This window comes from Perissodus microlepis, chromosome 6 (assembly GCF_051167445.1).
Source record: "Perissodus microlepis isolate ML-2025 ecotype Zambia chromosome 6, ASM5116744v1, whole genome shotgun sequence".
NCBI lineage: Eukaryota > Metazoa > Chordata > Actinopteri > Cichliformes > Cichlidae > Perissodus > Perissodus microlepis.
Window position 1 is genome coordinate 31,131,394 of NC_140466.1, and position 71,940 is coordinate 31,203,333.

General features: G+C 39.2%; 5 protein-coding genes across 5 annotated transcripts; all 5 read left to right on the plus strand.

Moving 5' to 3' along the window:
- Positions 1-10,546: 10,546 nt before the first annotated feature.
- On the plus strand, positions 10,547-14,361 carry LOC146385963 (uncharacterized). Its single transcript, XM_084930029.1, has 9 exons — positions 10,547-10,631; positions 11,528-11,809; positions 11,894-12,127; positions 12,199-12,303; positions 12,613-12,816; positions 12,919-13,251; positions 13,666-13,984; positions 14,079-14,136; positions 14,217-14,361. Exons 1-9 carry the CDS (start codon positions 10,577-10,579, stop codon positions 14,352-14,354), a joined length of 1,728 nt encoding a protein of 575 aa, XP_084786155.1. The 5' UTR covers positions 10,547-10,576; the 3' UTR covers positions 14,355-14,361.
- A 9,595-nt stretch (positions 14,362-23,956) lies between these two features.
- LOC146385964 (uncharacterized) lies at positions 23,957-28,956 on the plus strand. Its single transcript, XM_084931979.1, has 9 exons — positions 23,957-24,120; positions 25,289-25,570; positions 25,655-25,888; positions 25,991-26,089; positions 26,787-26,990; positions 27,093-27,425; positions 27,755-28,073; positions 28,168-28,225; positions 28,389-28,956. The coding sequence occupies exons 1-9, from the start codon at positions 24,066-24,068 to the stop codon at positions 28,593-28,595; spliced, it is 1,791 nt and encodes a 596-aa protein (XP_084788105.1). The 5' UTR covers positions 23,957-24,065; the 3' UTR covers positions 28,596-28,956.
- Positions 28,957-33,745: 4,789 nt separating this feature from the next.
- LOC146385965 (uncharacterized) lies at positions 33,746-35,946 on the plus strand. Its single transcript, XM_084931980.1, has 5 exons — positions 33,746-33,977; positions 34,104-34,208; positions 34,326-34,538; positions 34,624-34,965; positions 35,597-35,946. The coding sequence occupies exons 1-5, from the start codon at positions 33,794-33,796 to the stop codon at positions 35,944-35,946; spliced, it is 1,194 nt and encodes a 397-aa protein (XP_084788106.1). The 5' UTR covers positions 33,746-33,793.
- A 16,849-nt stretch (positions 35,947-52,795) lies between these two features.
- On the plus strand, positions 52,796-55,149 carry LOC146385966 (uncharacterized; the record flags this gene model as incomplete). Its single annotated transcript, XM_084930084.1, has 4 exons — positions 52,796-53,057; positions 53,147-53,245; positions 53,477-54,040; positions 54,800-55,149. Coding segments are annotated over 4 exons (1,275 nt in total), but the record flags the coding sequence as incomplete, so codon positions are not given.
- A 6,738-nt stretch (positions 55,150-61,887) lies between these two features.
- Positions 61,888-67,544, plus strand: LOC146385967 (uncharacterized). Its single transcript, XM_084930085.1, has 9 exons — positions 61,888-61,942; positions 62,154-62,459; positions 62,534-62,767; positions 62,861-62,965; positions 63,074-63,286; positions 63,385-63,726; positions 66,528-66,861; positions 66,953-67,010; positions 67,124-67,544. Exons 1-9 carry the CDS (start codon positions 61,888-61,890, stop codon positions 67,355-67,357), a joined length of 1,881 nt encoding a protein of 626 aa, XP_084786211.1. The 3' UTR covers positions 67,358-67,544.
- The last annotated feature ends 4,396 nt before the right edge of the window (positions 67,545-71,940 follow it).

The following is a 71,940-nucleotide window of genomic DNA, read 5'->3' on the forward strand; positions in this document are numbered from 1 at the left end:
TGCAGGGAGTTTGGTTGGAGAAACAACCAGCCACAGAAGAACTGCAACCACAGAAGCTTTTAGCACAATCAACAGCAAACACATGGAAAGACATGTAGTAGTGATAAACCCCATTTATGTCTCTCAGTGTGTAGTCAGTGCTGTGGGTTACTTAAATGGTATGTAAAGTTTGTATGTATGTACTGGTATGTAAGGTTTTTGTCAAAGCTATGATGCTGCTCGTTCACATTAGTGAGAGGGCGTCTGGTAATCCCAATTTATTATTTTCCAACATGCAGCTGTTGTGAAGGAACTCATTCTCCTCCAAACCAAATTTGGCTTCCAAAACAAGAAAAATCAGTGAGGGGAAAAAGGGGAAAAAAAATGCAGTCCCAACAGGATGCATGTTTGCTGAAAATATTGTAGGAGCTCGTACAGCAAGGCACTGATACCAAAGGATACCTCGTATGTGCAGGTGGGATTTCACACACAAGTATTATATTGCACTCTAGGATTAGCATGCATTGAATTCTGACTTACATGTGTATGTACAATCAAAATAGTCTATTTATGATCTTATTGCTACACTTCTTGTGTTTTGCTTAAAGAAAACTGAAAAAAAAAAACCCAGAACAAAAACAATTCAGCTGTTTCTTCAGTGATTATTGTGTGAGCATGCAAATTCTGCATGACTCAGAGGATCAGCGAAGATTTTATGATGCTCTGTCTGAGCCTTCTGACCCTCACCCTCCTGTGGTAGATATTAGACTCAAGGCAAATTTTAATTTCACATAATTTCACAATTATCTTTGCATCACTTTATCAATTTCTCTTCGATTATTACATTGCCATTCCTGCAAAATGTTCCAAAAAAGATCCTGTGCAAAATATACTGGTTCACTGATGTATTGACCAATTGTTGCTATTAGTGTGTCGGCCTTGTTGACTGACCTGGTTAATGCAAAATGTGATCGATGGTGGCCAATATTTATGTGTTGCGTCAAATCAGTTTTTGTGCTGGCTAAATGTTTAGAGATAGTGAGATGAAACGCTACAAAACTATCAGAAAGCATCATGATGACAATTTAAAGGGTACAAAGGGAAAAATGCATAACAGGATAAACTTCTTGAGATGAGCTCAGGATTTCATAAGTACTGGAGCCATAGGAGATTTTGAATCTAAACATAATGCAGTGATTTGAAAATCATGTAAATTTTAAAAAATAGTCCAAAGTGAACATATCAAATTCATAAACTTTTTTCATTTTTTTTTTTTTTAAATTTAGAGGGAATTACACTGTGCGTCATGCCACATGTGCAGTGCACTTCTGTAGCGTCACAGATGCTGGCTTTTGAGATGTGCGATGATAACAATGTAACTGTTATCTGATGACTCTGATCTTTAGTCTGTAGGAGGAGGGGGGCTGTGGAAGTTATGATTTCCAAAATGAATTTCAAAGGCGAGTACAGGTAAGGAATCGTCGCTCTCATTGTAAGAAGAGCTGGGCTCCTATCGATGATCCTGCCGTTTTCAACACTTTTCAATTTGTCCAAGGCCATATCAGCTTAGATTGTCAGTACCACTTTGTGGTAGTATGATGTCCTCTTGAACTGTTTTGCCCCCACAGCTCATCTGCTCAGCCACTGTGAATTCTTCTGCTACCTAAAAATTAATATCAAGTTGGGATTTTGACAAGGTGAAGGCAGGGGAACCACAAATGGGGGGCCTGGGGTCCACTGGCCACCCCACAAAATTTAAATTAGGATCTATTAATAACAAAATAAGATCTATTGTATACTGCTGAGGCACAAGCGCAAAGTAGTGAGTGGGACTTTCACTGAGAGACCAAAAAATAACTGAGATGCTAAAGATTGCATGGGCGTAGACAAGAAGATTACCTTAGACATGAACTGGTCCAGTTAAAGATCAGGTAAAGTTCAATTAAAAGGCTCTTTGATTGAGTCTCGGATTTTAATCACACCTCATATATTAGTGATAACGTGATAACATAGAGCATGTGTCATCTTTTCAGAACACACTGTACACAGTATTTATTCTGTTAGCATTACATATAAATTCTTGCCTCTGTACATCGCTACTGTTGATTTTAAATCAAACAATAAAGATGGCAAATCACTCAGAATAATAACAATTACAACAATCCTGACAGGGGTACCCTTTAAGGATAAAGAGGACAAACAATCTGAAAGAGAAATAAGGGACAAAACTAATGATTATTTTTAACATATGTTATAATTCAACCCATTTAGAACTTTTTTCCCTAATGTGTCCTGATACAGACTATCTGCCACATCCAGCCAGCTGCAGAGGGTTCACACCTCTTCCCTTTTCCTCTTCCTCCAATTCTATCACCTCCCATAATAATGTCGGCCAATTGATTTATGTATGTAAGGTGATGATCAACATAACTGTAATTGGCACAGCTGGTTTAGAGTGACCAAAAAAAGAAAGAAAAAGAAAGCGAGAAGCGCTTCATTTGGATTGACAGGCTTATCCCAGCTGACAGCTGGTAGGGAAGCTATGAGTCCACAATGTGAAAACAGACTCCGCTGGACGGTCTGACCAGTGGAACATTTGATTCAGATGATTGTGTGTCCTCGATTGTTCATCGTCTCAGTTGGGAGGCTTTAATCTCCTCTATGGAAATAATTGGGAGGCAGTGAGGGAGTTAATTGTGTTTTCCACTGATGAATCATCAGGAAGTATTGCCCCCCCCCCCCCCCCCCCCCCCCCCCCGCGCGCGCACACACACACACACACACAAACATACACATACACAGTCAGGCCAGCATTCATGCACACACACAGACCACACACATACTGTACACTTGCACTTTGTGTGTTCACATAAACCGTTCCAGAGTAAGACAAACTGTAAACAACACACATTAAAAAAAGACACAAGCACATGAGCCTCTCTCTTTTTTATCATTCTCATTTTCAGCCTCTCTCATCCTCTCTGATACTTTATTTCACCCATTTCAAAAGATTAAGAAACCAATTAGTAAAGCTCTCACAGCAGCTATTACCACGCTGGGAACTGGGGAGAGAAGAAATCCCCGTCTCTCCTCTTCCAAAAGAAGGATTTCTCTCTCATTGTCGCCAGGTTGGGAGCGAAGGATGTGGGGTGTATTTGGAGTGCTGCTGATGTGGTAATTTTGGCTCGGAAACAATGCTACGCTGTGTAAAGAAGGGGTTTTGGAGGGAAGTAGCAGAGCTGGTGTTTTTTGCGGTGTGTGTGTGTGCTTTTGTGCTCACATGTGATACACACACTCAAATTAAGGTGACATCATGGCATCGCTCCGAAGGCCACACTAGGTTCCAGATGAAGGAGGAAACATCGAATTAACTCCGAATCAGGACGTGGACACAGACGCTTTGTAATAAGCAGCAAGAATAGACATAGTGGGAACAGACTGGGAACAGACTGGGAACAGAAGGGTTTTCCTGTGTGAGTGTTGTTGGAGGGAAAATGATTTAAGGAGTAAAAAGTTGGTCAAAATTATGAAAAAATAAGCTTCTCAAAGCAGCTGTAACATTTCCTTCCCTGTGGTGTCAAAGAACCTTTTTTTATCAAAGCTGCTGAGGTGTCAGAGTGACACATCAGGTTTCTTTAGGTTCTTAAAAAAAGACACATACAGGATACCCTTCTGTAGCCTTCTGACTCTGTGCATGGTGTGGAGAGGATTTTCAGCATGGGCAGTAGCTTTCTTGTTTTGACTGCTCTGACTTTTATAATGTTATTGTGTTAGTGCAGAAAGCAGTTTGGCTGCAGTGCATCATCATGATTTGATTACTGGCCCATCCAAAAATTTCCTGCATGCTGAAATTATGTAAAGAATTTCATTGCCATAACTCTGCATTTCAGGACTGCAGAGTTCACAATCTATTCAGATTTTCAGCATTTTCTCATCTAACATGACAATAAAATTTAAATAAAAGTAGGCTGACTATCTTTAATTATTATGATTGTAATTGCATTATTTGTAGATCTACATGCATGCCCCTACACGAACACTGCAATGGTTACAATGCATTGCTTAACAAGCACTTCATAGCTGACTGGAGAGCAGAATTTTGGACTGTATGGTAATTTTGTTATGGATATTATTGGACATTTCTGTACCTATAAAGTACCTCCTGATCGACTGCAGAATAGCAGATCAATAGACTGACTTTTTGATGTTATCTGCAAAAAACAAATCAAGTTTGCATTCTCCTCCTGCTGTTATCATTGTACCAGTTAGTTAGACTTAAGCCCCGAGGCCTGCGTCGAGGAAAAGGGGGCCTGTCCAAATGAAGCCCATGTTGAGGTCCTTATAGTTCTTCAGAATATCACACGACCAAAGACAAAAGAGGCTTTTCTGAAATGACGTGACTGCCTCATTGTGTGATTCAAGCTTTCAAAAACACACGGGAATTATTTATTTGTGTGAACTGGATCTGAGCTGATTCTGAGAATCATCATGAGCTTGCAAGGAGATTGTAAGCACATGATGGTGCCATCAAAAAATATCAGCAGTTAGTTTGACATGACATCTCCCAATAATAACATACATCTTCTCAAACAAATCTTAGAGAGGATGGTTAGTTACAGTAGATATATATATATATATATTCTATAGAACATCATATGGTACATAGACTATACATATCCACTGGCTTGTAGCCCACTTGTAATATCACAGCAGTCCTGGTGTACATCGATTGACCAGCAGATGTCAGGGTGCTTCATGTGATCTTTCTTTTGGCGAAACCATTGACCGGAAAGATTCAACACATTCACGAGGCTTCATCACACCATAGATGAAGAAAGAGACAAATGTTAAAACAATAGAAAAATAACTTCAGATGTTCTTCTGATGTTCACTTATGTTTACTAATTGTATAATAAATCATTTGATAGGTTTAAGCAGGTTTAACCACGTGAAAAGGAAAGTTCTGAATCTGTGCAGTCCAGTATAAAACGAAGTACCCTCGCTGTCTCCATAGGCAGATGGTAGTAGCAAGGTGCTGCTGATAAAATGTACTTGATTAATTAATCAGCAGCAAGTGTGAGCACCTCTGTAGAAGCGGCAGGTTTGGGCAGTTTGCTTCACTGGAGCGTTAAGGTGTGTGCTGACATAATGCAACAGTCTTCCTAGGAGTGGATGTCCCAGGAAATTCACCCTAGGTTCAGACCACGTAATACTCAGAGGAACTGCAAAAACCCAAGAGTCACACCCGAGAGTCTACAGGCCTCAGCTAGCATGTTAAATGTTAAAGTTCATGACAGTAAATTAGAGAAAGATGGATCAAGTATGACTTGTTTGCAAATATTTCAGGAGTAAGCTTCTTCTGTATAAAACGAACATGGCAGCATAGCTTAGGTTTGCAAACTTATATGTGAAAAAACCACAAGAGTTCGAGTCCTTTGTACAGGTGAGACCAAAGCCGAGATGCTTGCCTATATTACACAGCACCATGGCCAAAACCATACACAGGATCTCAGCACATACACCTCATACCAAGTGTCATGCACAGTGAAGGAAAGGTCATTATTTGGGTTTGCCCTGTAACCACAGAACTGCGGCACCTTCTAGTTATTGAGTCAACCATGAACTTTGTGTACCAAAATATTTATGTGAGACCATCTCTTTAAACGTTTGACCCCATACCACGAAATAGGACAATGATCCCAATGATACCAACAAATCCCATGTATATTAAAATAAAAAAATCTGCATGGACAGCAAGGGTGAGCAATTTGTTTTATTAATTCTGACTTTTTTGTACCACATTATGCACATATGGACTCTTAATAACTAAAGCAAATTTACAGTTATCATCAAATATTTAACATTATTTTAGTTTAAGACTTTATCAGAGTTTTTATCATCCATTAAAACATCATTCTTATGGAGATGAAAGACATGTGAAGCTACAACTATTTTTTTTTTTTTTTTTAGTAAACCATGAAGCTACTGCTACATCAAGTAAGACAAAAAAAATAAAAAAATCCTAAGCCAATGCCAAAATTTATTTTTGGCACAGTGAACAAAACTCAGGCATACTTGAGTGTGTTTATGTGTTAATTATACAGTGTTGTTACTACCTGCTTGCCAATTTGCTAGCAGGTGATGGCAGAAAGACAGATTCCCACTTGTGCTGAGACATGAAGTAGCCTGGCTCTGCCCTCATTTTCATCAGCTCTTATTATTATCCTCGACATAACTGTGAAGAAGTCATTAAAAATCCTGTGCAATACAGAGACAAGTGCTTAACAGGCCTGAGCCACAGTGAAACTGAGAGGTTATAAAAGTTCTGAGGCTGCTATCAAGAAGCACTAACTTCTGGTTTGTCTAATTAATCTGTCTGGGTGTATTTGGCGCGGGGACCTGGCTGAGCATTTAACTATCAAAGCTTGATGATACGTCTGAATAATTTCTAAACTAATCAGTCAAACTGTAAAACCTACAGTTAAGAGTCGTGAATTCATGCGCTCAAAGCCGTCCAGTGGTCCGGATTGGAGTCTTTGGCAAGTCTATGCTGGCCCCTGGGCCTTATGTTTGACACCCCTGCTTTAAAGCTTGTGAGTTGTGTGTGTTTGTGGCTTTTTACTCCTGCCCAGCGGAGAGGATGCTGTCATTGACTTATTCTTTTATTTAGTGATCAACTTCTAGGTTTTGTTGTATTTCATTCTATTGGTTTAATTATTATTGAAAACACTTGCTTTCTTGCCAACACTGCCTCTTTATCTCCTGTTCAAACTCAGAAATGTTTTATTTCCCAAATATCCCCTGAAGTTTTATGGAAGTGTAACAACTTTGCTCTAATTATTTACATTACTGAATGATCTAATGTTTTTTAATTAAGAGATAAATCAATTAGAGAACAATAAATACAATGAAAAAAAGTAAAATAACATAACCACAGAATCAGAAGTTTTCACACATGCACATCATCTTTGTATGGCTCAGTTCTCATATACTGAACATGCCACACACACACACACACACACGCACGCACACACACACACACACAGAGTATGGCCTTGTCTCACTTGGAGACACTTCCTGTTTCTTCACAGTGTTATGGCTGTAAATTATGCTAGACAAGGCTGTAACCATAATCAGCTTTAAACACACACACACACACTCACATACATACACATAAACATGAGCGACAAACAGATTCTGATGTAAACATGTGGATTTTCTCCCATTTCATGTACTGTGAGCAGATGAATTAACATCCAGAAGAGACAACTTTGCTCCTAAATCATATCAACATATGTGAAATTACAGCATGAATTCAGAGAACAGGAGACAGTATTACTAATACCTGCATGAGCCCTCAGAACAGGTGATTCAAACCCTCTGTAGAGTGGACTGTTGCATAAATTGCAGAAGCTGTTGTTGATACGAGTTATGATAATGGCGCCATCTGGTGGCCATGTGCCTAAATGCCAGCGAGACACATTCGGTGAAAAGAGCGATTTCGGTGATGGTTGGTGTTGGTGCTAGAGCATCTTTTTAAAGACTGTTTCACCTGTACATATAATATATAAGTGGGACATTTAGCTTGTTTTTAGTTTTTATCCTTTTTTAATGCTCTGTGCTTGTTTTATTGTAAATAAATTATGTTTACTGCTACACTTGAGTTTTGTACTCCTTGTCTACCACCCCCTTATATTTTTTTAGCTGAAACAACGACTGTACAAAAGAAATAATAAAGTGTGTAATATTAAGATGAAATAGAATTTTAAAATATTACAGTTACCTTTGATACCAACAGGTATTGTCTTGGAGAAAAATGAACTACATTAGAAAATATGTGGGGTCATTTTTAAGTTTGCTAGGCTTGCTAAGATTATAGGTGCATCCTCAAAGAGTCATAAGGGATACATCAGTAAGAGCTCATACATATGCACAAAGCCAGGCCATAAACATACTCACTTCCTGTTTTATTTTGGTGACTGTTCTTCTGTGTCTTGTATGTAGTTTAACTTCCTCCAAAGTCATCATGTTAGGTGCTTTTGGGTTTAATTCGTGTCCTCTGAGTCCAGTGTTTTGGGTCCCTCTCTTGTATGCCACACAGCCAAAACAGGGAATAAGCTATGAAGTAAGATATTCATCCATCAACCAAGCATATCACAAAACTTCACATATGTCAATCAAACTGAAATGTCTTTTTCTGGGGTGTTTGACTGATTCGGTCTCACTGACACTTCATCACAGCTGCATCTTTCTTTGTGACCTTTCCTGTGATTGTGCAGCTTTTGAAAGGTTAAAAGGCAAGGTCGACTCAGATTACTTCATCATATTTATAGTTTTCACAGTGTTTTTTGTTTGTGCCAGATCTGCAAAAGACTCAAGAAGAAAAACAAGAAGTTCCTCAAATATTTTATTTGGGCCCTATAGCTGCCGCCCTATCTCCAAATTACTTCTACTTTCAAAAATTATTGAGGAAGTGCTTAATGATCACTGATTTTAGCAAAAACCCCAGTGCTGCTTTGCCTGTGCTTATGAACAACATTTTTATTGAGTGCTGTAATCCATAATAAGTACATATAAGTAATAAGTACACAGGTGTCTCCTATTATTGTCTTACAACTTATCTTAACGCCTCCCCAACACACACACTCCCTACTTTGAACAAATAATAACATACACAAAACAGCTAGAAACCTGGTTTATGATCAACATCTTAGTTTTTTCACCTGAGTATCTAAAGTCTGTCCAGTTTTATAAGGTTGGAGGCTAAGCTGTTGTACTCAGATCAAGCTGTTTTCACTTTTGTTACTGATGAAACTTTTGGTATTCCAGCCTTGCTAATGAATTCATATTTTCATATGTTTCACATTTTCACCCTTCATTTTGCTGTCTGCATTCATAAAGCCTGCATGAAACAGAAACAGCAAGAATGCATGGAGAGAAGCATCTCTGTAAGAGTCCATTGTCTGTTTTTGTATTTCCTGCCATGCTATTCTTTGCTCTACTGTAACTGTTAATGTGTATAAATAGAAATGCCTCTCTCTGTCAGTTTTTCCCTTCTTCGCTTTTTCATCATGTATTTCTGCTTTTACAGTTACAGTCTTTTCTGCTTGTTTCATCTGCCAGTGCTTTTTGTGTTTTGGGTGCACATTTTTTTTACACAGCAGTCATTTCACACATGGCTGGTGTTGATGCATAAAATGACACCTTTCTGATCTTTGCATGTCATACTTCTTCCATTGTTCAGCATTCACACATGTATCATGCCCTTACTTCTCTTGCAGAGACTTCCTGTTTCTTTAAAAAAAAAGAAATATACGAAAAATTGAATTATTACAGGGTTGAGTAATGCTATCTGTGAGTTGTTCATTTACACTGCATTTGATCCCCCCCCCATTTGATACAGTGAGAGAAACAGGATACTTTGTATCTGTATTCACACCCAGCAGAGACAGCATATTGTCAAGGAGTAAAACAGAAACAGAGGAAGGATCTGTATGTTTGATTTGGCACAGAAACATAGCTATAATTCAGTACGGAAGGATCATAAGAAAGAAATGACCATGATTTATTGATGGCCCGTGGATCCCAGCAGTGATAGGGATTAGAGCAGGACTCCCTGTGAGGGTGGAGATGAATATGGAGGCTTGAATACAGCCTGAGTGATGAGAGGCGGTGATGTGGAGAAGGTGGGTTGCACAAAGGCGTCTGCAAAGGAGAGTGACAGATGCGCAGTGAGATTTAAAGTATGTGGCGTGAGTGCTACTTTGTCTGATGAAGGCTGGGAGAAAAATGATTGGACAACATCAGTGATGTCACCAAACAGCTTCTCACCTGGGAAAGTAGAAGTGATGTGAAGCTTAGAATTAGCCGGCAACACCTGGGAGCAGACAGATGTGAGACCTAGATCTTCCTTATTAAACTTATGCATAAGATTCCTTATAATGGGATGGAAAGATGAGCTAAAGATGAGCTAACTCGGGGTGACCATTGGTAGAACAGACTGCACCTCAGTCTCCACTCCACTGAGAACCACAAAGATGAATCTCTACTCCAAATCTGAGCCTGATAAAGAAAAGCAAATAAACAGACATTAAAAGGCAGTATTCCTCACTATGTTTTAGTATAACATCAGTAGCTGGTGTATCTGTAAGTAGTTTTTAATCTCTGAATAAAACACATTATAAAAATGAGCCAAAAAGAGGAAATGCTTGATAGTGAAATACGTGATCTCAAAACATTGTGGTAAAGGCAAGAAGAAAAATATGATACTGCTTCTCAGAGGAAGTTTTCATGTGGGTGAGCTTGAGATGCTTTTATCTCAAAATAACAAAAGCAACACACAGATGTTTTGTCGTGCTGTTATATGTCATATATGAATAGCTGCTGCACTAATTTGATACAAGAGGAGGAAGTGATCTGAAGGTGTTGCATGCACACATATTTGCTGTAATTTCCATGTCCATTTGGTCATAAGACTTTGTAGTTTTAAGAAGTTGACTTCTGCTTTTAAGCAATCATTCTTTAATAAGACAGCAGCTGAGGGTTTTGAAAGCTCATTAGTCAACTTTCTGATTAGATAGTGAAGTCTGCAACAGCCATGTTCTTCACAGAAGCTGAATGTTTGTTCTGGGTTTTTGTTCTCTGTCTCTCAGGTAGGAAAGATTCTGTTTTACCAGATCCCTTAATTCAATGTCCACTTATATGTATCAGTGTAAATGTTGCAATAGGTAACATTTTACAGTTGTAGATATTTGAAACATGTAGATATAAAATGAATATTTACTGTTGTTTAGTTTGTGCTAAAAGAAGGAATTTTGCTGTATTCCGTAAGATCATCTTTTCTAGTCTTCCTGTCCTTTCACAGCCACTTGTTTCTAAAAAGTACACTTTATTATTACACAAGCTGCTAGTTTCTCAGAATTATGTACTAAAAGTGGCCTTGCTTCAGTGCCATGAATCACTGGGTTTAACCCATACTAACTCACTCCCAGCTTGGCTCACATAGCTCCGTAAATGATTATTCTCGAACAACTACAGCGCCTAATCAGGATATTTAAGAAAGTAAAAGTGAGATTTTACTTTAAAACTTTAAATGTATAAATAAACATTTCTTACATAAAAAAAAAAAGTCATTGACCAAAACACTGAATTTACAGCAGCACCCAGAACCTCCCAGACAATGTTCGGAGAGCTGCACTTTTTTCCTTTACTGTAAATCTTCCATTTCAGAAGGGCACACAAGTTCTCAACAGGGTTTTGATCAGAAGAAGAAGTACTATAATTTTCCAGTTAATATGAAATCAATGGAAAAAAACACGTTTGATTCTTCTCAAATCTTTGGTGGTCTTTTTTTTAATACATTTCTTGACCCTGTGACTTTTTGCAACAAAACATTTGATGGTTCTCTGATAACGTTGCAATATATTAGCAATTTTCAGAGTGCTGCATGGAAAAATGCATGAAACTTATATTGTCAGAATAACATATGAATGTTATAGAAATTGTGTAAATCTGCACAGATGCTTGCTAATCAAATGTTCTGTTAAAGGTGTTCAGGGACAAACAAACAGCATCTGTGCCTTGAAAGGTTCATCAGTGAATCTGTCCTGCTCACATCAACATCCAACATCAAGCATGAACTGGTACAGTGTACACAGGGGGGGCTTCAAGATTGAGACCTCTGCAGATGGAAAGTACAGCATGTCAGCAGATAGTAACTTGACTCTGACAGTCAACAATCTAGCAGAGAATGATGCAAACATTTACTGCTGCAGAGAACCTGCTGACAAATCAGACTGCAGCCAAAGGGGAATTTCTCTCAGTGTTGCAGGTACAGTGGTTTTATCAAACGCGTTAAGAACTCATCTATGAATAATTGATGTATTGATATTATTTCAATTAATGATCCTCTCAGAGCTGCAGGTAAAGGTGATTCCTGCCACAGAGGGACAGACAGTAACACTGATGTGCAGCAGCAGCTGTCCTCTGACTGAAAAGCCTGCAGCCTACATCTGGTACAAGAACAGAGAGTTTCTCTATGAGGACTGGTCTCCCTGGTACCAAGAGCTGCTCAGCAGTGAGGAAGCAGTCACATACTCCTGTGCTGTCAAAGGCTACGAGGATCTCAGAGCCCCTGAAGTCTCTGTGGGTGAGTCATGATGTTCAGTCAAATGATTCTCAGTAAACATACTCAGTACGCTAATATTTAATTTCATCTAGATTCCATCACACCAACATGCTTCAGTGTGACCTATGCTAAAAGGGAAATGTGTCGTCATGAGCAGGCGTCAGAACATGAGCCTTATTCCATCACATTTCCCAGAGGTGAAAACACAAACACATCTTCTTACTGATCTCTGAAGTACACTGTTTGTATATTCACTTTTTAAAAATTATTTAATTAACTGAATCACATTTGTGTTTAATTACATTAAACTTTGTTTGAAGACATATATAATGGAAATGGGTGCAAGATATAAAATTAAACAAAGCTAAGAGAGGCTTTTACTTAGGAGAAGACTGAGCATGTACACAAAACTATGGTAATTGAGAAAAATAGTAAAGAAATAGCAGGGTATAAAATATGCATATTAATAATGTAGTGACTGATGAAACTATTCCCCATTTTTTTAGAGGTACATATCGTGAGGGCACCTGGGAACACACTGACCTGTAGAAGCTCATGTCCTCTGATCGACCCTCAAACTGTCTATGTGTGGTATGAAAATGGAAAACTTTATAGGGAAAATATAAGAAGCATTTCAACTCCAAGTTCTTTGAAAAACAACTTTTACTGTGCAATTAAATGTCACGAGCATCTTCAATCTGATGAAGTCTGTGAGTATCAAAGAAAACTGTTAATTCTGTTAATTAATAACAAGCTGTTATCTCAACATGCAGACACCACAGTCAACTTTAAATCTTCCATCTATATTTCAGGTGTTCAGGATAAAAACTGCTGGAGAGTGAATTATGTCAGCAGGAGAATCTGTGCTCTGGAAGGATCTTCAGTGAACATTATCAGTAAATACTCACATCCTGATAACAGCAAGCCAGAGTTTAAATTATGGATTAAAAAATGGAGAACAGGTGATAAGGAACTTGAAAAACCGATTGAGCCTTCAGGCAGTGTGGAGTATCACGACAACATGAAGAACCAACACACCCTGACCATCAAAAACCTGAAGAAGAATGACTCAGGAGAATACACATTCATCCTGAAACGAAATGATAAAGAACTGAAACTGCCTGGAGTCTTTTTGATTGTCACAGGTAAAGTCTCCTATCAAGGATTAAGATGTTTTATTCCCAGAAAGTTGACTCTGTTCATCTGGACGTAACATGTTTAGTGGGAGAAACATCTGAAGAAGTCACTCATCAAAGTCAATCTTCCAGAGATTGATGAGTGATGAAACATTTCTTCCTCTAAAAATGCTACGTCCAGATGAACAGAGTCAACTTTCTGGCACTGATGTAAAAGTGCTATCAGCAAAATTTCACTGATCATCACATTTTAGCTGGTCTAAGAATAAGTGCTTCTTGTTAAACTGCTGACGGTCCTTTGCTTTCCACATTGACCTGTATCACATTACCCATCAAAATGCTATCCTATATTAAAAAAAAGGTAATTGGGAAATTTTTATGAGATTTATAGTTTTTAATTATTTAGTAATGTTCCTCTTTCAGAGCTGAGAGTGAAGATGAGTCCTTCTGCAGTGGTGACAGAGGGTCAGAGAGTCACACTGACCTGCAGTACCAGCTGTCCTCTGACTGACAACACAAACTACATTTGGTACTTCAACAGTCGACCTCTGAACATGACAGAGACCCACAACAAACATCTGATCCTAGACCCAGTCAGCAGGGAGAATATAAGAAATTATTCCTGTGGTGTTAAAACCAACAAGGATAACACCACAGCTCAATGGCTACCAGCAGCTGCAGGAGGTTTTGCAGCTCTCCTGTTAATAATAATAATACTTCTCACTGTGTTCTGCTGCCGGAGGTGAGCATCACTGTGTTCTCTTTTAGATCAATCATGTTCAAACTCTGATTTGAAATCTGTTATTCAGTCATATCCTTTCATGTTTGACACTCAGAAAAAAGACGGCTTCCAGTCATTCTCCAAAGAGTGAAATATCAGACAACAAACAGCAGGTACATGACAGGTTTATCTCACTAACATTATACCCTCTCGTACGCAATGAAATGTAATGTATGTTATTTGGTTTCCTCAGGTCAGCATTAATCCCATATATGCAAACAACCCAGCTCAGCACAGCAGGATGCCTGACACCATGAACCACGAAGCTCATCTCTATGACAATGAAGTTGATCTCTATTCCAATGGCACTAGTCTCTACTGTAACCTCTAATATTGAGTCATTGCCTACAACAAAAGCACCACAGTTGATGAGTCCAGAGTGTAAAACAATCACACTCTATAGTGGAAATATACAGTAAAATCACAGTAGAAATGAGTAAAAAAGTAAAAATGCATGGGGTTTTCAATTTAACGACAGCCTACGACATTACGTGTTGCAAAAAACCTGGAAAGTGCATCACAACATAAAAATGCTATTGTTAACTTTGTCAGACACGCTAGCTGTACTACTTTGTGAGCTTTGTGAATTTATAACATTATCTGGAAAATGACTGTAAAACTGAACTTTAAAGTCATCATGTGTGCAGGTTTCTTTTTTTCTGAATCATAAAGTTTCTAATGTTTATAATGTTTATAATAATGGTCATGTAAAATAGACATAATAAACAAAGTAGCTCAAGTAGCTAAATTCTTTTGCACAACTATTGTGAAGATTTATCAGAATAATCATTCGGATTGTTTCTTCACCTTTTTGCTGTCAGAAGGTGGAGGGTTTATCTTTTTTCCTTCAATGACTGTACAATGAGTACAAATAAGTACAAGTAAAATCAGACCTGCTTTCAGGTGAGTTTCCTGCAAACAACGATTATTGACATTACCTGACTGCAAAATGTAGAAAAGTCAGTAAAAACCTGCCACATAACATAACATAACATAATTAACTAATGACATTTACAGCTCAGTTATCTTCGGTTTTACGGACTTGTTCAGATTATGCTTTTTTGATCAGAAAAACAATATCTCACAGCATCTAACGCAGCAAACACCAAGAGTGGTTATGAAATGTGATTTTTATTAAAGAGTAAAAGTGTTTACATCTGTGAGTGTGGTTGCAAAGCGCTAAAGTCTGGCACTTTCTGACCACACCCAGCACCCACATTCAACCAGAGGCAAAAAAGTAGCTTCACAGCAGACTAAAGTCGACATCTCTACAGCTGTTCATGCTGCACGTTTAACAGTTTTACCACCTCCACAGCTCTCTGCTCAACAATGACTATTTAATGCATTAAAATACAACTACAAGGGGCAGAGTTGATACTTACAGTAAATCTAATAAAATCATCATTATTATATGGGAAGTGACTGAACATAGTTTAATATGTTTTCATGGTACAACATAGCATGCAAGAATACTAAAGATTTAAAGAAAGAGGAAGAACGTTTGGTTTTAGTGTCCAAGCTGCACAACCAGTAAATATGAAACATTCATGTTATCTACCTCATCCCTCAGTCTGACAGAGTACTTCTTAGTTTGAATGGTGAGTGACTTTGTCTCTTGTGTTTTGTGCACTTACTGTCATCTTTACACCAAAGGTTTGGACTAAAAAATCATGTTATTGAGAGATGCTGGCTTTCTGTTTGTGGCTGTCATCTTTTATATCTCAGGTATCAGTGATTATTCACGAGTCCTGTAATAAGAATAGACATAAATGCATATATTCACCAAGAGAAAAGGCCAAACGTCAACATTGTATAATTTATAGATGAGAACTTTGAATGTTCTGCCCAACTCAAAATGGTAGAGCACACTTTGAGTCCCTATATGTTTCTGAAACATGCACTGAAATGAACTTAACACTGTTTGAAGCTATTTCTACCACTTTGTTTTGATATGTTATTCTCAGAAAATCCACTGGATGTCAACCAGTCTTTAAGTTGGAGACCTTTTCAGTTAGCTTCCCTACAGGAAGTTAGAAAAGGATCACTCAATATTTCCCACACCACAAGATTCAAGATTCTTTATTTGTCACATGCATAATTATACAAGTACAACACGCAGTGAAATGTTACCTGATACGCTCCTCGACTGTGCGAAAACAGAGAGAACAGTATATACAGTGAGTGATTATATACAAAGAGGACATTATGTGCAGTAAGTGAGTGAGTTATATATAAATCATGTCTGACAGACACTGTGAGTGTGACTGTGACACTGTGAGTATGTACGGATGAGTCAGTTTTGGGGCACATCTGCCACCCACTGCATCACAACACCAGTCATTCACTTAATTACAATAGACGCACACAGTATTATTAGTGTATTATAGTATTATTATAAAAAATGATCTGGATACAAATATTTCATTTATTTTTGTCCAGATTCCATTTCAAAGGTGCTACAGTGTGACTTATGCTTATAGAATCATGTGTTCTTACATCAGACATCAGTGGATAAGCGTCCTCCATCACATATCCCACAGGGAAAGTTTTCACAAACAAACTGTAAAACCATTTGTTTGTATTTGTTGAAACTTATATTTTGGTCAATCATAAGTTCTTTCAATGTTTCATGAGTAACACGAAGTGTATTCATCTCGTATCAAAAGAGGTTCACATTCAAAGAGCTTCTTCAACATTGTGATTTGTAGCACCAGCTGTAACCTGACTGACAATCAAACTGCATACATGTGGTATCACACAAACTAAACTATTTTGAGAATCAACTTAATTCAACTCAATACTCAAGAGAAGTTTTTAATCAAATCAAATCACTTTTATTGTCACATCACATGTGCAGGTACACTGGTACAGTACATGTGAGTGAAATTCTTGTGTGCGAGCAACAAGCAACAGAGTTGTGCAAAAATACAATAACGTAAAACAAGCAAAATATAAGAATGGCTAAATCTGAGACTAATAAATATATGTACAATATATAATAGTATATGCATTACTGGATGTGTATACTAAATGTGTTTTTCTACGTGTGTGTGTGTGTGTACATATTTTACAAATTAAATAGAGTAAACAATAAAATAAAATATATACAAATATACAGAGTTGGTTGAGACATGTGCAAAACAGAGGCATTTATATACAGTGTGGAGTGCATAATGTTGATGGAAAAAGCTGTCTCTCAGTCTGCTGGTTCGGGACCGGATGCTGCAGAACCTCCTTCCTGATGGAAGTAGTCTGAACAGTTTATGGCTGGGGTGACTGGAGTCCTTGATGATCCTCCCCGCTTTCCTCAGGCACCGCTTCCTGTAGATGTCCTGGAGGGAGGGAAGCTCACCTCCAATTATCCGTTCAGAGCACTGCACTACTCTCTGGAGAACTTTGCAGTTGTAAGCGGTGCTGTTGCCGTACCAGGTGGTGATGCATCCAGTAAGGATGCTCTCAATGGCACAGTGATAGAAGGTCCTGAGGATGTGGGGGCTCATGCCAAATCTTTTCAGTCTCCTGAGAAAGAAGAGGCGCTGCTGCGCCTTCTTCACTGTTTTGTTTATGTGTACTGACCATGTAAGATCCTCAGCCAGATGTGCACCAAGGAACCGGAAGCTGCTCACTCTCTCCACAGCAGCGCCGTTGATGGTGATGGGGGTGTGTACTTCTCTGCACCTCCGGAAGTCCACTATCAACTCCTTTTGTCTTTGCAACATTGAGGGTGAGATGGTTGTCTTGACACCAGTGGGTCAGGGCGCTGACCTCCTCCCTGTAAGCATTCTCATCACCGTTGGTGATAAGACCCACCACTGTAGTGTCATCCGCAAACTTCACAATGATGTTGGAGTTGTTAGTGGCTGTGCAGTCATAGGTGTAGAGTGAGTACAGGAGAGGGCTCAGTACACACCCCTGTGGTGCACCAGTGTTCAGTGTGATGGGGGATGAAGTGATGCTGCCCAGTCTGACCACTTGGCATTTGTCAGTCAGGAAGCTAAGGATCCAGCTGCAGAGGGAGCTGCTCAGTCCTAGATCCTGCAGTTTCCTGTCCAGCTTCGAGGGAACGATGGTATTGAATGCTGAGCTGTAATCTACAAACAGGATTCTCACATACGTGTCTCTCTTCTCCAGGTGTGACAGGGCAGTATGTAGTGTCAGGGCTATGGCATCATCAGTGGACCTTTTGTGGCGGTATGCGAACTGTAGAGGGTCCAGTGAGTCGGGTAGTGCAGAGCAGATGAAGTCCCTGACCAGCTTCTCTAAGCATTTGCTTATGATGGGGGTCAGGCTACAGGTCGCCAGTCGTTTAATGAGGAGATGGTGGAGGATTTGGGTACAGGGACGATGGTGGCCATTTTGAAGCAGGCTGGGACTACAGACAGAGAGAGGGAAAGGTTGAAGATGTGTGTAAACACTCCAGCCAGCTGAGCCGCGCATGACTTAAGGACTCGGCAGGGAATCCCGCGCTTTGCGCCTTGACCTGTGTCAACAATGTGTCAACAATATATTGGTTCCATTCTTCCACTGTTTCCTGTTGATCTTAGCATTTAGACTAATGAAATACATTTTAGAATTTTACTGGTTTTTGTCTTTTGCCCACAACTGAGACTGTTCGTCAGACCTAGAATCTGTGTATGTGACACTTGCAGTAACTAGCAGACACTTCTTGTTTCTTCGCAATGTTATGGCTGGGAACTAAACAAGCCAAAACTGTAACCTGTTACACACACACACAAACACACACAGACACACACTTGGGCAAGAAATATATTCAGATGTTTTTTGTTGCGTTTTAACCATTTCATGAACTGAGCTCAGATGAATTATCATCCAGAAGAGACAACTGCAATCTTTGTAAAAAAAATGTGTAAAACATATTTACAAAGTGAAACAGTAACAGGATACAATATTACCACTACCTGCATGAACCTCAGAACAGGTGATTAAATCATCCCTCAACAGTAGAGACTGTTATATTGAAAGCACAAGCAGTTGTTGAAATGATGAGTTATGATAATGGCTCCATCTCGTGGCCATGTCTCTAACTGCTAAAGAGCAGAAAGAGTGAAGAGGGCTCCTGCAATTAGGAGTCCACCAAATTGTTTGGATTCATAGTGACGTTGTGAAGTCAGCATGTGCTGATTTTTCCTCGGTTACCCGAAAGAATGTGTTCTATGCAAAGAGAGATTTAGTAAACAGCAAGACTGATTTAAAAGCACAATTCTTGAGTGAAAGGTGTTGAGTGAACAAGGCTGCATCTCACTGCTGCAAGGTGACAAGTTCAACCACTAGAGGGCAGCAGACATAAAATTTCTATAGGCGTTAATTTTTCAAATGTAAAATACTAACTTGTTCAGACAGCTATAGTTTATAAATGCATGAAGTATTTAAAGAGGAAGGAAGTTTGGGTTCAGTTTGAAACCTGCATGATGTGTAAAACCAATGAACACAAACCAAATGCCATTTTATCATAATGTGACATGCTGGCCAGGAATTTGACATACCAGGGTATGCCCTGTCTGCTTTGTCCCTATTTGACAAATGAATTGCACTCCAAATGAGAATGATGGAAGTTTCAGGATGAGAATGAAACCATAGCTGTACAAAAAAAAAAACAACTAAAGTTTTATTTAGAACATAATGCATGTTATTAACATGAAATTGAATTTTAAACTATAAATGACACTAGTAAATATTTTCTTGGAGAAAAAAATAACTGGATTAGAAAATATTGGGGACTTACGTTTTGTTTTTTCCTGTTTTTGTTGTTTGGGTTTGTTTTGTTTTTTATTGCTGTTGTTGTTGTTCGCTTTGTTTTTCCCTTTTTTTTTATGCCAAAACTGTAAAAAGGAAGCAATGTCAGTCTATGGGACAATTTGTGATTGTTATTTGTGCTTCACAATAAAAATATTTAAAGAGAGACAATATTGGGGACTAGCAGATTAGTTTCTAGTTTTCAAGGCCTGCTAAGGTTCTAGGTGCACCCTAAAAGAGTCATAAGGAATCAATCAATCAATCAATGTTTATTTCTATAGCACATTTAAAAAGTACCTGTGTCCATCAAAGTGCTTCACAAAAGTGCTGCAATGCAGGTTACAACAAAAGACAACAAAAACAGTTATAGTTATGTAGCACAAATGCAGGCCAGGTGGAAGTCTGAACTAACTTTCTTCAAAGGCTAGATTAAGCAAGTGAGTTTTTAAGCGCAATTTAAATGATTGTATGGACATCAGTCAGAGCACATATTCACAAAGTCAGGCCATATAAAAATTAATGAACTAATCTGGCTAAACATGCTCCCTGGGTCTTGGTTTAGGAGTTTTGGGATGTTTTTCTAGTTTTGTATTTTTGATTATCTTTGTTTCATGATTATATATCCTGCATACATTATATTTACATTTGTCTTGTTTCTTAGTTTTATGGGTGTTGCATTCAGGGTTTTCTTGGAGAGTGTTAAGGGTTTCTGGTTTTGTGCTTTCTTGGAGCAGCATATTCTGGTGTATTTCTTTATATTTGTATTTTCAGGTTTTAATTCTCTTGTTTATTTCTGTTCTTGGTTTTAGTCTGGTTTGTGTTATTCTTTGAATCCCCATTCCTCCCTCCTTTGTGATTCTGTGTCTGGCTTAGTCCATAACTACTGCCCCATCGCTAAGTTACTTTTACTTTTACTTAATGAGCAGCTGTTTAAGATAATGGAAGGCAAACATTTATTATATAAACATTTGATTTTGGGTAAAAAACAAAACAAAAAACAAAACAATGCTGCTTTGCCTGTCCTTATGAAAAACATTTTAATTGAGAGTAATCTATAATAAGACATACATACGTAAGTACACAGGTGTCTGCTATTATCATCTTACAACAGCTTTAAGCAAAATATCCAAAGTCTGTCCAGTTTTATAAGATTGGAGGCTAAGCTGTTGTACTCAGATCAAACTGTTTTCACTTTTGTGACTGATAAAATTTGTGGTATTCCAGCCTTACTAATGAATTCATATTTTCATATGTTTCACATTCGCATTTTGCTGTCTGCATTCATAAAGCCTGCATGAAACAGAAACAGCAAGAATGCATGAACCAAAGCATCTCTGTAAGAGTGCATCGTCTGTTTTTCTGTTTCCTGCCATGCTATTCTTTGCTTTACTATAACTGTTTCTAATGTGTATAAATAGTAATGCCTCTCTCTGTCAGTTTTTCTCTTCTTTGATTGTTCATCATGTATTTCTGCTTTTACAGTTTTAAATTTCTGGTGTTCCTTTCTGTTAAATTATCTGTGGTTAGACTGTCTTTTCTGTTTGTTTCATCTGCCAGTCCGTTTTGGGTGCACTTTTTTTAAACAGCGGGACTTTCACACGTGGCTGATGCTGATGCATAAGATAACATTTTTCTCATCTTTGCATGCCACACTTCTTCCATTGTGCAGCATTCACACATGTACCATGGCCTTGATTAGCTTGCAGAGACTTCCTGTGTATTTGAAGGAATGAGTTATTGCATGAGTTGTTAGATGTTAGGTATTCAATACACTGCATAGGACATTTTTTTTAATTTTCCCCATTTGATACATTTAGAAAAGCAGGAAATTTTGTTGTGTCTGTAAACACATCCAACAGAGACAACATTTTGTCAAGTTGTAAAAACTTACATTACTGCATTAAAATGACAAGTTGAGTCACTGGAAATCAGATGAATTGTTTTCATGGTGTCCCATGATACACTTTTTTCTTCACTCACCTCTTCTCACTTCCTAAGAGTTGATACACCAGGCTGCATTTAATCATTAATCTCTGGTTCTCTTCTGTAGTGTGGCTTCTGTCCTGTCCCACTGCCCCCACCCCTAACTGGTCACAGCATATGGCTCCACCCTCCCTGAGCCTGGTTCTGCTGGAGGTTTCTTCCTGTTTTTCCTTCCCACTGTCGCCATGTGCTTGCTCTTACACTATAAAGCACCTTGAGGCACATTTAGTTGTGATTTGTTGCTATATCAATAAAACTGAACTGAATTAGTGAAATATTAAGTTGGATTTGATAACGTGTGATAACTGAAGGTGCTGAGGAAATAAAACTGCTACATCTGCACTAAGATTTGTAACATGATTTAGAAAGAACCGTCCTCTCTTACTCATGCCCCATTCAACTTCATTATCTAATAAGCCATTTCCTGTAGAAGGAGCACAGCAATGTCTTTTTCTGTACTGAGCTCATGTAACATTGCTCACCTTTCTCTATCCCTCTATCGCATTTAAAGTTTCTATTCTCCTACACTCTCCTTATCTTTAAAACACAATATATGAATATGTCTCCATCAGGGATTGTCTGTGATTTCTAAAGACTGTCTTTCAATGGGTTCACGGAAAAAGTAATTGGTCTTCTTTAAGTAATATGCCCGCTGATCATCATTCTTTGAGAACTGAGAACTGTAACAACGAAACACCCTCGAACATTTCTTCTTCTTTTTCAACATTTACAGCATTCAAATAACCTGAAATCTTGCTTTGATTTACAGCTTCAGTTTTCATTCACCTTGCCTGTCCACTGCTTTGATTTGCCTCCACTTCTCTTTCCCTTTTGCCACAGCTTCTGCATTTCACTTCGTCATCCTCCTGCACTGTTTACAAGTCCATTTTCACACCACCATGCAGAGCTGTTTGCTGGTTGCTATCTACATCACTATCTGTGACTAGCTGTTCATTTGCGTCACGACCTGCAGATCATTGCTTACTGTAACCACTGTCACCAGCCTTCTACTGCTTCCTTGAACCACTGGCCTGAGCCTGCAACTCACTTGTTCCATTGTCCACTGTTATTTAGGCAGGCAGTATGAGCACTGCAGTCAAAGCACATCATGTGTAACTGAGCTGGGACAATAATAGTACACGAATCATTGCCATATTTAATTCTTTTAGACACTGAAATGTCTTTCAAAGGGTCATTCATATGTATAAATATCTGTCTTTAAAGAGACTGAACGTGTTGGAGTCTGATGTCTTTGCAACCAAGATGATCTGGTCATTTGGAATTAAGGAGGTGGGCAACAGATCCACACTGAGGATACAAACGACGGAGAGACAGCTGCCAACAAGTAATTCAATACCACATCTCTCTCAACCAAAACCTGAACATCTTCGTCTCAAAGAAAAACAACAGCCCTGTAGACTTCTCTTACCCTCTCAAGAAAGCAATTCTGAAAAGAGAAGCAGTCCAAACATCCACTCATTCAGTAGCTACACACACCCTCAGAGAGGAAGTTGTTTCCATCCTGGTTTTGGAACAGCAGGCTCTACTCCAACTTTCTGCTCAATAAAGTTTGTCACCATATATTAAAAAATAGTATTCCTCTGTAGTTGAGTGACTTTTGTATGACTTCAGCATCACAACTGGTGTATCTGTTTTTAAACTCTGCATAAAACACATTATAAAAATCAGTTGAAAGGAAAAAACATGGCTGACTTCTGACTTTAGAAATATTTGGCAGTAAACACACTAATTCAAAATGTTGTACTAAAAGACAAAAACCTGTTGTTTCATAAAGTTTTCGTGTGTGAGCTTGAGATGCTTTTGAATTGAACATTAAAAGTTCAAAGTGTCTGTGTCTGTGGGTTTTCTTCTTAGTTTTATCTGGACCACAAAATGACAACCAAACCACATGTACCTGTTCTCACTCTGACAACATGGAAACATTAAAAAACAAACAGACAAAGAAACCCATAGAATTAAGTCATGCATATAACTATATATATATATGTATACTAATAAATACCTAGAGAGATAGATATACAGAGACATAGAAATATGTGAAACAGCTGGTACACTACTTTGACATTTTGGTTGAGGTTTCGTCTTTCCACAAGAGGAAGTGATCTGAAGGTGTTGCATGCAAACACATTTGCCCTAATTTCTTTGTCCATTCTGTCATCAGACTTCGCAGTTTTAAGAAGATGACTTCTGGTTTTAAGCATTCACTCTCTAATATGATAGTAGTTGAGTTTTTTGAAAGCTTATAAATCCACTTTCTGATAAGACAGCACAGTCTGCAACAGACATGTTCTTCACAGAAGCTGAATGTTTGTTCTGGGTTTTTGTTCTCTGTCTCTCAGGTAGGAAAGATTCTGTTTTCCCTGATCCCTTAATTCATTGTCCACTTTGTATGTATCAGTGTAAATGCTGCATTAATGCATAGGTAACAGTTTATGGTTGTAGATATTTGAGGTTGTTTTTTACTGTTGTGTATTTTAAGCCATAATAACGATTTTCTTTACTCTATAAGGTCAGTCCTCCTGTCCTTTCACAGTCACCACAGAAAAATAGCCTGTTTTTGTATTTGTTACAGCTGGTTTATCAGATTGTTTACCTTTCCATTCTATCAAATACTGCAGTTTTATGAAAGCTGCTAGTTTCTAAAAATTGATGTACTAAATGTTCCTTTGCATCAGTGCTTTGAAGTACTGGGTTTAGGCCATAGTGAGATAAGTCTCTCATTCCAAGCTTGTGTCAAATTCATATCAGTAAATGATCATTCTGTGTTACAATTAAAAACATATGATCAGCACATTTTAAAATGTGCTGGAGAACTACTGTAACCCAAACTGTGGTCTTCTGCCATGTAGAAGCTTAAAACTGTGAGAAAAAGAGAAAATAAAAAGCAAGAACTGTTACGTTCCATTGTGGCATTAGAGCTGTCAACGTTAACACATTAACGTTAACACACATATATATATATATATATATATATATATATATATATATATATATATATATATATATATATATATATATATATATACACATTTGCCTTTATCTCTCTGTCCATTCTCTAATTGGCATCTCTCTTTTAAGCAGGACACTTCTGAATTTCACCTCCTTTATTTTACCCAAACAGCATCTGGAGTATTTAGAAGATCAAACAATCAAACATTCTGACTAAAAGCTGAAATTTAAAGCAGTTGTGTTTTTCAGAAGTCAGATGTTTGTTTTGGATCTTGGTTCTCCATCTCTCAGGGAGGATATATTTTGTTCAATTTAAGACTGCAAAACATTTCAGGTGTAGCCAAACTGTGCAAAGTCACAAAACGATTAGATAAAACAGGATAATAGCTTTTAGTTGAAGGGACTTTCACTAATTCTATCTTGATGAGGCCATTAAAGTACAAGTTAATCATTTGCATTATCACTGTATAACTGCCCTGACTTGTTGGTATAGAGATCAATGTTATAGAAATTGTGTAAATCTGCACAGATGCTTGTTAATCAAATGTTCTGTTAAAGGTGTTCAGGGACAAACAAACAGCATCTGTGCCTTGAAAGGTTCATCAGTGAATCTGTCCTGCTCACATCAACATCCAACATCAAGCATGAACTGGTACAGTGTACACAGGGGGGGCTTCAAGATTGAGACCTCTGCAGATGGAAAGTACAGCATGTCAGCAGATAGTAATTTGACTCTGACAGTCAACAATCTAGCAGAGAATGATGCAAACATTTACTGCTGCAGAGAACCTGCTGACAAATCAGACTGCAGCCAAAGGGGAATTTCTCTCAGTGTTGCAGGTACAGTGGTTTTATCAAACGCGTGAAGAACTCATTTATGAATAATCAGTGTATTGATATTATTTCTATTAACAATCCTCTCAGAGCTGCAGGTGAAGGTGATTCCTGCCACAGAGGGACAGACAGTAACACTGATGTGCAGCAGCAGCTGTCCTCTGACTGAAAAGCCTGCAGCCTACATCTGGTACAAGAACAGAGAGTTTCTCTATGAGGACTGGTCTCCCTGGTACCAAGAGCTGCTCAGCAGTGAGGAAGCAGTCACATACTCCTGTGCTGTCAAAGGCTACGAGGATCTCAGAGCCCCTGAAGTCTCTGTGGGTGAGTCATGATGTTCAGTGTGTTACAAAATAAACTATAAATAAACTAAGTCAAATAATTCTGAGTAAACATACTCAATACTCTAATATTTTTTTCATCCAGATTCCATCACATCAACATGCTTCAATGTGACGTACACTAAAATGTGTCCTTATCAGCAGGGATCAGAACATGAGCCTTGTTCCATCACATTTCCCAGAGGTGAACACAAACACATCTTCTTACTGATCTCTGAAAAACACTGTTTCTATAGTCACTTTTTTAACCCCTCAACTGTAAAAGGCTGAAGGCTTAAAAGATGTTATTGGCAGTTGGCATGGACACCGAGATTTGTGAATGCGAGAATGAGTAGGATTTCCAAATTGCTACAAAAGGCACATGTACTAAAAATCTTTGATGATTTTGAATCTCAGTGACACTGACCTTGAGGTCAAGGTCAAAGTTCTAGTTTTCTGAAAATTTTGTGATTGCAATAATTCAGGAATTAATTCATCTAGGACTTTCACATTAACAGCATAGCATACTAAGAAGCTGAGGGGTAGCACTGGCAGTCACCAGTATTTTTTAAAAATGAAACAATTTCATCTTCCAGGTCACACGTGAATGACATTATGCTTTGGGTGAAAAAAGTAGAATGCCAAGATTATTATTGAAGTGTGTGGATGCAGTCAATGAAAATGTGTTAAACTGAAAACTTCCCTGATGAGGAAAAGACAGAATGAGTACACAGATCGCTCTCTTATAATGAAAAGAGAAGTGAGTTCAAGTACCGTTGTTCTTTGAACTCACCTCTACAAATCTGCTCCCATACACAAAACCATGTAACTGACATACATACACGTATAAAATATGCATAATAACATAGTGACTGACAAAACTGTATTTCTCATCTCTTCAGTGGTACATGTTGTAAAGACACCTGGGAACACACTGACCTGTAGAAGCTCATGTCCTCTGATCGACCCTCAAACTGTCTATGTGTGGTATGAAAATGGAAAACTTTATAGGGAAAATATAAGAAGCATTTCAACTCCAAGTTCTTTGAAAAACAACTTTTACTGTGCAATTAAAGGTCATGAGCATCTTCAATCTGATGACGCCTGTGAGTATCAAAGAAAACTGTTAATTCTGTTAATTAATAACAAGCTGTTATCTCAACATGCAGACACCACAGTCAACTTTAAATCTTCCATCTATATTTCAGGTGTTCAGGATAAAAACTGCTGGAGAGTGAATTATGTCAGCAGGAGAATCTGTGCTCTGGAAGGATCTTCAGTGAACATTATCAGTAAATACTCACATCCTGATAACAGCAAGCCAGAGTTTAAATTATGGATTAAAAAATGGAGAACAGGTGATAAGGAACTTGAAAAACAGATTGAGCCTTCAGGCAGTGTGGAGTATCACGACAACATGAAGAACCAACACACCCTGACCATCAAAAACCTGATGAAGAATGACTCAGGAGAATACACATTCATCCTGAAACGAAATGATAAAGAACTGAAACTGCCTGGAGTCTTTTTGATTGTCACAGGTAAAGTCTCCTAACAAGATAACCTAAGATGTTTCATTCATGTAAGAGCCTCAGTGTTTTACACTAAAAAGCCTAAAAAGCCTAATGTAAACCTGAGCAAACAATACTGAATGTAAAAGTGTTATCAGCAAAATTTCACTGATCATCACATTTTAGCTGGTCTAAGAATAAGTGCTTCTTGTAAAGCTGTTGACTGTCCTTTGCTTTCCACATTGACCTGTATCACATTACCCATCAAAATGCTATCCTATATTTAAAAAAAAAAAGGTAACTGGGAATTTTTTATGAGATTTATACTTTTTAATTATTTAGTAATGTTCCTCTTTCAGAGCTGAGAGTGAAGACGAGTCCTTTTGCAGTGGTGACAGAGGGTCAGAGAGTCACACTGACCTGCAGTACCAGCTGTCCTCTGACTGACAACACAAACTACATTTGGTACTTCAACAGTCGACATCTGAACATGACAGAGACCCACAACAAACATCTGATCCTAGACCCAGTCAGCAGGGAGAATATAAGAAATTATTCCTGTGGTGTTAAAACTAACAAGGATAACACCACAGCTCAATGGCTACCAGCAGCTGCAGGAGGTTTTGCAGCTCTCCTGTTAATAATAATAATACTTCTCACTGTGTTCTGCTGCCGGAGGTGAGCATCACTGTGTTCTCTTTTAGATCAATCATGTTCAAACTCTGATTTGAAATCTGTTATTCAGTCATATCCTTTCATGTTTGACACTCAGAAAAAAGACGGCTTCCAGTCATTCTCCAAAGAGTGAAATATCAGACAACAAACAGCAGGTACACAACACAGTGCATCCACAATCCTGTTTTTCTTTTACTTAATCATTTATCCATTGTGTGGATAGATTTTTTTTGTCTTGTTTATCTCACCAATGTCTTAACCTTCCATATGGTGTAAAATGTGTACCATATGGGAGGTTATGTTTTTTGGTCTCCTCAGGTTAACCATAATCCCATATATGAAAACTTCTCAGCTCACTACAGCAGAATGCCTGTCAATACACACCAACAAGCTCATCTCTATTCCAATGAAGGAGAACTTGACTCCAATCAAGGTGACCTCTACTGCAGTGAAGGTGAAGTCTATCCCAATCAAGCTGAACTCTATTCCAATACAGCTGATCTATACTCTAACATCCAATACTGAGTCACTGCCTTTTAAACAGAAAAAAAACTCAAAAAAGCACCACAGCTGTTGTGTACAGAGTGTAAAACAACCACACTCTAAAATGGCACGTAGAATACAGTAGAAATGAGTAGAAAAGTAGAAATGCTTGTGGGTTTCAATTTAAAGATGTTTGATCATGAAATGCATGTGTTGTGTACAAAGTATAAGACAATGTAAAAATGTTATTGCTAACTTTGTATAACATGCAAACTTGTGAGCTTTGTGTTGTTGCTTTCTGCGTGGTTTAGAGCTTTCAAACTGAACAGTTAAAACTTAAAGTCATCATTTCTTTTTTTCCCTGAACCATACATGAACTGATAACGGCTTAACATAAATCAATAACCTTTATGAGTATTAATAAATATAAAAAAATGTGCTGTAGTAGTTTAATTCTTTCAGCTACAACTAGTGTGAAGATTTATCTGAATAATCATTTGTCTCTTATTTCTTCAGGTTTTTCTGTAAAGTTTTTGAATGTTTGATGTTTGAATGACCCATTATCCCTTCTATTATTATCTCTTAAAGAAACTATTTGTTATCAGAATGTTCAAAAACATCACACAGTTAGGTGACAGTGTTGATACAGCCCGTGACTTAGGATGTAATTATTATGTAAAAATACTTATTGGTAGGTGCGATGGAATAAATGAGTAATAATTCAAGATCTCTTAGGAGAGAAGAAAAATGTCCTGAAATACTGAGTAATTCTGAAAAAAGTTTAGAGAACAGGATTACACATAAATTGTATATTTAAGTTGATAACTTTGGGTCATTTTTAGGAGAAATGTTTTTCACGACTTTCATTGAAAATACACCTTTATTTTTACTGAAAAATGCCAAGGTTATATAAGCAATGATGTTATTTCTAATATTAATTAATTACATGTTATTAACCTAAACATTTGGAATTTTTGTCATATGAACATCCACCATTATAACCGCAAACAAATGGCAGAAAACAAGTGCAAATACGTGTAAAACCAGTTCTGCTTTAAGGTGAGTTTCCTGCAACCAATGATTCCATCTATCCATTCTCTTCTGCTTATCCTTGTCAGGGTTGTGGGGGTGCTGGAGCCTATCCCAGCTACCACAGGGTAAGAGGCAGGGTACACCCTGGACAGGGTCTGTCCAGTTTGTCACAAGGCGAACACATAGAGACAGACAACCATTCGCACTCAAATGCACAATTTAGAATTACCAACCCCACTAACTGCATGTCTTTGGAACGTGGGAGGAACAAGAACCCATGCAAACATCAGGAGAACATGCAAACTCCACAGAAAGGCTCCAGCCAGGTGGTGGAATTGAACTCCGGACTTTCTTGCTGTGAGGCAACAGTGCTAACCACTGTGAAAACCTGCCATATAACATTTCATGTCATCTTCTGTTGTACAGACTTGATAACAGGTAGGCAGACTGATGGGTTTAGATTTTATTATTGTCATTTGTATTAGGAAATATTTAACCATATATGCTTAGAGGTGTATAATCGATTGTGTAGTGATAGGATGTGTGATCTTTAGCAGGCTGCAAAGGCTTGGTGTGTATTCCACACTGGAATGCACACCTACATCCTGGGAGCATGGGAAGAGGTCGTACCTTGTTTTATTGTTTTATGGCAGGATAAACGTGGCTGTATCTGTTTTAGGTTAAGTGCCTTTTGTTTAGATGAACTGTTGGACTTCCAGACCAGCAGGTTTAGGGAAGTCATTTATGGGGTCACACTCTGACCCCACACACACACACACACACACACACACACACACACACAGTATTCTTTGTTCACATGTATACCTATGTAAGACGTTATATGTTAATGACCCTATGCATATTCATGTAACCACAATAAAAGGAGTGCTATGGGGAACCTGGCTGAGAGTCTGACAGAGGTCAAGTGGTGGGACGACACTTGGCTCCAGGCAGGTCTCCCTCATGCATGAGTAAACCAGAGAACTTTGGTGCCTTGAGTCTTGCTTTTTGCTGCGTAGCAAATTGTCCTTAACGTTCCAGCGAATAGGTTTACGTTACAAACCTATCACAGACAACAACAGAAAATGTTACCAATACCAGCAGGATAACTCAGCAAACATTATTAGATCCTTCAGCATTACTGTATCATGAGATATGATAATATTGTCCTCTAGTGGACGTGTCTCAAACTGCAAAACAGACAAACAAACGGAAAAAAATAAACAGTAGAGGAGCCCCCCAGAATTGTCTGAGACAGCAAAAAACAACAGTGAATTTCAAACCACATTTTTTTTTTAAAGAGTAACAATGTGAACAAAGCTTTTTGTATGTTTTTTACATCTACTTTTAGTTCTTAGCTAAGTTTTAGTTAACTATAATAACCTTATAATAATAATAACCACATCAGAATCTGCTTCAGCTCCAAGTGTTGCCTTGGAGTTGAGGTTGCCATCATCTACCTGATAAATTGTTTCCATGCCCATGTGGACCAGCCAGCAAGCACTGTGAAGGTTATGTTTTTTGACTTTTCCAGTTCATACCATCAGGCTGACCTTCCTGGCTGATAAGGTGACACATGTGGATGCCTCTCTTGTGTCCTGGATTGTGGATTACCTGACAGGAAGGCCACAATATCTGCGTCTTCAACACTTTGTGTCTTCCACAGAGATCAGCAACACACTCGTGTCAGAAAATAAACTGGACTGCGTTAAAAGCATCACTGCATTCTGCAGGAAGGGCCCGAGTCGTATCTATTTTCTGAAGCAGCTGAGATCTTTTAGCATGTATTGGACAACGCTCAGGATTTTCTATGAGTCTGTTGTGGTCAGTGCCATCCTCTTTGCTGTTGCATGCTGGGACAGCAGGTTGAGGGTCACAGATGCCAACATATTATTGATAGAAAGGTAAAAAAGATGGATGATATAATGAAGCTGTTTTCTAATGAAAGTTTCTGTTAAAGGTGTTATTATTTGGAACCCTGCCCATGTTTATTACGAGCATTAATGCTATAACTGTCACGATTCCGGGTTTTGTACCCAGTGTTTTCTGTTTGGGACTCAGTTTTCTGTTTGATATTTCCCATTTGACTTTTTTTGTAGTTTTTAGTTTAAATATTACCTTTGCTTTGGTTACGTTTTCATTCTGATTTTGTGTTCATCGTTTTCATTGTTATTTTCAAGTTTTTCTGGTCCTCCTGTGTTGTCTATGCCTAATCTACGTTTCTGTGTCCATGTTTAGTGAGTTTGTCTTTGTGTTTACTTTGGCCTGTCAAAATCAGGTGTTAGTCTCAGTCTAAGTGTTGGTTCCCTGTTTTATTTTGATAGTCTTTTGTCCTGTGTGTGTTGTGTTCAGTTTTCCTTTGCTCTTTTTCATTAATTGATTCTGTTCACTTGCACCTTGTAGTCTATTCAAATTTCCCTCTGTTCAAGTTTTCAGTTTAGGTTTTTGTTCCTGAGCTCTGGCAATAAAGCTGTTTGAGTTTAGTTAAGCCTGTCTGCCAAGTCCTGCATTTTGGGTTCTCTCGCTGCTTGGCACACACCCTCACTTGATAGTAACAGTAAAAATATGACAGTAAAACCAAAAGTATTACAATTCTTAGTGACCAGCAATCATTAAAATCAATTGTCCCTGAGTGTAAAATATAGAAAGATTGGTGAAAACTTGGCACATAACATAAATGAGTAATGACATTTACAGTCCTCACTTGTTGAGGGTTAAGCAGAGAACAATAGAAAATGTTACCAACGTGTGCAGAATGGCTCAGAAAAGATGATCAGATCCCTCAGCATCAAGACTGTTGCATTAAACATGGAGTTGCTGACACAATGAGCAGTAATTATGGTCCCTTCTGGTCTCAAATTACTTAACAACAGAACAAGAGAGAATGTGCTAAAGGAATCTGAAATTGTGCTTGTTTTTCAGCATTCAAACAATAAATCACAGAATTTGAGACAGGAAACAACAAGAGTGAATGTTGAACACAATTTTTATTTAAAAATTTACAGTGTTTATCTCTGTGGTTGAAGACCTGTTGTCACTTCTGAGTGTTGCTCAAATGTGGTAAAAGCTGTCACTTTTAGGCCACACCCAGCACCCATTTGTAACCAGTATCAAAAAAAGTCTGCATCTCCACAGCAGTTCATGTTGCACAGTGAGCTTGAATCTGGGGTTTCTTGATCACCACAGACGTTTGTATTCATCACAAACCATAAACCACCATAATTAGATATGGACAAAAGCTTTAACACACAGCTTTCTTCTCAACAGCTTAAAGCACCTGAGGTGACTATTTATTGCACATTTATTTAAAATACAAGTGCACGCAGCAGAGTCGACAAAAGATTGAAAGGAAAGGAAGGAAGTTTGGTATTAGCCTCAAAGCTGCACAAGATGTGAAACCACTGAATATGAAACAACAGTCAATCTTCCCCCCCTAACCTTTCACTCTGAAAAGGAGAACAGCTTAGGTGACCGATGACTTACTTTTTTTTTTTTTTTTTTATTCAATCTTTCACCGTCAATGTTAAACGTTAAAGTCTGGACTACAACAATCATGCCGTTCAGGAATGCTTGTCGTCTCTTTGTGGGTGTCATCATTTACATCACAGGTATCAGTGATTATCCATTTGTCCCTATTTAAGAATGAAAGTAACCATAGCTAATCCTACTACATGATTTATAGATGACAACTTTGAGTTCAGATTAGTTCCAAATGTAAACTACAGAATATCTCTCTGTTTTTGACAGAAAGGTTTTTTTCTAAAGAAAGTTTCCGTTTAAGGTGTTAATGGAGGAGAAACCAGGATCTGTGCTCTCAAAGGTTCATCAGTGGATCTGCACTGCTCACATCAACATCTGACTTCAAGCAGAAAATGGTTCACTATCCAATGGAAGGGAAATTATGTTCAGAGTGAGCTCTCTGTGGATGGACAACGTGTAACGTACAACATGTCTGAAGGGAAAAACCCAACTTTAACCATCAATGATCTAAGAGAGAGTGACGCAAACGCTTACTGCTGTATGAAGACTACAGACAGTCCACAACTCTGTTGGCTCAACAGAATTACTCTCCAAGTTGTTGCAGGTACAGTGACTTTTACTCATTGATTACTTTCCAAATGACATCATTGTATAAGTTGTTCTCCATCGTCCTCTCAGAGCTGCAGGTAAAGGTGATTCCTGCCACAGAGGGACAGACAGTAACACTGATGTGCAGCAGCAGCTGTCCTCTGACTGAAAAGCCTGCAGCCTACATCTGGTACAAGAACAGAGAGTTTCTCTATGAGGACTGGTCTCCCTGGTACCAAGAGCTGCTCAGCAGTGAGGAAGCAGTCACATACTCCTGTGCCGTCAAAGGCTACGAGGGTCTCAGAGCCCCTGAAGTCTCTGTGGGTGAGTCATGATGTTTATTCTGCTATATTATTTGACAATAAATAAATTCAATATGAACAGAAATCTCAATTCTAAATATAAAAATAATCTTGTTACAAATATTTAATTGCATTACTTTTTCTTCAGATTCCATCACAGCAACCTGCTTCAGTGTGACTTATACTTATGGAGACATGTGTTCTTATAAACAGACATCAGTGGATGAGCCGTGCTCCATCACATATCCCAGAGGTGAAGTTGTACAAAAATAACACCGCCAAAACTCACATGTCAGATTTGTTGAGTCCAACATTTGTATGAATATATCTATGCACAGTAACGGGAAGTGTATTTATCTTTTATCAACAGAGCTTCATGTTCAAAGGACTTCTTCCATTTCTGGGTTTGTTACACTGGCTTGTAGTACAAGATGTAACCTGACAGACCCTCAGACTACCTACCTCTGGTACCACAACAAACAAAGCTATTATGAGAATCAACATTATTCAGTTCAAAACTCTTCAAGAGGCACATTTTCTTGTGCAGTTAAAAGCCACAAACGTCTTCAATCTCCAGAAGTTTGTATGTGTTAAAAAAAAAATTATTGATTCACTGACATCCTGAAATATAGACCAGTCAGTCATTTCATAATCCATCTATATTTCAGGTGTTCAGGATAAAAACTGCTGGACAGTGAATTATGTCAGCAGGAGAATCTGTGCTCTGGAAGGATCTTCAGTCAACATCACAAGTGAATACTCACATCCTGATAACAGGAAGCCAGAGTTTAAATGTTGGAGTAAAAAACTGAGAAGTGGTGATGAGGAAGTTAAAAGGCTGATTGAGGCTGCAGGTCGTGTGGAGTATCAGGACAACATGAAGAACCAACACATCCTGACCATCAACAACCTGAAGAAGAATGACTCAGGAGGATACACATTCAGATTCAAGAGAGACCATGAAGGATGGACACAGTCTGATCTGCCTGGAGTCTTTTTGATTGTCACAGGTAAATCTAAACTCTTCACTCAGCAGACTTTACTCATTAACAGGATTGTGAAAATATTCCATTACAGAGCAAGGATCAAAAGCAAACAGACATTTTCCTTTTATAGAAAATTTCACCCTTTCAGTGTATTTTTTTTTTTGTACAGTCAGATCAAGTGAAAAAAACATTATTTTTGACTTTTAAAATATATAAAACTATTTTATAATCTTGATCAAATATCTAATGAGCACTTTGCTATATATATCAAATACACACAAATATTCATTTTCCTATTCACAGAAATTAAGAAAATGATAGTCATTCAAGTTTCATGTTGGATTGAGCAAATATCACAAGGTGGAATATTAAAAAAACATCTATATAACCCACACGTAACCTAGAACAGTAACAATAATGGCATGAATAGCTGAAAAGAAATTAATAACCCCAGTTGTCAGACAAATACAATGAAATAAAGCAAACAATCCCTGTAAAATGTCACAGAAATGAAGAACTGAGCTTCAGTAAATTTTATGTTTTTTCACTTAAAACATGGCATTACTCACTAAACATGATTTAAAAATGACACTGGCGGAGTCTGGAGTCTAATAATAATAATAATTATTATTATTATTGTATGTTCTTCTTTCAGAGCTGAGAGTGAAGATGAGTCCTTCTGCAGTGGTGACAGAGGGTCAGAGAGTCACACTGACCTGCAGTACCAGCTGTCCTCTGACTGACAACACAAACTACATTTGGTACTTGAACAGTCGACCTCTGAACCTGACAGAAGCCCAAAACAAACATCTGATCCTAGACCCAGTCAGCAGGGAGGATGCAGGAAGCTACTCCTGTGCTGTGAAAACCAACAAAGATATCAGCTCTGCTCCAAAGACTCTCACTGTCCAAAGTATCACAGGAACATGGACACCAGCAGCTGCAGGAGTTTCTGCAGCTCTGCTCCTTTTAATACCTCTCACTGTCTACTGGTGCAGGAGGTAAGCTACACTGTCTCATCTGTCATACCTGTCATGGTTAAACGGTAGCTCAGGAGCTAGAGCAGGTCATCTGTTGATCAAAAGGTTGGTGGTTCGATTCTTGGCTCCCTCAATCTGCATGCCAAATATCCTTGGGCAAGATACTAACCACCACTTGCTCTCCGATGCATCCATCAGAGTATGAATGTGTATGCTAGTGAGAAAGCATAGAGCGAATGTGGCATGTTGTATAGAGCACTTTGAGTACTCCAGGAGTGTAGAGAAGCACTATCTAAAAATCGCTACATTTACCAAATGTTTTAACATTTTATTTATTTATTTTTGTGCAATAGAAAAAAGAGGACTTCCAGTCAGTCTCCAAGACAAGAAACTTCAGATAATAAACAGGTTAAAAAAATCTCTCATTTTCTCTTCACAGCAATAATAATTTATTCTCCATCACAGAAAAACTTTAAAATCATTCATCATGCTTTTTTTTCTCACTTACATCCTAACCTCTTGTAGCCTTTTTGTCACTGGAGCTCACCACCTACCTCGATCATGTTTCTACTCAACAGTTGTATTTTTTTATGTGACTAAAACACATTCACATTATGACACAGTATCATCAGCTGCATCTGCACACATCTAAAGCTCTTTTGGGGAGGAGACCACTGAACTGTTATCCATAAAAAATCCTGACCATCCTCTGCACAAATTGCTAGCCATTAGGGCTGCAGCTATTGGTTATTTTAGTAATTCAGTATTTCATCAATTATTACATTGATTAATTGAATAATAAGAAATACTTTTAGCTTCATTAATGACAATAATAAATCAAAAAATGTACTCCTTTTTGTTTCAATTTTAAAAATTGCAATGTTTTACTGCATACAAAGAATGAAATGAAATCTAAACTATTTAAATCTGATAGATATCATACATCAAAACTTTTTGCAAAATGTACAACATTTGCAAAAAAGTAATTTCTTAATTTGAATGAGGCAAAAACTGAATCCTTAGTGTTAAATAACCCAATGCTCATATCATTTGTCTTCTTTCTGTAGATGCCCCCTGGTCCCATTTGTGAAAACATCTCAGCTCATTACAGCAGAATGCAGGTTAATATTAAACATCAACAAGATTTCTACTCCAAAGAAGCTGATCTTCATGCCAGCGAAGCTGATCTCTATGCCAAGGAAGCAGAAGTCGACGAAATTGAAACTAATATCTACTGCAGCATCGAATCGTTGTGATTTAACTAAAAAAAATAATTTAAAGGGAGCATTCACTGATGGGGATAATAATAAACTATCACAGAAGGGACACCACAACTGATAAGTAGAGAGTAAAAATCATACATCATAGTGGAAAATAAAATACAAGAGTAAGAAAAGTAAGAAAAGTAGTAGTGTTTAGAAAAATAGAAATGCTGCAGCTGATGAAATGTGTTGTACATGTCCTGCAAAATACAACACAACTTCAAATTATATGCACATGCAAGCTGAACTACTGTACTGGATAGTTTAGAGCTTTGGCAAAATGTCTGTAAAACTGAACCGATGAAACATTAAAGTCATCGTGCTGGCATTTTTCTCTCTTCTTCTGGACCACAAAATAGCTCCATCACTTTACATACCTCCACCTTTATACTGCCCGCCCTGAAAAGTTTTTATTAAAAATATATCTGTCTCTTCCGCTTGCTCACAACTTCTATGGGGAGAGAAAAAAAATTGCACAAATACATGACAGGTGTGGCATTCTTCCCAGTGGTGCTGCTCCAACACTGCCCTTCCTCTCCCTCTGACAGCCAGCCACAAACCGCACCCAGCTGCCATATACCTTCATGCCGCCAACAGAGGAAGTCAGCAATAGCCATCTGTGCCCCCAGCCTCTGTACTACCTAAAATGTTTTTTAAAATGTGGTTGAACCTTTACAACATTGCATGGTCTGTACAGACGATGAATGGGCAACCCAGCACGTAATAGCGCGAAGAGCTGACCAAACACTCTTTTTCAGAGTTATAGTGACGTTCATGCTCTGACAATTTCCAGAGTGCTTGCTTCAGCCTCTCATATGTGACTTGCCATCAGTCTGTCCACTGAACCAGATCTAAGCCAATTTTCCATGTGAGGTCAGTCAGGGGACTGGTTAGAGCCACAGAGTTCAGGATAAACCTCTGGTTGTACCCACCCAGCATTAGGGACTGCCTCGCCTATTTTTTCGCCCTTGGCCACAGGCAGGCCATGTTGGCATCTGCTTTGTCCATTTGTCAAACTGGGCCACCCCTTCAGAAGAGGTAGCAAGTGCACAGTCCATTCCTCCATTGACCACTTGAATGGTGTTGCTGTCTCCTCAAACATCTCCATAAAGAAAAATACACCATTTGCTTCTTTCGTTTTGAATAGTGTGGATTTGGCAAATGGCATCACTCACCCAGCTGACCATTTCCCAGACAGCAACCTCTGCAACACCTAGATCTGTCTATGCCTGACTACCTGCAGTGGGTCCAAGTGCTGTCTGGTCACTGCTGCCTTCTCCGTGTGGATGGCAGCTTCCTCTACTAACATTTCCTCCAGAGCACTCCCTGTGAAAAAAACCAACACATTAGTAGATCAGATATGAAAGGTGAAGCCCAAAGAGGTCCCAGTGGTGTGGTATTAGGAGCTGTTGCCCTCAGAACTGGAAGAGGCTTCAGTAGAACCACAGGTACATCTCTCTCTCTCTCTCTCTTCAAGGACAAGTGAACATCAAAACCATTATCCAGGATGAAACAACAAAGATCCATGAGTACATCAGGAGATGGCCACAGTCCACAGTTCACATGCTTAGTGAATCCCTAAGGCAGCGGAAACCTGAGAAAGAGCAAGAACAAGAACTATCACAGACGGAAAGGCTCCTGCAAAGCATATATCATTGGCAGATAGAAGAAGTGCCGACACTGAAAAATCCTACCAATGGCTGGATAATACCTGGCTGGAAAAACAGCAGAGAGGCACTAATCATAGGAGCAAAGGAACAAGTTTTAAGCACAAGATTGATAGAGGCTGGGGTCAACCACACCAGGCAAGACCTCAGGTGCACAGTCTGCACCTGGGGTCTTACCTGCTTGTATCTTGCAGGGTATAAGGTATAACGTGTATGTAGTATTCAATTTGTCTCTTTACTTTCTAGTATAACTAAAGTATGTAAGTCATGTAACTATCTACTATTTCCCAACACACAGAGGACAAGAGAAAACAGACAAAACTGAACTCAACTGGTCTGCATTGTTGAGAAAAGTATATGGTCTTAGACACAATATTTTAACACAGATGTGACAATAATTAACCCTTACCTGTTAGGAAGACACGCAGATAAGCAAATTCATTATGTAACCATTAAAAAGCATATTAGCCTTTCAACTATGTGGTTTTTAACAAGCAGCAGTCAAGGCATACATAAACCTATTTGTGCACGACTGACAAGAACCTATCAAAAATATGGATAATATTTTACCTGACCCAAATGTAAAATTTTCACAAATATCCAAATACCCTTTTGTAACAAAGGTAGGACTGTGAAATTACTGAACAATTTGTAATGTAGCTTGGCACTCAGAAGTTTAGGCGACAGATTCCTTCACAATTTATTGATCTGATGACTAAAGTGTTAAAACCTTCTGTTAGGACATTCATCAGGGACAGGTGAGTCTGATGGTCCATGTTTCCAATCCAAGGTGGAGAATGATACATTAAAGAGGCCAGCACTGGGACAATTCCAAGTATTTTTAAAGAGATGAAGCTCGTTAATTTGATGGTCTTCTTTTGTTCTTTTTTTTTTTTTAAATGACACTGTAATATATAACAACAAAAAACAATGTGTTTATGCCATTGTGATAGCCGGTGTCTAGTATGTAATGTTATTTGAACATGATCTTTTTTAGGAAAAAACTTCCCAAATCCCACATTTCTGAGAAAAATAATGAAAGAAGTGGTGTTTGAAGTATTTCAACAGTTTGTATATCTTTTTTCAATTATTATTAATATTGTTTTTTGTTACTTTTTTTGCACCTGTCAGTGGGTGTTGTGATGTCTGCCATTTGCTGCAGGGGGTGCTGCAACACTACCAGCAATCCCAAGACCAAGAGTCCTGATGATAACTTAAAAATATAGGAATAAACTCATCTGTCTTCACTGTAAAATAAAAAATAAATATAATAAAAGAAAAGAGTCACTTCTTAATCTAACCCTGAATTCAGTTGTAAGTACTAGTATGTACATATGTGAACCTTATTAAATTCATTACAACCATCTGCCTTTGTAACAGTATGGAGAAATGACAGCAAGAGCAAAAAAACTGACCTGATTTACATTAAATACTGATCAGCTGTGATCACTAAATTTCTCTTCTAGTGAAAATCTGCCACATAACCTCAAAAGATAGACAACTAACAACACTTACAGCTCAGTTTTCTTCTGCTGCACAGAGCTGACAATGGGTTAGCAGAGTACATGAAAATGTTCCTCATACCTGCAGAATGGCTCAGCAAAGATGATCAAATCCCTCAGCAGCATAGACTGCTGTGTTAAACAAGCATTTGGTGACATCATGAGCAGTAACAATCATCTCCTCTGAGCTAGAGAGAAGGTTATACCTTTTAACAAAGTTTTAAAAATGCCCCCAGAATTGTCTGGGTTCATATTGTGCTTATTTTTCATCAGTGAAACCACATGTCACAGCATTTGAGGCCACAAAAAACAAGAGTGAATTTAAAACACAATTCGTACTCAAAGTATTTAAACCGTGTTTATCCCTGTGGTTGAAGATGTGTTTACACCTCTGAGTGTGGTTCAAAAGTGCTAAAGTCTGACACTTTCGAACCACATCCAGCACCTGCATCTCCCAGACATCCCAAACCAAAACACCAAAACAAAAAACAACCCAACCAGGGTGGGCGGTGGGGGAACAGGACGGAGGGCTCGAAACAAACCAATCACAACCTAGAGATCAAAAACAGAAAACACTGGAGCCCAGAAAATAACCAAACAAAAAGGCCCACAAAAGGCGCAGGCGGCCAGGAAACCACTCCTAAAAACAGTTCAGGGGGCCGGCCCGGAGGTCGACAGCGCAACAGCCCAAACCCGGGCAGCTCGGGGGGCGGCCCGGAGGTCGACGGCCCAAGAGTCCAGAAAACAGCCCGGAGGTCGACGGCCCAAGAGTCCAGAAAACTGCTCAGGAGGTCGACCGTGAAGCCAGCGACCGCGACGGAGCAGATCCGGAGGCCGGCCACGACAGCAATGATGTCCAGCCAACGACCTGGAAAGTGGCTGGGCAGGACGACGACGAGCAGGCCGGGCAGGCCGGGCAGGACGAGGACGGGCAGGCCGGGCAGGACCAGGCGGAGCTGAAGCTGTAGCTGAGGCTGCACCAGACGAGGAGGAAGACTCGGAGGCTGCACCAGACTAGGAGGAAGACTCTGAGGCTGCACCAGACTAGGAGGAAGACTCTGAGGCTGCACCAGACGCGGAGGAAGATTCGGAGGCTGCACCAGACGCGGAGGAAGACGCTGCAGGCGATGGCGTGGGAGCCACAGGTGGTGGCGCTGCAGCGGAGGCAGGTTGCTGAACGGGCCCCTCGGACCCTCCAGTGGAGGCAGGTTGCTGTTGCTGGACGGGCCCCTCGGACCCACCAGCGGAGGCAGAAGGCTGGACGGGCCCCTCGGACCCTCCGACGGAGGCAGGCTGCTGGACGGGCCCCTCGGACCGTCCAGCGGAGGCAAACAAAGGCTGGTGCGGTTCTCCAGAACCCCCAGCAGGAACAACAGATGAAGGCCGGACGGGCCCCTCGGACCCTCCAGCAGGACCAGGTTGCAGAACAGATGACTGGGGAGAGGAGTGGCGGTGGCAAGGGCGCCATTTCCTTCGGGATGAGAAAACAGGAACCGGTGAAGAAATGGAGACCTCCTCCTGATCCTCCGACCACATAGCTGCCAGGAAAGAGGCAATGGACAGGTGAACAAGGTCTCAGCTGGCGTGTGGAAGGAGAGGAAGTCCGTGGCAGCGTAGAGGCAGGTGGAGAGTGTGTGTCTTGCTGAATCAGCGATGGGGAAGATTTAGTGAGTGAGAGAGCAAGCTCACCAGCCCTAACTTGCTCTCTCCAGGCAGTAATGGTGCCAGCCAACTTAGTGTCCTTAGCAAACTGAGTAAGCTGAGGGTTATGTCTAATGATGGCATCTACTGCGCTTAGCCCGACTGCCATAGTCCATAAATCCTGTGACTGGGCAATGCAGTCGAGCAGACTCACCATCCGCATCATCTCGGCGTTGAACTCTGAGGAAAAAGAGTCTGCGGGGTCCATGTTCTGGTCGCGATCTTCTGTTAAGGAATGGCTTTGTGCAGGCAGCAAAAGGACCCAAAGTAGTGATGGGTCCAGCAACACTGACGCACCGACGCTTGTATCAAGCTCACAGAGTGAAGCCTGTATCGGTGCGTGCGTCGCTTTAAGAAAAAGTCACGTGATCGATACAGCTGCTGTATCGCTCATTGCCAACGCGCCAAACTGTGTTTAAAAGGTACCGCGTCCGCATCTGTCAACGGAACGAGTCACCACCAAAAAAACACAAAATTACTCTCGCAAAGATAAAAAATAAAATAAAATACACATCTCTCCATAACAAAATGGAGCCCGAAAGAAAAGTTTCTGCTGTGTGGGATCATTTTGATCTTTTAACTGCAAATAGTTTGTCTGTCTTTGTTTCAGTGTAATCTATCAGAACAGGAAAAACAATAATGTGACTTGCAGTGTAAATTATTTATTTCATTTTATGCAGGTTAAATGTCGCATCTGTTCTGCGGAGCTTTTTACACAAACACAAGCACCTCCTCAGTGTTTAGGCATTACAGAGCCAAACATGAAAATGAGGAGACAATCACACCGATAATGAACACAGGTCGGCCTATATTGACACTGAACAGCTTTATCATATTTTTTGTATTAATATGTGTTTTATTATTTTGAAATCAAACAGCCTGAACACTGTTCTGGGCCAGGCAGTCCTGAATTTTATTATAAAGGACTGCCAACCCCTTAGTTTTGTGGAGAGTGTCGGAGAGAAACATTCCAAAATCAGAGGATCCTTTAACGTACTGGGGGAATAGGAAGACATCTTATCTGAACCTTTTCCACCTGGCTTTACAGTTTTTGTACCCCAGCTTCATCTGTACCTGTGAGTTTTCCAAAGCTGGGGAAATGGTGTAAAAAAAAAAAAACGCAGTAGACTGAATGCAAAAACATTGGATATACTTATTTTTCTGAATAGAAATTTATAAACTCTGAGTCAATTACATTTAAATGGGTAATATTATATTCACAATACTTTCATTTTAATTTTCACTTAATGTCATTCACAATATATTTTAAAGATGTCTGCAATGTTTGCAATGTAAAACATATAAAATGATTCCATGGAAAGTACAATACCTTACAGTGTATACAAGTATGACTAGGTATTTGAATCAGTGTCTGTTGTGAGTCTCAAGTAAGTTGCCTGCAATGATATTTAAGGTCCAGCAGGTGTCAGTATGGAGCAAAATAGCAACACTGTGGCGACACAGTATCGATACAGTTTGGGGAATGTGCTGAAACGCTTCACAAGGCCTCATTTACCCATCACTAACCCAAAGTGCAGACTCCAGAGACAGACGGGAACTCAAAAAAGGTAACAAAACTGAGACACCAAAAACAAACTCAGGCAAACAGACAGCACACACAGCATCATAAACATTAGATCACAACATGGACAGAGAAACACAGGGCTTAAATACACAGAGGGAGCAATCAGGGAATGGGTAACAGGAGGGAAACACAGCTGGGGCAAGTCAGGCCTAACGAGACAAAGGAAGCAAAACCAGACGCATTTACATGAGACACGGACTTTCAAAGTAAAACAGGAAAAATAACACAGAGACGGGAACTTGACAAGGGGATACAGCTGACAGGGGAGACAGAACAACTAGAGAACACAGAGACATAAACCATAAGACAGAACTCTAAGAAACCAAAGACTAGAAATGATAGATAGGTAGGCATCCTAACAACAACAAGATCAATTGAAAGAAAGAAGAAACAAATTATGCTATATGCTATCTTTACCTAGTGACACATTTTTGATTATTTTAGATGGAAAACATAAATTACACTGTAAGTAATTTTACTGTATGTAGTTACTTTGAGGTAGTTTCGGGAAATGTTTGTAATCTTTTATTGTACTTACACATTCTCATGTTGTGCATGGCGATGTATTCACTGATACTGTCTTTTAAGCCAGAAGGCACAAAACACACTTTTCCTGTTTTAAAGGTGAAAGTGAGAAGAAAGCTTTTATGTACAGAAGTGGAAAAGTGGAGACATTCTCCCTTCTGTAATAAGGCATCTTACATTCACCAGCAATTTTTTTTTTGATACTTTTTATCCCAAATTTCTTCTTTTGCTGGACAACATGGTCCATAGCCATTCCAACAGAGGTGTTCGCTGTCATCATGTTTGGTCTCATCTAACAACTATGTGAGATTTGAGGTTGGAAAGGCTGCCTTACATGATGAGACATCACCACCATGCTAGCTTTAGATCAGCCAAGGGATCCCACTACACTGACACCAGATTGTTATGGAAATATGATATAAATTGATCTGCACACTATAAATAAGTTGTCTTTGTGAGATTTTAATTTGGTGTTTGAAAAATGAATTAACAACTTGTATGCAGTTGTTAATTCATCATTTATAGGAACAAGTTATCTACCTGCTGTGTTCACAGAACACAAGTATATCTTAATCTAGGGTTATATGAAGACAAAACAAGATATTTTTGAGCCTTCTATTCAGCCATATTAATTTAACACAAGGTCAAAAAGGTCAAAACACTTAAAATTTTCCATCACAGCTCTAATAATGTTTGGTGACCTTCTTGTAGAATTGCCTTCATTCACAGTGCACTGCTACTTTAAAAGGAGCTTCAGACAGTGTGGGAATGATTTTTAGGAATGTTTGTAATAAAACAATTGAATTTCCCCAGTCTTTGTTTCCCCAGTCTACTTATACTTTTTGCTTTTATTTTGATCCATGATTTCCTCATTTGGGGTACTGCAATGGTTTGTGCTGCTAATTAAAATAGATCATTCAGCTGTCCTGTAAACCTCTACCTCTAGCCAGCCAACAAGACAAAGTGGTAGTTTACAAGGACAGAGGACCACAGTTGTTAGATGTTTGTCAATTAACGGCAAGATCAGAGAGCAGGAACCCAAATAACTCAAGAAGTCTCAGGGGCAGAAGGCAAAACTGCAGGAGAGGTGGAAGGTAAAGTCCAAATTGGTCCCTATATGTGTCAGGAGCTGTCACTGCAAAACTCATTCCCTGGGGAATACTGTGTAATTGAAATATTATACATGTGGAAAAATGTGGAAAAATATCAATTACTTACTCACTACTTAGAATTATGTAATGTTAATTTTATGTTTCTCTTGTTATAAAATACACTGAAAGTATTGACTTCTTAAAAATGCAGTGTTTTATTTGATTCATCTAACCTGTGAAAACTCGTTTTTTTGTGGAGCTGATAAACAGATCAAAGAGTAGAAAAAATTTGTAAAATCAAGTTGTAACAGTATACAAACGAGTTAGTAAAAACCTGGCATATCATAATGATTCAAATAACCTCAGTTATCGTGAGTTGTCTTGACAATGGGTAGTCAGAGAAAAATAGAAAGATTTTACTTATAGCTGAAGGATGGCTCAGTAAAAAAGTGGTGAAATCTCTAAACAACATTGACTGCTGCATTAAATAACCAGCTTCTGAGATCAAGAACTATAACAATGGTGCCCTATGGTGGACATGTCCCCAACTGCTTCACAAGTTGAAGAAGGACTCTGAAATTGTGTCAGTTCATATCTGAGTGGTCACCAAGTGTTTATTTATGTATTTATTTAAATCAGAGAATATGTCTCTGTTTTTGATGCAGCCGTGATGGCATCAGCCACACATGGGTAAATCAGGCCAATTGTTCACTTTTAGTTTGTTTTGCAGTTTTCTTCTTTAATATAATTCATTAATCATTTGGTTAAACCTAACACTGATATTATGAGGCACGTGCATAATAGCATTGTGTGGTTTTTCTAAAAATGTTTTCTGTTATATTAATTTTGTTTCTCTTTCTTTGAGTTATTTTGTTTTGGTTGGTGGCTGTTTCCTGTCTGGGCAAAAGGCGTAGCTGAGGACTCAAAATGCCTGCTCAGCAGGACCAACCATGTGCTTATCAGGAACAGGAGTGGTTTAGGTTTACTTGTGTTATTTTGTGCTTAGTTAATGTTACTGGGGTTTTTTTTGTGTGTGTAAATTGTTAGCCAAACCACTATAAAAGCTACCCTCTTGTGTCTTTGTAATTAGGTCAGTTTGTGAGTTAAGGTGTGTCCACTTTGTTAGTTTAAGTTTCTGGAAATTACTTTTTGTAGAGTTATATGAATATGAATATTCCATGCAAGTGTATACAGCACAAGTGTGTGTGATGATACAGAAGGTATTTGTATTTTCCTTTAAATGTTTTTCAGGCCGGACACACACAATACAAGTACAAAAAAGATTCAAAGGAAGAGGAAGGAAGTTTAGTTTTAGTTTCAAAGCTGCTTAAAGTGTGAAACCAGTCAACATGAAACAGCAGTCATTCCATCCCCCTCACCTTCACTCTGACAAAGAGGACTGTTTAGTTTGACCGATGACTTACTTTGTCTCTTTTATGGTTCAAGCTTTTACTTTTAGCTTTAGGCTTAAGGCCTGGACTACAACAATCATGATGTTGAGGACACCGAGGTCATATTTATTCCTGATGTACAGTACTTCAGATTTTTCAGAGATTAATTAATGAACGCTCAAAAAGAGAGATAATAAAGAAAGATAACAAAGCTGTTTACTAATGAAAGTACTAAGGCTGGAACGATAAGCCACACCCAGCAGGCATATCGAAGGGTCAAGAGTGCATGAGGTTGTAATTTGCTGCAATAAGTTGACGAGTTAAACCACCAGAGGCCAGCAAAAACAACGTTAATGTTAACTCTTCAAACCCAGAATACAATTCAATTAGAGAGCTCAAAGAGTAATTATAGATATGTTAAACAAAACATAAGGCACAAAGTAAAACAAACACAAAAAGTCATCTTTCGCTGCATTAAAATATAAATACAATAAAATTTCAACTTAAGAGCAGATTAAAGTCAACATCACTTGAGCTTTTGATCATTAAAGTTTGGACTTTGAACCATCATCATCAGATACGGACAACAGTTTTAACACCTCCTCAGCTTTCTGCTCAACCAATTCAAGCATCTCAAATGAATGTTTAATGCATTTAAACATAACTGCATGCAGCAGAGTTGATACTTATTGATACAAAAATTATCATGATGATACAGGCAGTGATTTTGGTTTGAAATGTTTTTAATGACAAGACGTAGCATACAAGCACAAAAACCTTAAACAGAAGGGGAAGGAAGTTTCATTTTAGTTTCAAAGCTGCTTAATGTCAATATGAAGTCATTCTGTCCCCCTCACCTTCACTCTGACAAAGAAGACTGTTTAGTTTGACCGATGACTTACTTTGTCTCTTTTATGGTTCAAGCTTTTACTGTTAGCTTTACACTTACAGCCTGGACTACAACAATCATGATGTTGGGAGATGCTGGTTGCCTGTTTATGGGTATCACCTTTTATATCTCAGGTATTAGTGATTATTTATGAGTCCTTATATAATAAATGTAAATAACTTTATCTAATCCTAAGAATAAATATTTGAAAAAAATTACAGATTGTATAGTTTAAATTTGAGGAATCTGAGTTCATATTAATTCCTAAAGTCAAGTATTTAAGATTGTGACTTTTCTATCATTAATCTTTGAATAAAGAGAGATAATAATAGTAGGATAATGAAGCTGTTTGCTAATCAAAGTTTCTGTTCAAGTTGTTAATGGAGCATGTGGTGGCAAATTTCTTTTCTTATATATTGATCACTTTAGTAATAGTAATATCACTTTCTCACTTAGTTATATGCATGTAGAATAGACACTACAAATGTGTCTTTGTGCCCTATCACAAACACAGTGGGGCGATTGTAAGTTCATGTGAGACGTAAAACAGGTAGTGAGACTCTGTGTCCTTATCTCAGGGAATAAGGAGGGAGGATTTGGGATGTAAATCTTTAGGCAACGTCTAAGTAGAAAACATGGTCATAATTTTCTCTCTTTCGCTCTCAAAGGGAAGGTTTTCAAAGGATGAGCTGAACTGAAGGTATAGACTCATGTGATGTTTTGGAATTTCTTGTTCTGTTAGTTTGGTCAAGCAATAGAAGACATGAGTGAACCGCACCCATCTTCAGAGACTGCTTATACCAGAGTTTCTCCATATAACAATATGTACTTAAACCCACTTCAAATAATGCCTACAGGGTGTTTGCAGTTTATTTTAAAACTTCCACGAAATGCACAACTCAGAATTTGTGCTTTCAAAGGTTCATCAGTGGTTCTAAACTGCTCACATCAACATCTGACTTCAAGCAGAAAATGGTTCACAATAGACTGCAAAGGAAATTGTGTTCAGAGTGAGCTCTCTGTGGATGGACAAAATGTACCGTACAACATGTTTGAAAGGAAAAACCCAACTTGAACCATCAATGATCTAAGAGAGAGTGATGCAAACACTTATTGCTGTATGAAGACTACAGACAGTGGGAACAGAAAAGCCTGCAGAAAGGAACAGCTTTCTGTTGAACATGGTGGAGGCAACATTCATATGGGCATGAATGGCTGTTAGTGGATCCAGTTTAGAAACATTTATTGATGATATCACTGATGATAGAAGTAGCACGATTAATTTTGAAGTTTACGTGGCTATATTCTCAGCTTAGATTCAGCGAATGGTAATGTATTTTTATTTTTTTATTTCATTTTAGCAGGTTAACTGCCTTTTGTCTCCCTCTTCTGACAGTGAGAGCAATTACACACAATGAAAGGGTCTTAAATACTGCTGGGTATTCGATTTGATTCAATTTTGACTCCATCAGAAATATTATATTTCTCATCATTTATCAGTACACATCCATGTTTTTATATCTATGTATAAAAACAAAGCTGACACTTGTGAGGCTTCATCAGATGTGTAAGCATCACAGCAGATGCTTTTGTGTCAAAGTAACTGAGGATAAAACACAGAAAAACATCTTCTTATAGCAGATAACCTTGAAAATATTCTGCAGTAGATCAAAAATGAAAGAAAACCATCAATCAATCAACATATGAACATTGGCTGATGCTGCTGAAATGAAGCAGAGCAAAGTTACAGAGGTTTTATTAGAGACACAGCTAAGCCTTTTGCAATTTTGGCATCATTCTCAAGAGTTTACATTTATTCAGTATTGAAAAGCACAAAGGCAGGCTTCTTGGTGTCATTTTTTAAAAAACAGAACAAAACAGCTCACCAGTCTGTACACAACGACGGACTGGTGCGTAATGAGCAAGCAAATAATGCAGAAAACAGATTTTTGATGGGAAACTGGTCTTTGAGAGAGAGTGAGTTGTGCAGGAAGTGTGATTTCATTGTGGAGGAAGCAAAACAGCAAAAGTAAGAGGGAATTCATGATGATGTTTATCAAATATGAAGCGTAGTTTTGATCTTCTTTTGCTGCTGATTCAGTGAATTTTGGTCAGAGAGTGACCAAACCTGCAGATTCAGAATCTGTGAGATGTCAGCTTTCAGCGTGTACGTGCCGTCGGGTGAACAATCCGCGCTTTACATCTTTGTGTGGAATCCGTTTACCTGCTGTCATTTGCTGTTTTTGCTCTTTAGTGGTTGTTGAAATAGTTTTGTGAGCTTTGACCTGAGATTTTGGCAAAATACATTTATATTACAGATGAATCTTAGCAACAAAGCACCACTCAGCTATTGAGCTTGCTGTTGCACAACAAACAGGTAAGAGGAGCTCTATTACACTTGCTTGTGTTACACTGTGCTTCTGAGGGTCAATAACCACATAACCGAACTCACTCATGATAAATCATTCTTTCCATCAAACAATGACAGTGACTTTGTACCGCAGAACAGTTAAGAGAACAGTTAAAAGTCATGTAACTGTAGACAATAAAACAAGAACATCTTAACAGCAGCACATGTCCCAAGGCATGATGCGAGATAACTACCCGCTCCCCCAACAAGCCAGACAGCCCCCACCTGAGTGGTTAGCTCTCCCCAGCAACCGGCATGTCCATAGCAAAATCTCTGAGGTGTTGGGTAAGGGAATGACGTCATTAAGGACGTTCCGCTGGTCTCCCAGCCGTCTCTGAGGCCAGGTTGGGGGCCTGCCATTGAAGCTGGGACCCTGACCCCTCCATGGGTGGACTCAAGAGCTGACAGGGTGCCAGGCGATCACGATGGAGTACGACCACCCTGTTCCGTTAGACCACATCGGACAGCCCCTCGAGAACAGTGCAGAGTCCAACCCACTGACTCATCAGTTTTGGGAAAAGCCTTTTCTTCCTCTCCGGGCTGTAGGCCCACACCTGCTGACCTGGCAACAGTCCTCCCCCCTTTCAGCGGGTATCATAAGCTCGCTTCTGCCGGGAGTCTGCATCCCAGAGCGCCTGCCTGGTCAACTGGTGCACCTCCGGTAGCTGGGCCCAGAGGTTGTGGAGGTAATCCAATCTAGGGTCTCTGCCCCCTTCCTGCTCAGGGGAGGATCTGAACACCAAGTGTACTGGGGTACGAAGCTCATGCCCAAACATCAAGGTCGCTGGAGTGCACTTCGTAGATTCCTGGACCGCTCTAGGGGTGCAGTGGTGCCGTCCGGGTCTTCCTCATACCCATCAACTGACAGACCTCCTTGAACAACACTGCCTCGAAATTCCGGCCCTGGTCACTGTGCAGTTCCTCTGGTACCCCGAACCGGCAAAACATCTTGTTGACCCGACACTCAGCCGTGGTAACAGCGCTCTGGTCGGGGCAACCGGGACGTAGCGGTTCCCCTGGTCAGTGGTGGGGAAGGGTCCCAGGATGTCCTGACCCTGCCGCACCATGAACCAGCTGGAGGAAAGGGCACCTGCATTGGTGTGGAGACGTCCCGCCCGGTGACGAACCTCACAGTGGTAATCCTGCAGCATCTCCAACCACCGGGGTAGCTGTCCCTCCGGTTCTTTAAAGTTGAGCAGCCAAGTGAGGGACGCATGGTCTGTGCGCAGAAGAAACTTCTTTCTGTAGAGGTATGGTCTGAAATGGCGGAGACCCAGAATGATGGCCAGCAGCTCTCGACGGGTGACAAAATAGTTCCTCTCCAGTCTGCTGAGGGAGCAGCTGTAGTAGGAGATGACACGCTCCCCCTCCGATGGTAACGAGTACAGACTATAAGCTTTTCACATGTAACCTCCTCACTCAGCTTCTCCAATAAGGCTCAGACCCTCTCCACTTAAAAACAGAATGAATGTAATGTACCCGAAACAGAACATGTTTCGTAGCATTGACATGGCACTTCATTTGCAACACACACATACACACAAACATACGCAAACACACACTTGTATGTGCACTGCTGAGATTGCAGTCAGTTTCTAGCAGAGAGAACTGTGGTCCTTTTGCGTGTTAACTCAAAGATAATAATAGGGTTCAGTGGAAAATATTACTGAAAACATAACCTGCAAGCACTAACCAAATGTCCATGATCTCAGCAGCACAAACTGCTGCTGAGATCATGAGCTGTGATAATGGCAGCCTGCGGTGGGCAGGCCAGGAACTGTAAGACAGCAGAACAAGATAAACTGGTGCACAATAATGGTGATGTTTTCAAAATGTCTATCATTGGTATTATTAATATTATTATTATTTTTAACATTGTCTTTATTATCTTAACAGGCTGTTAACATGCCTTGTAATGTTTGTATGAGTATTTTGACAGGAGAATCATTTGACTCTTGTACCATTTTTTTTTACACTCCATCAGGTTTGAGCAGGAGAGTTTTAGAAAAAAAATATAAATACATACATAAATGTAGAGAAATACTATAAACACTTTGTTGAAAACTGAAAGTTACCTGAATATCTAAAATATTCAGGGCAAGACGGCAAAACCACATTGATCGTCTTACAGATAACGAAAGAACCACAGAGGAAGGATGTTCATGTTTAGCTTCAAAGGTGCTTTGTGTGCCAAACCATTGTACAAAAACAGTCATGTCAGTCCTTCTGTTTTTCAATCGATTTTAACCTGTGAGTTAGTCTTGTCTACTTTTATATTTACTGTCAACTTTATGCTTGCACACAAGACTTCAACCAACATGTTGCTGACAGATTTTCAACATCTGTTTGTCTGTTTCATCTTCTACATTTCAGGTATGAGTAATCATTTAAACATTGTTATGAAAAGAAAGCAAAAATTTTATTTACATTCTAAGAAAAGAAAAAAACTCCTGAGGTAAAAATGATAAAACAATGAATTCAATTCCTGATAAAAGTTTCTGTTAAAGGTGTTAATGGAGGAGAAACCAGGATCTGTGCTCTCAAAGGTTCATCAGTGGATCTGCACTGCTCACATCAACATCTGACTTCAAGCAGAAAATGGTTCACTATAGACTGGGATGGTTATAAGTATGTTCAGAGTGAGCTCTCTGTGGATGGACAACGTGTAACGTACAACATGTCTGAAGAGAAAAACCCAACTTTAGCCATCAATGATCTAAGAGAGAGTGATGCAAATGCTTACTGCTGTATGAAGACTACAGACAGACCAGGAAACTGTTGGCTCAACAGAATTAGTCTACAAGTTGTTGCAGGTACAGTGACTTTTATTCACTGATTCCTTTCCAAATGACATAAGTTGTTCTCCATCATCCTCTCAGAGCTGCAGGTAAAGGTGATTCCTGCCACAGAGGGACAGACAGTAACACTGATGTGCAGCAGCAGCTGTCCTCTGACTGAAAAGCCTGCAGCCTACATCTGGTACAAGAACAGAGAGTTTCTCTATGAGGACTGGTCTCCCTGGTACCAAGAGCTGCTCAGCAGTGAGGAAGCAGTCACATACTCCTGTGCTGTCAAAGGCTACGAGGATCTCAGAGCCCCTGAAGTCTCTGTGGGTGAGTCATGATTGTGCTACAAACCCTTCAGCAAAAATCTGTAAAAATGGCCTCAGTACAAATATTAAATCTAATTTCTTTTTGTTCAGATTCTATCACACAGACATGCTTCAGTGTGACTTATGGAAACACTTCTTTCCACAATGAGACATCAGTGGATGAGCGGCACTCCATCACATATCCCAGAGGTAAAAATTCCACACTCTACAAACACATCTCCAGTTAATATCAATTCTAGTCAGATTTGTTGAAGCTATCATTTATATGTATTATATGAGCTCTTTGAATATATCTATACATAGTAACAATAGGTGTGTTTATCCCTTTTCTACAGAGGTTCATGTTCACAGAGCTTCTTTCACCTCGGGGTTTGTCACACTGACCTGTAACACCAGCTGTAACCTGACTGATAATCAAACTGTCTACATGTGGTATCACAACAAACAAAACTATTATGAGAATCAACATCATTCAGCTCATAACTCTTCAACAGGCACATTCTCTTGTGCAGTTAAAGGCCACGAACATCTTCAATCTACAGAAGTTTGCAAGTTTCAAATCTATGTTGCCAACTAATAATGAACTCAAGTGCTGGAACACAGACCAATCAAACAACTTTAAATCTTCCATCTATAGTTCAGGTGTTCAGGATAAAAACTGCTGGAGAGTGAATTATGTCAGCAGGAGAATCTGTGCTCTGGAAGGATCTTCAGTCAACATCACAAGTGAATACTCACATCCTGATAACATGAAGCCAGAGTTTAAATGTTGGAGTAAAAAATGGAGAAAAGATCAAGTGGAAGTTGAAGAGCTGATTGAGGCTGCAGGTCGTGTGGAGTATCAGGACAACATGAAGAACCAACACATCCTGACCATCAACAACCTGAAGAAGAATGACTCAGGAGGATACACATTCAGATTCAAGAGAGATCATGAAGGATGGAGACAGTCTGATCTGCCTGGAGTCTTTTTGATTGTCACAGGTAAATCTAAACTCCTCACTCAGCAGACTTTACTCATTAATGTCTGAACAGGAGCAGAGGTGGAAGAAATATTCAGATGCTGTGAACATGTCAATGCTACACTGCAAATGCTCATTACAAAGAAAAAGTCCTGCACTTAACCCTCTCAGGCTCAAATTAAACTTTTTGTTGCTAATGCACAACCAAGTCCTGCAGTGGTACTTCTGAGTAAATAAAACTCATAAAATATGTATGTGGGGTAATCAGGTTGTTAGTTTTTAACTGTTGCAAATCGGCAACGCCTGCCTCGAGAGGGTTAAAACTGAAATCATTCAAGTTTTCAGAAAAAAATGCATTTCATATTGTATAAAATAGTGCTTATTATGAAGGAAAAAATATGTTTTACTTTTTTAGAAGAAGCACTCATGTGTCTTTTCCATTTCTCACTTTGGTGTTCATGGTTTTTTTATTTGAACAATCTGGATACTGTTATTTTGTTTGAGCTATAAAGCAATTACTCATCATTTCAGCATTTAACCCTTTGACATCTAGCATACATCACTTAACTGTCAACTTTAAATGAGGTCAGAAGAATTTTGAACAATAACATTTCTGGCTAAGTTTTTTTTGTTTGTTTGTTTTTATAAATCTACATTCACAAGAACCACATTTCCAAACCATAAATGTCTCATTTCAATTCCAAAATGTTTTCAGTTTGACAATTAAAAATCAATGAAAATGGTGCATAAATAATGATTTTTTATTTTTTTTTACTTTCAGAGCTGAGAGTGAAGATGAGTCCTTCTGCAGTGGTGACAGAGGGTCAGAGAGTCACACTGACCTGCAGTACCAGCTGTCCTCTGACTGACAACACAAACTACATTTGGTACTTGAACAGTCGACCTCTGACCCCGAGAGAGAACCAGAACAGACATCTGATCCTAGACCCAGTCAGCAGGGAGGATGCAGGAAGCTACTCCTGTGCTGTGAAAACCAACAAAGATATCAGCTCTGCTCCAAAGACTCTCACTGTCCAAAGTATCACAGGAACATGGACACCAGCAGCTGCAGGAGTTTCTGCAGCTCTGCTTGTTTTAATACCTGTCATTGTCTGCTGGTGTGTTAGGTGAGCAATACGTGAACAATACGTTTATCTCATTCAGATCAATAGTATTCATCTGATATTGATTGATATATATATATATATATGTGTGTGTGTGTGTATACATATATATATGCTCTTTTTTTACAAACCAGCCTTCAAGAAGTGCAACACTAGGCAACAAACAGCAGGTACAAAATAGGAAACAAAAAACATTCTGCTGCAATAACAGCTGAATTTGTTTTTTTAAATGCCCCTTGAACACCTTGTTTTTCTTCACATTAATCCATTCCTCCATTTCTCAAAAGCATGTTTTTTTAGCCACTGCACTGTTCTCTTTCATCTGAATTATAACCTCTTTATGTAAATGTATAAAAAGTTATTTGTTACTTGTCTCCACAGATTTATCCTGATTTCATTGGTATAAACGTTCCAGCTAAATCGGAAGAGCAGGATACTCATTACTATGTCGGGCTGCATTGCAGTTTGAAAAACACAATTGACTCCTACTCAATCATTGAGTTATCGCCTACTAAGTAAATACACATTTTATTTTTGCTATAATCGTCATATTCAAACTATGATTTGAAATCTCTTGTTGATTTGGAAATTATTTCTTTCTTTTTTTTTATTAATTAGAATGACGACGACTTCCAGTCACTTTCAAAGAAGTGAAACATCAGACAATAAAGAGCAGGTAGAGGACAGAATTCAGATATAAACATCCCCTCCTCTGTGGTATTTTCTTCATATGTATCATCAATTAGTCTCCATTTATCCATCCATCCATCCATCTTCTTCCACTTATCCGGGATCTTACACCTCACCCAGGAGAGGCCCAGGAGGCATCCTTATCAGATGCCTGAACCACCTCCACTGGTTCCTTTCGATGTGGAGGAGCAGCAGATCTGCTCTGAACCCCTCTCAAATGGCTGAACTTGTCATTCTATCTCTAAGAGAGAGGCCAGCCACCCTTCAGAGGAAACTCATTTCTGCTGCTTGTACCCGCGATCTTGTTCTTTCGGTCACTACCCACAGCTTGTGACCATAGGTGAAGGTAGGGACGTAGATTGACCGGTAAATTGAGAGCTTCGCTTTTACAGTCAGCTCTGTCTTCATCACAACAAAAAGGTACAGTGTCCACATCACTGCAGCCAGAGCACTAATCTGTCTGTCAATCTCTTGCTCCCTTCTCCTGTCATTTGTTAACAAAACCCACAGAGACTTAAACTCCTCCACTTGGGGCAGGAACTCGTCACTGACCAGGAGTGGGCACTCCACCCTTTTCTGGCTGAGGACCATAACCTCAGGTTTGGAGGTATTGATTTTCATTCCCACCACTTCACACTTGGCTGTGCATTGTTCTGGTGCGAGCTGGAGGCCATCACCCGATGAAGCCAACAGAACCACATCATTTGCAAAAAGCAGAGATGAGATTCTTAGACCACCCAAGTAAAAGCCTTCCCCCACTTGGTTACGCCTAAAAATTCTGTCCATAAAAATTACAAACAGAATTGGTGACGAAAGGCAAGTCCAACTTATTGCCGACTATGCAGACCAAGCTCTTGCAATGGTTTTATAAGAATCAAATGGCACTTAGCAATGGGCCAGACACCCCATACTCTGGAAGCACCTCCCATAGAACACTCCGAGGGACACGGTCGAATGCCTTCTCCAAGTCCACAAAGCACATGTACACTGGTTGGGCAAACTTCCACGCACCCTCAAGTATCCTTGACAGGATAAAGAGCTGGTCCAGTGTCCCTCTGCCAGGATCTGCCAGTGTCCAGAAACCAGATTGTTCCTCCTCTATCTTAGGTTTAAATAACAGACAGACTCTCCTTTCCAGCACCTTGGCATAGACTTTCCCAGGGAGGCTGAGGAGTGTGATCCCCCTATAGTATAAATACACAAACAATACACATATGCCTTCAATTGTGTAATACAAGTGATCTAGGTAGCTCTGTTTTGGAAGTTCAGTTAACGCTAGAAATGTGTTTTGGAGTTTGTACATGCTTTGGAATTTGTAGGAGAGGAGAAAAATGACCTATAACCCAGTATGTTGTTTGTCTTCCTCCTCAGGTGAACTCTGATCCCATATATGAAAACATCTCAGCCCGTTATAGCAGATTGCACCTACCTATGACCCACACAACTGATCTCTGCTCCAATATTGACGTACTTCCTGCTTACTAAAGTAACTTTGTTACCATAGTGATTTAAAGGGCCTTTTTCTCTGATAGGTTTAGTGACTGAACTAACTTCAGTATCACAGCAAGGACACCGCATTTGGTGGATCTGCCAGTGGTTTTCATACTCTGCAACACAAATTACAGAATAAATTAATCTTGAACTTTTTAGTTATAAAATACATGTTATTGAAACATATGTCACAACTGAAAGATGGCAGAAAACAACTACATCTGTTTGAGTGACATTTTCTTAACATAGAACATAATAAATGTTGTTACTGTTCAAATTAAGCCGTGTGGGTTCATATGTATTCTATTTCAAACAAGTACTGGTATGTGGTTTGTCTCTAAACCTGAGCTCACTACAGATAAACATCATGGAAAACTTCTAGAGAGTACATTGAGCAGATTCACAAAATTAGGAAATTGCTGCGGTACTTTGTGTGAGACATACATTAAGACAAACACTTAAATAAAAATAAAAAGTGCTAAGCAGATTGATATATAGATGAACACAGGTGATGATCAGTGCAAAGTTGCAACAGGTGCAGAGAACACAATACAGGGTCATGTGTTTGAATCAGAGCAAGTGGTGGGAACAGTCTTACGGTTATTGTTCATGAGTCCAACAGCAGAGGGGAAGAAACTGTTCTTATGGCGAGAGGTTTTGGTCCAAATGGACCGAAGCTTGCTGCCTGAGGGAAGCAGGTCAAACAGACTGTGTCCAAGGTGAGAAGGGTCAGTTGTGCGCCCCAGTGTCCTGGAGGTGTACAGGTCCTGCAGAGATGGGAGTCTGCAGCAAATCACCTTGTCAGCAGAGCGCACAACATGCTGCAGTCTCTTTTTTTCCCTTGTGGTGGCTCCAGCGTACCACACCACAATGGAGGAGGTGAGGATGGACTCGATGATTGCAGTGTAGAATTGCGTCATCGTCCGTGTTGGCAGGTTGAATTTCTTCAGCTGACTCAGGAAGTACACCAGGTTGTTACGTCTGCACCATGACACCAGACATTCAGCCTCCATCCTGTAGGCAGACTCACCCCGTCCGAGATGAGTCCGATAACGGTCATCTGCAAACTTAATTATCTTGACAGAGTGGTGGTTGGAGGTACAGCAATTGGTGTATAGGGAGAAGAGCAGAGGAAAAAGAACACCACCCTGAGGGGAGCCGGTGCTGATTGTTTGTGAGTCAGAGACATTCTTCCCTAGTCTCATATGTTGCTTCCTGTCTGTCAGGAAGTCAGTGTCCCAACGGCAGATGGGACTGACTTGCATGGTATGACCTGCTTGTCCAGGTCAATAAAAAAAAATTGTGGATGGTGCTCTTCTTTGTCCCAACAGCAAGCAGATAGAATTGCGTAGTGGAGTTGATGGCATCAACATGTTTGTGAATGCTTGTTCTGCTTCATTTTAAAAATGAAGAAAAAAGGAAAATATGTTGAATTACAGAATCAGAATTTCTGTTGTTGCAAAGTTCAAATCAAAACCTCATTTATAACAGCCAATATAATAGTCAGTTTCAGACGTACTATTAAAGCAAGAATAGTGCATAATTACAAAGTAATATGTTGTTAATCAACTCTATAATGGACTGTATTATGAGCTTGGTATCATGTCTTAAAATTATGTAATTTTAATTATAAGTTGTTATTTATGGGGGGGGGGGGGGGGGGGGGTTGTAAAAGATGCTGTACACACTAGTTGATTTGTTAAATATTACCTGTAAAAACTCAAATTATTACCATCTGAAATTAAGACCAACCTCTTTTTTCAACAGAGAAAGAGTCCACTGAAAGCGGCCTGACTCAAACCTGATTTTATAAATGGTTCAGCACAGACATACAGTTTCTCATCCAGGATTAAAGGAGCCAGACTTTCAGACAGTCATACAGGTAGGATTTAATTTTACACTGAGCATGGGTCAGTACTAGTGTCATACAGTTTAAGTGATGCACAGGAATCAGCAAATAATTTATTATAGATGCATTAAAGCTTGTTGGGGTATTTACTGTGAATCTGTGGCTGCGATTAATTATTTTACTGGTAATTTGATCAACTAGCAACTTAAGTCATGACAGAAGATAGTATTTCAGTCCTGACATTGTTTAAATATTAATTACTTTACTACTATATACGATAACCGTTACATAGTAACAGTAAAACATTTAAAAACATCTACAATTGCCATGGGAATGAAGCACTGTTAGCCAAGATCTGTTTTACAAGGACCAGAAGACCACAGTTGTGATAATTGTGTCAATCACAGCTAACAGTAAGAAAGCAGAAACACAGTGAAATCGTGGAGTACCAGGGGCTGAAGGACCAACTGGAGGAGATTACAATGGTAAAGTCCAAAGTGGTCTCAATGGTAATAGGAGCATGAGGAGCTGCCACCCCAAACCGGGAAGAGTGGCTTCAGCAGATTCCAGGCACAGCATCAGAGGTTTCTGTACAGAAGAGTGCAGTCCTAGGAACAGCAATGGAAACACCGCATAGAACCATATACATATGCAATATACATGAAGTATTAAAGTTGTTATTTCTTTTACTGTAAAATACACTGAAGGAACTGACGTCTTGAAAATACAGCATGATTTGTTAAATATTACCTGTAAAAACTCAAATTATTAGAATTTGTTCAAGAAGTGGAGCTGATAATCTGATTAGAGACAAGAAAACTATCCAAAATCAAGGCAAAAAGGCCGAAACCTGAGCTTTTGACTTATAGGGATTATTTGTATACATGTTGAATTTATTATTTAAATCTTGGGCATCCACCACTGTAACAGTATACAAATGATAGAAAATAAATACAAGTAAAATTGGTTCCTTTTAAGCTTGATTATTGTAATGGAGACCAGGGGTTCCAAATTATTTACACTATAACTACTGATCCAATATTTTTTACATACTCATTTAAAATGTAAAAAAAAAAAAAAGCTACTGAAAACTTGCAACATAAGATAATGAAATAACTGCAGATATTTGCACCTCACTTATCTTGTATTGTGAACTTGACAAGAAGTAGCAGAGAACAATTCAAAATGTTGCTGAGATGAAGAGCTAATGGTGTCCTCTGGTGGACATGTCCTGAACTGCTAAGCAACTTCAAGAAGTCCCCCAAAATTATCTAGTTTCATCTTGAAGGTGACACAGGAACAAGTACAGTACTTATTTTTCATTAAAGAATATATGATAGTCCATCCGTCCATCTTGTTCTGCTTATCCGAGGCCAGGTCCCCGGGGGACAGCAGCCTAAGCAGACAAGCCCAGACCTCCCTCTCCCCAGCCACCTCCTCCAGCTTGTCCAGGGAAACACCAAGGTGTTCTCAGGCAACCCAAGAGATATAATCTCTCCAGTGTGTCCTGGCTCTGCCCCGGGGCCTCCTCCCGGTGGGACATTCCCAGAACACATCACCCAGGAGGCGCCCAGGTGGCATCCTTGTCAGATGCCCAAACCACCTCAACTGGCTCCACTATGTATGATAGTGTTTCATTTCATTTTGTTGAATTCCATTTATCCTTTCTGGTTGTGGCTAAAAAAGATTAAAGCCTTCCACAAGTTTTGACTGTTGAGCCACACTCAGCAGTGACATCAAAGAAACAGGATTAACCAAGTCTGCAGTGAGTGACAAGTCCAACCACTACAGTGAAGCAACAATAATAAATTAAGGTTAACTCTTCAAAGCCAGAATACAATTCAATCAGACAACTCAAACACTGTTTGCATATGGATATGCACACAAGCATACAAGAAGGCAAGAGACAAAGAGGAAGAAAGTCAGTTTTAGTTTCAAAGCTGTACAAAGTGTGAAACCAGTTCCTTCTTACAAGAAAAGAAAAAAAAGGTTTTTGTCACCCTCACCCATCAGTCTGCAGAGAAAGAGTGTTTAGTTTGACCAATGCATTTCTTTTTGTCTTTTGGTTGAAAGTTTTACTGTCAGCTTTACACAAAAACCAGGATCTGTGCTGTAAAAGGAAACGTTCATGGAAATGGAAAATACAATTCAATCTGAGAGCTCAAACACTCATTAAGGATATTTTAAATAACGTGTTTCCCATATCACATTGTTTAATATTTTGAAAAAGAAAAGATAAAAATGGCAATAGAATTATGTCTACATCACTCAAGCTGTGTGTTTACATTGTAAACTGTTATACTCAAACATGCTCAGCAGTTTAACACCTCCACAACTTTCTGTTGAACAACTTCAATATATTTAATAAACTGAATATTTAACACATTCAAATCACAACTGCATGCATCAAGTAAATAAAACAAAATAATAATTATACAGGAAATCAATTGATGCAAATTAAAATATCACTCATGCTAACATAAAGCATAAAATGAATGCAAAAGATTTAAAGAAAAAGGAAGCAAGTTTACTTTTAGCTTCAAAGATGCACGATGTGTGAAACCAAAAGAATATGAGCAGCAGACAGCAGCCCCCCCCCTCCTCCTCACCATTCGCTCAGACAAAGAGTACTGCTTAGTTTGACCGATGACTTACTTTGTCTTTATGGTTCAAGCTTTTACTGTCAGCTTTACGCTCAAAGTCTGGACTAAAACGATGGAGTTGAGAGATGCTGGTCGTCTGTTTATGGGTCTCATCTTTTACATTTCAGGTATCTGAGATTATTTGTGAGTTCTTATGTAAAAATTGTTGGTTCATATTAACTTAAGTCAAAAGTTTAAAAAAAGTTGAGGAATTTTTTAACAGATAAGAAATTTTAGATTAGATTAGTTCCTAATGTAAAGTACTAAAAAATATTAAGTGATTAATAACAAAGACATATTAATAAGATAAAAACATTTATTAACTCCCTTTTGTTAAAGGTGTTAATGGAGGAGAAACCAGGATCTGTGCTTTCAAAGGTTCATCAGTGGATCTGCACTGCTCACATCAACATCTGACTTCAAGCAGAAAATGGTTCACTATAGACTGGGATGGTAACAAGTACATTCAGAGTGAGCTCTCTGTGGATGGACAACGTGTAACGTACAACATGTCTGAAGAGAAAAACCCAACTTTAACCATCAATGATCTAAGAGAGAGCGATGCAAACGCTTACTGCTGTATGAAGACTACAGATAGTCCAGGACTCTGTTGGCTCAACAGAATTAGTTTACAACTTGTTGCAGGTACAGTGAGTTTTACTTATTACTTACTTTCCAAATGACATCATTGTATAAGTTGTTGTCCATCATCCTCTCAGAGCTGCAGGTAAAGGTGATTCCTGCCACAGAGGGACAGACAGTAACACTGATGTGCAGCAGCAGCTGTCCTCTGACTGAAAAGCCTGCAGCCTACATCTGGTACAAGAACAGAGAGTTTCTCTATGAGGACTGGTCTCCCTGGTACCAAGAGCTGCTCAGCAGTGAGGAAGCAGTCACATACTCCTGTGCTGTCAAAGGCTACGAGGATCTCAGAGCTCCTGAAGTCTCTGTGGGTGAGTCATGACTGTTGTTGCTACAGACTCTCCAGCTAAACCCTGTGAAAATGACCTCAGTACAAATATTTAACATCATGTCTTTTTGTTCAGATTCCATCACACAGACATGCTTCAGTCTCACTTATGCTTATGGAAACATTTGTTCTTATAGACAGACATTAGTGGATAAGCCGTGCTCCATCACCTACCCCAGAGGTGGACTTCATATCATATTTGTTTAAACAATACATGTATATGTCTTAAATAAGATGTATGATTATATCAAAAATAGTGACAAGCAGTGTGTTTATCCTTTTTGAACAGAGGTTCATGTTCAAAGAGCTTCTTCCATCTCAGAGTTTGTCACACTGACCTGTAACACCAGCTGTAACCTGACTGATGATCAAACTGTTTTCATGTGGTATCACAACAAACAAAACCATCATGAGAATCAACATTATTCAACTCAAAAATCTTCAACAGACACATTCTCTTGTACAGTTAAAGCTCACAAACATCTCCAATCTAAGGAAGTTTGTAAGTGTTAAATATATTTTATTTTATATATAATAATGAACTCAAGCGCTGAAACATAGACCAATCAAACAACGTTAAATCTTCCATCTATATTTCAGGTGTTCAGGATAAAAACTGCTGGAGAGTGAATTATGTCAGCAGGAGAATCTGTGCTCTGGAAGGATCTTCAGTCAACATCACAAGTGAATACTCACATCCTGATAACATGAAGCCAGAGTTTAAATGTTGGAGTAAAAAATGGAGAAAAGATAAAGTGGAAGTTGAAGAGCTGATTGAGGCTGCAGGTCGTGTGGAGTATCAGGACAACATGAAGAACCAACACATCCTGACCATCAACAACCTGAAGAAGAATGACTCAGGAGGATACACATTCAGATTCAAGAAAGATCATAAAAGATGGACACAGTCTGATCTGCCTGGAGTCTTTTTGATTGTCACAGGTAAATCTAAATTCCTCACTCAGCAGACTTTACTCATTAATGTCTGAACAGGAGCAGAGGTGGAAGAAATATTCAGAGTCTTCTTTGTTCTTTAACAATCTTAAAATATTCCCTTACAATGAAAAAGTTTGCTTTTAATTGAAATCATGTGCATTTTATGAAACATAACTATAGTTAAAATATCAAAAGTAAAAGTTGGCTTCTATTGTAGATAATCATAATCGTTTTAATATTATATACAGTCGGGTCCAAAGGTGTTCAGACAAACTACCCTTCACCACAGTTTCGACAGGTGGCATACCTGCTGCTTCAGAGCTATTTCTATTTATTGAATTACTGTTTTGATACTACAGCTTCTGTTTATAAAAGAAAATAATACTCATCAATAATGCTCATAATACTTCATCAATATTTTTGCTCTCGATTGCTGTTAAATATAAAAAAAAACACCTCTGCTTTCAAGAAGAAAATAAAACCGTTTTCAGCTCTGACTCACAGCAGTATAAAGTTAAGGAAAGTTTCTTCAGGGTTCAGAGGTCACTCAGCAGAGGATGGTTTAAAGATGTGCATGAAATGGAGTGTTACAATTCACCAATAAAATTTTGATAAATGTTAACTTTTTTTAAAGAAGGAAAAGACATTTAGTATTTTCATTTAAGTAGTTTTTTAATTATTAAAAATAAAAGCTAAAGCTACACCCCCTTCTACCGTTGATTGACAGTGTGTAAACCTTACCTGACACAAACTCTTCGTGGGCGATCGTGGCTCAAGAGTTGGGCGTTCGTCTTGTAATCGGAAGGTTGCCGGTTCGAGCCCCGGCTCCGACAGTCTCGGTCGTTGTGTCCTTGGGCAAGACACTTCACCCGTTGCCTACTGGTGGTGGTCAGAGGGCCCGGTGGCGCTAGTGTCCGGCAGCCTCGCCTCTGTCAGTGCGCCCCAGGGCGGCTGTGGCTACAATGTAGCTTGCCATCACCAGTGTGTGAATGTGTGTGTGAATGGGTGGATGATTGTGTATAGTGTAAAGCGCTTTGGGGTCCTTAGGACCAAGTAAAGCGCTATACAAATACAGGCCATTTATCCATCATCCATCCATCTATGCATCCATCCAGCCACCTCATCCAGCTTGTCCAGGGGAACACCAAGGCATTCCCAGGCCAGCTAAGAGATGTAATCTCTTCAGCGTGTCCTGGGTCCGCCCCAGGGCCTCCTCCCGGTGGGACAACTGGCTCCTTTCGATGTGAAGGAGCAGTGGCTGTACTCTGAGGCCCTCCCGGATGACTGAACTTCTCACCCTATCTCTAAGGGAGAGGCCAGCCACCCTTCAGAGGAAGCTCATTTCTGCCGCTTGTAACCGGGATCTCAATCTTTTGGTCACTACTCACAGCTGCTGACCATAGGTGAGGGTAGGGACGTAGTTTTAATAGTAAATTGAGAGCTTCGCTAAGCTCTCTCAGCTCTCTCTTTACCACAACAGACTGGTGCAGGGTCTGCATCACTGCAGCCACAGCACCAATCTGTCTGTTGGTCTCCTGCTCTCTTCTCCCGTCACTCGTTAACAATACCATCAGAGCCAGGTGGCGGCTAGGAGCCTCCTACAAAATGAAAAATGTGATAACACATCCAGAGTTTCAGTCCTGTGAGTAAAAAACAAAGCTGACTGAGACAAAAACAGCTGAAAACTTTTTCTCTATATGTTTTACTTTATAAAGCGAATTATTGTTTATTACGATCAAAGCCAGCAGCTGTCTCTAACAGTCTCAATATTTTTTTTGCAATGTTTGTGTGGGGATTTCTCCAAAACATGTGTTATTCACCATCATTGACAGTCTGGTTTAATAAGTATTTTTGTTTAGAATTGTGCTTGTGTGCATCATTGTTTCACAAAACAGCATTATCAATTTGTGGCAATAGTCAATTTGGCCAGCAGATGTCACTGTGGAGATGGGTCTCAGATTGAAATAAAATTAGAAGCAGAGCACAGCTTGAGTAAACTAACTGAAACACAGACACTGACTAGCTGACAGGAAATACACAACTGGGCAAAACAATGCACAGGTCAAATAAGTCAGCCCAATGACAATGGAAGCAAAACTGAACACTACACACAGGACAAAAAACTATCAAAATAAATCAGGAGACTAACACTGACTGAAACACAAACTAGACAGGGCAAACTAAACACAAAGTTAAAACTGACTAAACATGGGAAACATAGGAAACATAAAAGAAACACAGACTAGGCAAAGAGAACAAAGGAGGGCAGGAAAAACTTGAGAATATCTAACAAAGAAATCTTGAATACAATACAAGATTGACGACTGAACATAAGCAAATGTAATGTTTAAACTAAAACTAGAACGAAGTCAGACAGAAAATATATATTTTTTAAAAAAGGCAACTGAGTCCAAAACAGAAAACACTGAGTATAAAACCAAGGATCATGACATAAAGACCCAAAGCACAATGCAAGTTTCAGTTACTGAAGACAAAAGTCAAGGCAGAGACCCAAAAAAAAGAAGCAACTGGACAGGCAGGATGAAATGGTAGGATAAACCGTTAAGTAAATAATAACTCAGGCTGTCATACACTGTACATGGAGTGGAGTTTAAAAAAGCAACTATTCCCTCGTAAATGTCATAAAAGTACAGAACTTAAGTCAATGTTAGATTTTATCAGTGCATGGGGGATTATAGAGTCTGCTTTTTGGCTTAACTCACTCAGATTCAGTCTCTAGCACATGTTGCAATTGTGTAATGTTTCATCTTAACATATAACATCTGTCATTAATGTTCCTCTTTCAGAGCTGAGAGTGAAGATGAGTCCTTCTGCAGTGGTGACAGAGGGTCAGAGAGTCACACTGACCTGCAGTACCAGCTGTCCTCTGACTGACAACACAAACTACATTTGGTACTTGAACAGTCGACCTCTGACCCCGAGAGAGAACCAGAACAAACATCTGATCCTAGACCCAGTCAGCAGGGAGGATGCAGGAAACTACTCGTGTGCTGTGAAAACCAACAAAGATATCAGCTCTGCTCCAAAGACTCTCACTGTCCAAAGTATCACAGGAAGGACACGAGGAGTTTCTGTAATAGTTTTCGTTTCAATACTTCTCTTTTTCTTCTTTTTGATTAGGTAAGCAACAGTGTGTTTGATTCAAAGTGACAACATTTAATCTCTGGCATGAACTCACTTATTTTTTCTGTTTATTACTTTCAATAACCAGAAAAAAGAGGACTATGAGTCAGTCTTCCACAAACAAAACATCAAACAACATAGTGGAGGTAAAGATTACTGTAGAGTTGGAAAACACATTTTCATACTGAATGATCTTTCTTACAGAGTCAAAGGAGTCAAATCTTTAAGTGTATTATGATGTATCGCTTTTTGTTCTCAGCTAAATCCTGATCCTGCATGTGAAGATGTCTTAGCTCAACAACAGGTGGAGGATGAAGTCCACTACAGCAAAGTCCACTTCTTCAAAAACCACACAGATCCTCTTTTTTCCACCATAGAGCCACTTCAGCCAAGAGAAGAGCAGCATGCTGATTACGCTGCTGTGAAGTTTAGACATGAAACGAGCTCTGATGGAGAATCTGTTGTCATTTCAACAGAAACAGATGACACTTAAAGACCTGCAGAGGTACACTGCGGCGAACAAGCCTTTTAACAAACCTCTGCACCTCTCATTTAAATTTTTGTGCGTTGTACTTGAATCTATATTTCACATTATTTATACGTTGTTTTTTTTTTCTGTATTCAACACAACTAGATTAGCCAGTTTGATTGGCTTCACATGTTACTTGTGTTAATGTAATAATTCATGGTCATGTAAAAAAAAAAAAAAAAAATCATAGTAAAAGTTAATCTGCCTTTTGTCTCCCTCTTCTGACATTGAGAGCAATTAGAATAGAATAGAATAGAATAGAATAGAATAGAATAGAATGCCTTTATTGTCACTATACAGTTGTACAATGAGATACAGAGCATCTCCTACTCAGTGTAAACATGCTGGGGGGGGGTACAGTTCTGCAGCGCTATGTACATATGGACAGTATTAACATAGGGAAAAACATATATATATATATATATATATATATATATATATATATATATATATATATATATAAAAAATGTACAATATACAAGCCGTAAGTAATATGTAATAAATAGTGTTATGTATATACAGTTGAGTTATTGCACATGGAATTGGTATAAATAGTTATGTATATACAGTTGAGTTATTGCACATGGAATTGGTATAAATAGAGTTATGTATATACATAACTCTATTTATACCAATTCCATGTGCAATAATAATAATAATAATAATAATAATAATTACACACAATGAGAGGGTGTTCAACAATATAGCTCCAAGAAAGAAGGGATACAGCAGCTGTAATGTTTGCTGTGGGGATGCCCCTCGTGTGTATAGATGTGCTGTTATAGCAGAGGACACTGACATGTTTGCGAATCTCCCTGCATTATAGCCCGTGATATTGTCACAATGCAAAATTGCAGAATTCATTCCGAGCTATATATTAAACACATTTGTATAGTTTTGCATTTGTTGATTTTAGATAGTCTAGTTTTGATGTGAAGCGTTTTTACAATTTTAGATGTTTGAGTTCGTTCCTAGACAATTTTATAATATTATTCCAGACGGCATATTCCATCCATCCATTTTAGTTTCGAGGAGGGGCTGGAGTCTATCCAAGCTGTCACACAGCGTATTACCACCTAGCACTGCCCTTTGCCACTGGCATATATACAGTAAGGTCCATAAATATTTGGACAAGGAAACATTTTTTATAAGCTGGGCTCTGAGGATTACCACAATGAATTTTCCAGCTTTAATACAATGGGTTGAACACCACTGTGGACGTCTTCACACACAGTATGAAAAACATATGTATGTAAAACACGGCGGAGGCAGTGTGATGGCTTGGACATACATGGCTGCCATTAGCACTGGGACACTAGTTTTTATTGATGGTGTGACACAGGATGGAAGCAGATGAATGAATTCTGAGGTGTTCAGCGACATAGTGTCTGCTCAAAGCCAGAAAAACTGCAGTCAAATTGATTGGGCAGCGTTTCATAATACAGATGGACAATGACCCAAAACATAATGCCAAAGAAACCCAGGATTTTATTAAAGCAAAGAAGTGGAATATTCTTCAATGGCCAAGTCAGTCAACTGATTTTGAACCAAATGAGCATCCATTTCAATTGTTGAAGACTAAACTTCAGACAGAAAGGCCTGCAAACAAACAGCAACTGAAAGCCACTGCAGTAAAGATCTAGCATTAAAAAGGAGGAAACCCAGCATCTTGTGATGTCCATGAGTTCAAGATTTCAGGCTGTCATTGCCAGCAAAGAGTTTATTTTTATTTTTTATTTATTTAATTTCTGCAAAATATCATTTAAATCATTGAATGTTTGATCCACTGGAAGACGTCTGCTATGTTTTAAAGATGATGTGATATACTTTGGCTCATGAGCTGTTCCACACCTTCTACATATTTTTTTCTTGCCATCATTCTGGTAGAGGTTGACTTGATTTGGGTTTCATCTATCCAAAGACTGTTTTTCCAGAACTGTACTGGGTTTTTTTAAGCAACTTTTTGTGAAGGAGAAGGCTGGCCAGCACAGCTGAGGTCCATCAAGCTAACCACGGCATCTATACTCAGGCCCTTTCTCAATTCTAAGTACGCAAGTATGTACTCGCATTCTCGGCGAGACCGGACTTGCCACTGAACACTGAAATAAACCAAACATTAACATTTAGAAGTGATCTAAGTTACTTTTATATCATGTTTAACCTCAGTAGCGAAATCTCTATTAATAAAAATAGTGTGCATGTATGTCTTAATAAAAACAAGTAGGTGAGATGTTAGAACGCCTTTATTTTTATTTTAGTACAATAGACAGCTGCTGGGGTTTGTTTAACCTGACTAGCGAAAAGACCGCGTAGGGGTTGAAAATGATGTGCCAGGAGTCCGCTGTTCTCGCCGGCTCTAGTGATCCTCGACCTCGCTGTCTGCTATGGAGCTGGCGGGTCACAGATGTCTCTGAAAACATCGGAGCACGTTTGGAAATATATATCTTGATAAATCGAGCAGATATTTGAAGCTTACACAGCTACATTCTCGCTTGAAAATAACTTAAAAGTTTATTTTGTGACCCAGCAAGAGAAATATTTAAAAGTTTTCAGCCCCGCTCATCCGCCATTGCCGCGTTTGAGTTTTGGATGAAATGCATTCTGGGATATTTAGCTGCACCAAGTCCACACAAGTCACCACCGATGCATGCTCGATAAAACAGGCGGAGCGAGAAGACATCCGGGACTTTTTCGCGTTCTCGGCTTGATGCGTACTTTGAATTGGAACAGTACTTGGTCTCCGACTGATGACGTATCACGAGTATGCGAGAACGCAAGGAAGCACAAGTACGCATATTGAGACAGGGCTCAGTAGCTGCCGGAGCCCAGAAGAGAGCAAAATAAAAAACGATTTTGCTAAAAAAAAAAAAAACTAAAAAAAACTGCAGAACTCCTCAGATCCTTGTGTTTTGAAGCCGATATGATAACCTTATCCTACCAACGCTGTGGAGGTCCAGCTTTTCAGATCCAATTAAATTCAAATCACTCATAATGATTCTCTGGAACACATAGAAAGCAAGCAAACAAAAAAGTGAGGCAACCGCGCGGTGTAGAGCCTTAAAGCACGAACAGAAAATACAGACAAAGACTGACAGGAAAGAAGCAGCAGAAAGAAGAGAGAGAGAGTGAGACCCAATGCATATTGGATGTATCTTATATAGGGATAGTGATCCTCCCCTCCCGTCGTTGGATATCCTTTTGTAAGGAAGAGGACTCCCTTACTACATTCATTTATATTATATTATCTGTATAGCACTTTAGAGCACACCTTTCACTTTATTAAAAGCACCTTATCAAGCACTTTATTTAGCATTGCACTTTAAGCATGGATTTGCACACAAGAAGTTTAAATTTAAATATTTATTGACTATTTATTGGGAATTTTAAAATCAGTTGGTAGCCTTATTTCAGATCCTGCTCAGCTGCTCCTCATCAAGGAATGTGGTGGTTGTCTGTCAGGAGAGAAGAATGGTGATTGAGATTGTGATTAAGCAGTAAGGAAAACTAATGCAAGTGTGTGTGAAATCTAGGAATAAAAGTGGTGCAAATAAGTGTTTGTAAGATAATGATTACTCATCACGTGGGCGACCGTGGCTCAGGGGGTTGGGAAGCGCATCTGTAACCGGAAGGTCGCCGGTTTGATCCGGTCCTTGGGCAAGACGCTTTACCCAAGGACACAAGTCCTTTACCCTACTGGTGTTGGCTAGAGGGGCCGATGGCGTGATATGGCAGCCTCGCTTCTGTCAGTCTGCCCCAGGGCAGCTGTGGCTACCAGTGTGTGAATGAATAGTAGCATTGTAAAGCGCTTTGGGTGCCCTGAAAAGCGCTACATAAATCCAAACCATTATTATTATCATCACCTTTCTTGCCTGTGTCCTCTTCAAGGTGTTTGAGCAAATGTTTCCCCGGGGGTTCAGACACCATTTAAAGGTTCCGGGAGAGACCATTGGTAAAGAGAGTGTGGTGAATCTTTTTGTGCTTGGGGTTTCTGGGTTTTTATAATATTAGGTTTGGTGTGAAATTAAAGTGTGGAATCTTTATTAATATGAAAATGTGAAATGTATTTATGTATTCTAATTTATATATTGTAAACTGTGGTGGAAGGTTGGGATTTAAGAATTTACCTGAGAGTGGAAGAATGGGTTAGTCCAGGGGTGGGCAATCTCAGTCCACGAGGGCCGGTGTCCCTGCAGGTTTTAGATCTCACCTTGGGTCAACACACCTGAATCACATGATTAGTTCCTTACCAGGACTCAGGACATGTTGAGGAGCTAATTTAGCCATTTAAATCAGCTGTGTTGGTTCGAGGACACATCTAAAACCTGCAGGGACATCGGCTCTCGTGGACTAACGCTACGTCCACACGTACACAGGTATTTTTGAAAACTGAGATTTTCCGTTTTCATTTAAAAAAATAATCCCATCCACACGTAAACGCAGAAATGAAGGAAAACGCTGCTAGGAACATGCCAAAGCAACAGGTGGCGATATATTCCTAACCGTGTAGAAATGTTGGCCAATCAGAAGTCTAGAAGCCTTGGCGGGAA

Coding starts and splice junctions, on each gene's coding strand:
- LOC146385967 (XM_084930085.1), top strand. CDS start 61,888: ATGGAGTTGAGAGATGCTGGTCGTCTGTTTATGGGTCTCATCTTTTAC. Junction 61,943..62,153: donor TCTCATCTTTTACATTTCAG/GTATCTGAGATT, acceptor CTTTTGTTAAAG/GTGTTAATGGAGGAGAAACC. Junction 62,460..62,533: donor TAGTTTACAACTTGTTGCAG/GTACAGTGAGTT, acceptor TCATCCTCTCAG/AGCTGCAGGTAAAGGTGATT.
- LOC146385965 (XM_084931980.1), top strand. CDS start 33,794: ATGTGCAGCAGCAGCTGTCCTCTGACTGAAAAGCCTGCAGCCTACATC. Junction 33,978..34,103: donor AGCCCCTGAAGTCTCTGTGG/GTGAGTCATGAT, acceptor CTTTTTCTTCAG/ATTCCATCACAGCAACCTGC. Junction 34,966..35,596: donor AGTCTTTTTGATTGTCACAG/GTAAATCTAAAC, acceptor TTCTTCTTTCAG/AGCTGAGAGTGAAGATGAGT.
- LOC146385963 (XM_084930029.1), top strand. CDS start 10,577: ATGTTCTTCACAGAAGCTGAATGTTTGTTCTGGGTTTTTGTTCTCTGT. Junction 12,817..12,918: donor TCTTCAATCTGATGAAGTCT/GTGAGTATCAAA, acceptor TCTATATTTCAG/GTGTTCAGGATAAAAACTGC. Junction 14,137..14,216: donor TATCAGACAACAAACAGCAG/GTACATGACAGG, acceptor TGGTTTCCTCAG/GTCAGCATTAATCCCATATA.
- LOC146385964 (XM_084931979.1), top strand. CDS start 24,066: ATGTTCTTCACAGAAGCTGAATGTTTGTTCTGGGTTTTTGTTCTCTGT. Junction 25,571..25,654: donor AATTTCTCTCAGTGTTGCAG/GTACAGTGGTTT, acceptor CAATCCTCTCAG/AGCTGCAGGTGAAGGTGATT. Junction 25,889..25,990: donor AGCCCCTGAAGTCTCTGTGG/GTGAGTCATGAT, acceptor TTTTTCATCCAG/ATTCCATCACATCAACATGC.